The 72,089-nt window shown below is 40.7% G+C and overlaps 1 protein-coding gene across 1 annotated transcript; it reads left to right on the plus strand.

The window, feature by feature from the left end:
• The first annotated feature begins 16,136 nt into the window (after positions 1–16,136).
• Positions 16,137–42,790, plus strand: EMB (embigin). Its single transcript, XM_028160772.2, has 9 exons — positions 16,137–16,318; positions 26,296–26,385; positions 30,732–30,918; positions 31,131–31,219; positions 35,315–35,442; positions 37,960–38,239; positions 39,014–39,047; positions 42,013–42,067; positions 42,649–42,790. The coding sequence occupies exons 1-9, from the start codon at positions 16,210–16,212 to the stop codon at positions 42,664–42,666; spliced, it is 990 nt and encodes a 329-aa protein (XP_028016573.2). The 5' UTR covers positions 16,137–16,209; the 3' UTR covers positions 42,667–42,790.
• The last annotated feature ends 29,299 nt before the right edge of the window (positions 42,791–72,089 follow it).

Genomic DNA, 72,089 nt, shown 5'->3' on the forward strand with positions numbered 1-72,089 from the left:
GCCACTTCTATTTTGGCAGGACTGTGTTGCTCTTTTAGTACCACTGATCAGTTCACATTCAAACAAGTTCTGACAATTTATCAGTTATATATATAGATTCATATTATAAGAGTAATACACATTGTATTTTGCTTTTTCATGAAGAATTTGGACTTTAGTAAAATATTTCTGACTTTTCTAATCACATTTTTGGAGATACAGGTTTATTAAACTGAAAATTTTGTCACATACATGTAATTGAACTAACATATAACATCTATATAGAGAGATAGATGTATAGATGTGTGTGTGTGTGTGTGTGTGTGTGTGTGTGTGTGTGTGTGTTTTGAACAGAATCCATGCATTTTAAGGCCATTTCATGTGCTTCCACTCGGAGGCACTACTGGTTTGTTCTTGGAGAAAGTTTGTAAATATTCTTTTCTGCAGACAAAACAGAATAGAAGAAAATACTCTAGACAATAAATTGTTAAATTGTTTTAGATGATTAATTATAATTCAGATCAAAGGGCATTAACTAGATAACTAGAACTAATACTAAAAGCTGACATCCAATGGTGTGGAATTATTATAATATAGCATAATGTTGATGAAATTCCCCATTAGATGGCAGTATAGAGAAAAATACCATTTTATAGTCCAAGTCCATTTATGTACAGAATATAGCAGTATAGCTATCTGGTGAATATATGTAACATTGAAAGCTAAATATCATAATTTTGATAAAATAATTTTGCATTTACTCTCCTTAAAATTGGTAACAGATATATAAGACACAGAGCCTACTTTATAGAAAGTAATCAGTAACTGCATATATTACACACATGTATACACATTGTCAGTAAATATATATGCATACATTACACACACCCCCACCCTCCCCCACCCCACCCCCACACAAGTATACATATTTAGGACCAGACTCTATTTGAAACTTTGGGAGATAAAAATTTTGGAGAAAAAAATGTGTCTATTTCTGTGAAATAAACAGTAACTCCACCTGCTAACCCAGTCCAGTTCTAACTCTAATGGAATGTAAAGTGAGTGGAACAGCTGAAATTGTGGGAGAAAGCAAATTCAAATGAGGAGCTTCTTTAGAGGGACAGATCGGCAAGCCCGTCTTCTCTGCCTTCCTCTTTCCTGTGTGGAGAAGGTGTATCAATCTTCCCACCTCCAGACCTGAGGTGGGCGGAGAAGTGAAACTGGAAGGCAAGTGTCTAGAATTTCAGCTCCTGGAGGAGAGACGACACCTGATCTCCAAGGACTCCACCGCTGAGGGCTGTGTTGAACAGGACATGGGTAGTGTAAGGCCACCAGTGGGCACATCAGTTATTTGAAAAAACTCCAGAAATTGCAAAATACTGTAGCTTTTAAAATGAAATCGAGGTCATTAAAAAGTAATCTTTGCTCTATACTTTAAAGAGCGATTTTTGGATCAGATTTTAAAGTAAAAATGCCTACTTAACTTTAAAGCATTTTCTTTATAGTTTCTAAAGTTTGATTATACTATATAGTCTTTACTAAAAATAAAATATTCTGTAAAGATATGACACTATTTTATAGATAGTACATATAATAATCACCAACAGAAGATAAATTTTAGCCCTGACAATCTATGAGGAACTGAAATTAATCTTTCACAATGCATTCCGTTGAAGTTTTGGAAGTGTGTGTGTGTGTGTGTGTGTGTGTGTGTGTGTGTGTTCACATGTGTGTCCAGCATATTTAACTCTATCCGTGAATAACTTATTATGTTTTTCTTTACAACTTTGTGACTCATATTTATTCAGGAAAAGAATTAGATATTGAAATACAACGTTAATTTATTGTAGGTACATTATAATCTTGTAAAGATTAATCTACCAAGTAACCTTCATTTATAAACCCTGGATGAAAAAAAAAATGCATCACCTTCAAAATCAATGCAAACTGTGAATGGTCATGAGTCACTTACATGGAAAATGACAGAAGGAAAGGCAGGCCACCCTCCCTTCCTTCTCCTTTCAGTCCTTCCTCATCAGCAAGCTGAGGGCAGAGTGCTGGGAGAAGGTATGTGTGTCAAGAAGCGAAATATAAACAGTCGAGCTGCTTTTGCGCAGCAATTCCACTACTTTGTAAGAACAAAACACATGTGCGTGTATAAACCATGAACTAGAAATTGTGTAACGTAGGGGGTCATGCATATGAATTAAATGTTCTTATGTTTGTTTGTCTTTTATCTGGTATTGCACATTGTAAAGATGAATGGTAAAATTCTAATTGTGAAAATGTTTTCTTTACTTAGAACAACATCAAATAGCAAATATGTGACTAGTCAAGAGAGGGCCCACGAAGACAGGTCAAACTTCCTGGCTCAGTCCTTGCGGTGGGATTTCTTCCTCCTCTTTGAACAAGGGGCCCGCCTTTGAATTCTGCACCAGGTCCTACACGCGTGGGAGCTCTCTCTCTCTGCCACGTTTTCTGAGGTTCCAGCGAGGACACTGGGGTGGCAGACAGGCCAGCACAGTCTTTTCAGGCGCTGCAGCTCATTCTCTGACTACCCTTCCTGACCTGCCCACGCTGGCAACCCTCTCCAGGGTCCCTGTGCCAGCTTGCTGGGGCCGACTCGCTCAGACTCACACCCCTGCCCTGGCTGCCCTGTGTACTTGCTTCTCCAACAAAGGGGCCAGCATTTCTAAAGTGTTTTTTCCAAGTATTGCCAAGAAAATAGAGCTCCTTTTTCTTAGCTGTGGAGCCAGGCCAGCCACAAAAATATTAAATATTTTCCTTGGGAGAAAGTAATTCATCCCCTCAAAGGTCTGGAAGATGCTGAGATCCTGCAGCGATGCTCCTCTGTGGACCCCACGATCTGAAAGGACTAGCTGGTTACTTCTCAGGCTGTCTCTGTGCCATCACTTTGCTGATGGTTCTATATGTCCTTTTTATTTCTGGTGCAAGTGGGAGCTTATTATAGAAGCCACAAGCTGAGACCAATGGTGCTTAGAGCTTAGCAAAGAAAACTAAGAAATGGCAATAGACTCCATTACCCAGATTTTTAAGACTAAGCCTAATCCATTTATATATGCCCCAAATGCATTTCATCCCACATTTTTTTCAAGTGGAGTCTTTATCTTTTATACTGATTTATTGGTGCTCTTTTATTTAAAAAAAATATTTTTATTGACTTTAGAGAGATAGGAAGGGAGAGGAGGAGAGAGAAAAACATTGATCAGCTGCCTCCTGCATGCCTCCTACTGGGGATCAAGCCCACAACTTGGGCATGTGTCCTGACCAGGAATCAAACTGGTGAAGTCTTGGTGTATGGGATGACGTTCAACCACTGAGCCACACCAGCCAGGGCTATTGGTGCTCTTTTAATATTAAAGTTACTAAACTTTTGTAAATGATACACTGCACATGTTTTCTCACAATCTGTGTTTTGTTTTTATTTTGTGGTGTCTTTCATCATGTATATATATATTTTTAATTTTATGTAGCTTTTGAACAATTTTATAGTTGTATCTTTAGAACTCTAATCAATTTGGAATTTATTGTTTAATATGATGGGTGAGATAGGGATCTAACTGTATCTATAAAATGGATAACACATTGGCCTCTAATTTACTGGATTATCTTTCTCTCCTCCACTATTTTAAATATCATATTTACTGTAAACCCAGTTCTCATGAATATGCTCATCTTCTTCTGTCTATCTTCTTCACTAGACCACTTGCTTTTCCTGTGCTAATATATCACATTGTAACTCTTTGGCCTGCATTTCCTTCCGTTTTAGTTAATGTTTGGATTATCTCATTGTTCATGTCCTCCTTCTGTTACCTCTGGTCTATCTTTCTGTTATTTGGATGTTGGGTCTCCTGGACTAATCACTTAATGTTATCTTCTTTCTCTTCTCACAGCCATCTCTTTGTCCTCCTGCTCTCCTTTCTCTGAGATCTTTCTCTGCTTGATTTTCTGAAACTTCTTTCATGTCTTCTATTATGGTTTAAAATCTGACTCCCTTTTTCTTTCCTAAGTGTTTCTTTTTATAATAGCTTGTCCTTTTTGCAATATCATCTCTTAATCTGAGGATTTTTATGGCACATTTCTATTGAAATTTCTTCTCTGTAAATTTTTCATTACCTTATAAATTATGTTTCTCTTGTTTTGGTTTCTCTTTCCATATTAAATCTTTTCTTTGGGAGTTTGGCCATCTTTACCTGTTTCTTCTTGTTTAAAATGGTAGGGATTAAATGTTTATTTTAATCACTCTGAGCACATGTATGGAATTTTCTTGACTTTGGGCTGCACTTGAATATTATTTTAAATATGTTTCTAAGGACCCTTGGTCTGGTCATATACACCTGAAAATGTTTCTCCAATCTCCCATCTGGAGAGTAAGGGTAGGGATCCATTAGTAAAGGTTCTCAGCATTTAGCATTCAGAATGGGTCTGACCTTCCTATTTTCAGTACAGTAGCCATGCTGCCGGCTCTATGGGGCAGCACCACCCTGGAGAGTCACACTGAGCCTCGAGGAAGGCCCCACACATGGTTTAGTTCTCCCCTGCAGTCATCTTGAAATTAGTATTTTTTGAACAATAGGCATGCATTTTAATTCTAGTTTTGCTCTGGGCCCCTCAGGTATCTAGTCCAGGGTGCCCACACCCTATTGTCTGCAGATCCAAGGCCAAGCAAGCCCCCTGGTTTTGCCCCCTCCAGTTTTCTCTGAGTGGGAGAGGTTCATCTGTCACCAACATACAATTCAGATGGGGATCTCGGGATCTACCTGTTTCTAAACCAGACTTCGCAAAAGTCTCCACACCACCTTTCACTCTCCTTCTCGCTCCCTCCTAAACTAGCTGTGCCTAAGTCTAGCTTCCCATGGGTGCCATGGAAAATCTAGCTTTTCATAGCATGATGCTAGCTGATTTTTCTCTGCCACCCTTGCATGTGGCTGGCCACCCAAACCCAGACTTCCTGTTGATGAGCAATCTTTTACTTCTCCACCAAAGAGGTTGCTCTTCATCAACAATGTGGTAGGGCCCTCCCCCTGAATGTAGAACTGCACTGTGCACTGTGAATTAGCACCCTCAATGACCTCTTTAAAGATCCATTCAGTGGGGCACCCTGCCCTCCCTCTTCCCCCCGAGAATGAGCATACCTCTCTCTATGATGTGGGGATGTATCGGGGGACCTGTCTTTCTTTCTGGTGATCACATACACCCCTTACCAGTCTCACCAGTGAAATCTCTCCCTTAACCCATCAGAGTGGCCGGTAGCATTCTTTCTGAGCTCAGTGTACAACAAGGCACAGCTCCAAAGGGAGGCATTTGGCACAAAACTGTCTCAAAAATATATTATTTCTGTGGAAATCAATAATAAAGATAAAAGTAGTAGCAACAAAAATCACTACAACAAACACTCACACATAGTTTGCAATACTGCCAAAACTTCTAATTTTATTTTTCTTTACAACACTGGCAGATATGTATAACTTCCCTATTTTATAGGAAAGAAAATAGAAACTTGGAGTGATTAAGTGATTATTTTCAAGTTCACAAAAAGATTAAGTGGTAATGCTCAAAAACAAAAGCCATTTAAATTTTTTTTTTTTAAGAATGGTTAACCTGACTACATAACAACTAATTTTCAGTGATAATGTCACAAGACAAAAGGTATGCTGGGATAAGTCATTACCTAAAACTAAACGGACAGTCACAAATGACCGAAGCAGCTTTGATTCCCCCGAGGCCGCTCTCCTTGGCCTGTGGGTGGCCGCCTCCTCTGTGTCCTCACGTGGCCTTGTCTCTGCGCTCCCATCCTCAGTGTCTCTGTCTCTTCTTATAAGGACTCCATTTGGATGAGGTCCAAGATTAGTCATATTAGATTCTGGGTCCACCCATATGGCCTCACTTAATTGTAATTGTCTCTTTAAAGATCCTATCTTCAAATACAGTCCCATTCTAAGGGGGTTAGAGCTTCCCAGCATATGAATTTTGGGGCCACACAATTCACTCCACAACACCTTTGATCTGGTGAAGACATCATTTTCCCTCCCTATCAACTCACCTCAGTGCCAAGTGACAACAGGGCATCCAGATTTGGTCTGTTACTCTTTGCCTTTATGTCGAGATGCCCAGGAGTGGACTCAATGGCAGTGCTGGGGAACCCCACAGCACAAGGTCTGAATGCCTTTGAGCCATTTCTAAACTGCATGGCTAGCAACAATCTGTCTCTGTACTGAGAGGACTGCAGAACACTAGACTATGTTGTAATACATTTCCACTGAGTGTATCCTTAACTTCCTCATGGTGGGATGCCCCAAACACTCACAGCACACCATCTGACAGAGAAGCTGGTGTCATATGAAGAAATTATGGTCATATTAAGTAACTCCAGTTAAAATAGTATATTTCAGCAATGTTTATAAAAAAATGCCGAATATGAGCATATTACTAGCACCTGTCCCAGTGTCTAACAAGGCATCTGTTCAAGTTAGGGACCCAACTTCCCCTTCTAATGAGACAGTCTTCTTTCTGGGGTTGGATGGGGTGTCTGCATTCAAAATGAGTAGATGGTATATTAAGTGTGTGTGTGTGTGTGGGGGTGGGGAGGGACACATCTGCTTTTGTTTCAAAGAATGAGTATGAAGAAAGGTTGCCAGTCAATGATGGGGAGGACTGAAGTATATATGTGACACAGTCAGACTTCTTATCAGATTTTGAAAACCCTTCTATATTTGAGGAAAGTTCCACATTATGAATTCTCCCTAGCCCCTTAGGGTCGGAACTCAAATTCTCAGCCTCCTGTGCAGATGGCACTCAGGCAGGTGTCCCAGCCTTAGACACAGCCAGTGAGGGAGTGATTCAGAGCTGAGTAGAACTGTGCTCACTTTTGGCTGGTACTGGAGAAATAGTGATGCTGGAGAAATCTCCTGTAGGTAGACTACACCAAGCCTTAATTACTTTAAATTTTTTCACTTGTAATGCTGATGGCAAGACACCAATGGAATTACACTGGTGTCATAATAAACCAAAAGAAAAAAAGGCTTGGTTAGATAAAAGAATCCCAAGTCTGGTTTATAGAAAGGTCCCAACCCTTTATTAACCTTTGGTTGAGAATATGCTTGTGTATTTCCAGAAAACTCCTCCAAGCCTGTGTGGATTCCTGCAAGGAACATCAAACTCCAACATGAATTCGTGGAAGGAACTGACTAAACTAATGAGGACCTTGCACCTGAAGCCTCATCCTGTACCTGTAGTGGCAGAAAGATGACTACTCAGGCCCCAAATAGCAGAAGCCCCAAGCAAACTTACAGACTAATTCCTTAAATGCCTGGCAGCAATTTAAAAAGAACATAAAATAACTCAATCTTTTTTATTGGATTTCCCTACCTTTGCCTCTTAGCATAACCACTATTGTCTGTCTCATTCTTGATCTTATATATTTATTTCTAGTCTAGAGATGTGGATGGGGTGTCTAGTAATATGCTAGTAGTCTGCAGATGTGGAATACAAAGTCTTAAGAGAGACTCAAGACCTACAGAAAGCATACACTTTTCAAGATTTATTAAGAAAACAAAAAGGAGGAAATGCCAAAGGCTAAAGCAAACAGTAGGTAACATAAAAAAGAAACATTGGAATACCAATGGACTTTGATACCCCTGCTGGGCTGAATCCGGCTGTGATTGCAATGGCTCCAGGCGATTTCCCTATCTGATAATCTTTTCATTGTTTACCAAACTTTACCTTTGATCTGCCTTGCTAAAGGGAAAATGTGTATTCAAGTAAATAAAAAGCAGACTAGGCCAGAACTCAGTGTGTCTCTTCAAGAAAGAGGCCCCCAATGCCTTCTAAATTCATATTTCTTGTATAGCATTTTCATTTGTGCGCCGGGCCCTTCTTCAGATCCTGAACCCTGCTGCGAAGGTCGCGGCACAATTCTATGATACATCATCTGTATATTGTAGTATGTTTGCCACCCAAAGTCAAGTCTCCTTCCTTTACCATATATTTGACCCCCATTACTCTTTTTATATTTTTTTTTTATTGTTTAAATTATTACATATGCCTCCTTTCTCCCTGGTTGACCCCCTCCCTGTCATTCCCACCCCTGAGAGCAAGCCCCCACCACCCCAGGATCTGTGTCCATTGGTTATGCTAATATGCATGAATACAAGTCCTTTGGTTGATCTCTAATTTCCTCCCCCACCCTGCCATTTGTCTCTGGATCTATTTTTTGTTCATCAGTTTATGTTGATCATTATATCCCACATGAGTGGGGTCATGTGATATTTATCTTTCTCTGACTGGCTTATTTTGCCTAGTATAATGGTCTCTAATTTAATCCATGTTATTGCAAATGGTAAAAGTTCCTTCTCTTTCATAGCGGTATAGTATTCCATTGTGTAGATGTACCACAGTTTTTTAATCCACTCATCTGCTGATGGACACTTAGGCTGTTTCCAAATCTTAGCTATTATAAATTGTGCTGCTATGAACATAGGGGTGCATATATCCTTTCTGATTGGTGTTTCTTGGGATATAGTCCTAGAAGCATGATTACTGGGTCAAATGGCAGTTCCATTTTTAATTTTTTGAGGAAACTCATACTGTTTTCCATAGTGGCTTCACCAGTCTGCATTACCACCAGCAGTGCACAAGGGTTCCTTTTTCTCCACATCCTCACCAGCATTTGTCCTTTGTTGATTTGTTGATGATAGCCATTCTGACAGGTGTGAGATGGTATCTCATTGTTGTTTTGATTTGTAACTCTCGGACGATTAATGACTTTGAGCATGTTTTCATATTTTTCTTGGCCTTCTGTATGTCCTCTTTCAAAAAGTGTCTATTTAGGTCCTTTGCCCATTTTTTTGATTGGATTGTTTAGCTTCCTTTTGTTAAGTTGTATGAGTTCTCTGTAAATTTTGGAGATTAAACCCTTATCTCTTATCTGAAATAGCATTGGCAAATAGGTTCTCCCATGCAGTGGGCTTTCTTATTGTTTTGTTGATGGTTTCTTTTGCTGTGCAGAAGCTTTTTATTTTGATGTAATCCCATTTTTGTTTTTTCTCTTTAGTTTCCATTGCCGTAGGAGCTATATTGGTAAAGATATTGCTACAACATATGTCTGATATTTTGCTTCCTGCTAATGGAGTCTGCTAAGATTTTTTATGGTTTCCTGTCTTACATTTTAGTCTTTTAGCCATTTTGAGTTTGTTTTTGTGTATGGTGTAAGTTGGTGGTCTAGTTTCATTTTTTTGCATGTATCTGACCAAATTTCCCAGAACCATTTATTGAAGAGACTGTCTTGACTCCATTGTATGCTCTTGCCTCCTTTGTCAAATATTAATTGAGCATAATGGCTTGGTTTGATTTCTGGGTTCTCTGTTCTGTTCCATTGGTCTATATTAGTATGTCTGTTCTTGTGCCAGTACCAGGCAGTTTTGAGAACTGTGGCTTTGTAATATAGCTTGATATCTGATCCCCATTACTCTTTACTACCCTCCACCCATTTTCCCTCTGATAACCACCATACTGTTGTCTATGAGTTTTTGTTTGTCTTGTTATTTGTTGCTTTCAGTTTTATATATCATATAGGAATGAAATCATATGGTTCTTGACTTTTTCTGTCTGACTTACTTTGCTTAGCATGATATTCTCAAGATCTCTCCATGTTGTGGAAAATGGTAGTATTTCATCCTTTCTTATGGCTGAGCACGATTCCATAGTATGCACGTACCACATCTTCTTTATCCAATCACCTATCAAAGGATAATTTGGTTGTTTTCATGTCTTGGACATCCTGAATAATGCTAAGATGAACATAGGGGATATATATGTTTTTGCAAATAAATGATTTCAATTTTCTCAAGTAGATTCCCAGAAGAGGGGTTGCTGGGTTCTATGGTAATTCTATTCTTATTTTTTTAAAGCAACCTCCATACTATTTTCCTTAGTGGCTTTACCAGTTTACATTCCCACCAGCAGTGAATGAGGGTTCCTTTTTTCCCACAACCTCTCCAACATTTGTTATTACTTGTCTTATTGATGATAGCCATTCTAATGGGTGTGAGGTGGTATCTTATTATCTTTTGATGAAGAATTATTTCCACTGTTATATGCACCAGATATACTCTTGTATGAACCACTACAGATATGAACAGTAATATTAATATTTTAATGTTTTGTAATGGTAAGGGTTTAATCAACAGTCAATAGAGACCTGGTAAATGCCTGGTTGAACATCCACAAAACGGAATAATATTGAGCGATTTAAAAGCAAAAGCTCTACATGGAGGAAGTAGATACACTGTTGAAGTGGAAAAGCATGGCAACAGTGAGCACAGAACACCAGCCATCATCTATGTGAAAGGCAGAGCCATCCAGAAACATGTTGATAGATTGGGAATATCCCTGAAAAAGAGCAGCAGCCGATAACATCATGATTCTCTGGGAAAGGAGTCAGTGGGGACACTCCAGGGGATGGTTGCTTTTCAAAGAATATCCATTTGTAGCTTTTGAGTTCATTCACTTCTGCAACAAATGTGTGCTGGGTACTGTGGCACATCCTCTATAATAAAAGCATAGTATGCAAATTGTCCCCTTGATGGGGAGTTTGTCTAGGAGTTTGACCAGGGGGCGGGGCCGGCTGGGGGAAGGGAGGGAGTACCCGGTTGGCAGCCGACAGCCACTAGGGACCCTACCAGTGCACGAATTTCGTGCACTGGATCTCTAGTAGGACATAAATGTAGACCAGACATTGTTCAGCATCCAGGGAGCTGAGTGCTGGAAATAAAACAGATTATTACTGCATAATCCACTCAGAGCTGGGATAAGGGTGTGCCCAAGATGCTGTGGGAGCCAGAGAAGAAGCCCTTGATGAGGATAATCAAAGAGAATTTTCTGGAGAAAAGGGCACTCAGAAACTCAAGTAAGGGTTAGGCAGCAGAGCTATGGGCAATGTTACACTGTTACAATAAAAAAAGAAAAGAAGGGAATAGAAAAGAAAAAAAAAAGATAATCAGAGCGAAGTCAAAGAGGCCCCAAGACAGCTGATTTTGGGAGAACTCCAAGTACTCATGATGAGTAGAGTTTGGGCGGGGGAAGCTGCTAAAAGGTAAGTTACAGTTATTTAAGGCCCAGATCATGAAAGGCCTTAGATATTGCATATTATCCACACAGCAAAGATGAGTCATTGAATCAGGAAAAAGAAGGAGAATCCCATGTGGGGACAGAGCAGGAGTCCCCAGGTCCAGTATAAGGCTTTTATGTAAACTAAGGCAGGATTCAGAAAGTCCTGGGCCAACTGGGATGCATTCAACTGCCATCCAAAAAGTCCAAACAACGGTGCTGGTGCTGGACCTCTGGCTGTTATGCTTGCGTAGGTCTGGAGGTAGGCATCTCAGGGCTGGGCAGCAGCTTGGTGAGACCCTCAAGAACCCAGGTGGCTTTTTTCCTTTTCCTCTGCTACTTTTGGAAAAGTCTGTAGTCACCACATGATTGCACACTCACCACGGTCAGTCCTGGCCTCAAGGCTCTATTCATGATAGAAGGAGTCAAAGAGATGATGCAAAACCTTTCTCTAAGGCTCTCTATCTCTTTGATGAGAGAAGCTCTTCATAGCAGCTTTGCTCTTTTATCTCATTAGCTATGTGCCCCCTCGACACCCCATTGCTAAGGAGAACAATATTATACTCATTGACTTAGGCCAATTGTGATTTATCTCCTAGGGTGTGGTAGAGGACTTCCATCCTTGAGATCAAGGGGTCTGCATATGTTGCTGAAATAACTTATTTAATTAAAAATATCATTGTATATCTTTCATAGAAGGAGAGCAAATGAGTGTCAGTTGGTCACAGGTCCCAATTGAGAAATACAACAACCTTCTGCGTAGCTCTGGAGTTTGTCATCCATTCTTTTTATTATCCAGAGATGACTAAAGTAGTTTATTCTTTTTCCTTCCATGACCACTCCTGACCTCGTTCTAGTACAGAATTGTTTTCTTACAATGTGATTAGAATCACATCTGATGACCCCCTGTATTAGTTTTCTATTGCTGCACAACAAATCCCCACAAACTTAGCTGTTCAACACAAATCTGTGATCTCACAGATTCCCTGGGTTAGAACTCCTGGGTCCCACTAGGCTGCAATCAAGATATTGGCTGGGGCTGCATCTGAGGCTGTGGGGCTTCTCCCATGCTCACTGGTTGTTGGCAGAATTCAGTTCCTTGGGGTTGCGGGACTGATGTGCTCAGCTTCCAGAGGTTGTTCCTCTCCACAGACAGTTCACAACATGGCTGTTTGTGTCTTCCAAACAAGCACGAGAGCCTCTTTCTCACCAGGAATGTTTCCCTGCAGGCTGCTAAATGGAGTCTCGTCAAATGTAACCTAATGGAGGTAGTGACTACGCCAGCTTATTCACAAGCCTGCCCACATTCACAGAAACCAGGGTGTGCGACCAGAGGGGCGGGAAACTTGGGGTCAGTGCAGCGTTTTGCCTACTATATATCCCATGACTTACATTTGTACCTTTGGCATTTTCTTTGTTTATTTTCTACTAATCATCAGTAGAAAATTCTCACCTTTATTTTTAGCACTTTATATGTTACTGTCTGACATAATGCTTTTCTCCAATAATTTTTAAATGACATATTATTTTCAATAAGAGGTAACCTTCATCCCCATCTCAATCTCACTTTCATACCTTTCCAGGAACCTGTCACACACTTTTTATTTAATGATAGCATGCATCTTAAAAGAAAATAAATTAAAATTCTATGGCATTATTTTAGAAATATGAGTTTATTTTTTTTAAAAAAAGAAATGTTTTCCTTATACTAATTTTCTAATAAGTAAAAACAACCAGAAGGAAAGGAGGGTGGGGGCAAGTAAATCATAAAGGGGGAATAAATGGTGATGGAAGGAGATTTGACTTGGGTTGGTGAACACAATACAATATACAGATGACATATTATAGGATTGCACACTTGAAGCCTATATAATTTTATAACCAATGTAACTCCAATAAATTTAATAAAAGTATTTTAAAAAACACAGAGCCCACTAAAAGTACTATGTTGAAACACTGCGGGAAATGTAAAGAATTATAGAATATTTGCAGGTACTGAAAAGAGTTATAATGTAGTTCAGAAAGACAACAGAGTCACAGAAGCTGAACACCAATAAAATATTTACATGGAAATTTAAGCCAAGAATGAAGGCCAAGTCACAAGCCTGTAAATTAATTATTAATTGTCAAATTAATCCTAGGGACAGTCTGAGTTCAGAGGACGGTGGTTGGGTTATATTTTTATGGTGACTTAAACTACCCCCAAATTTAGTAACTTAACACAACAGCGGTGCTGTTACACCTCACAACTGAGTGGGCCAGGGGTTCAGGCAGGGGAGCAGCCAGGCAATGCTCCCACCCTTAGGAGCATCACCAGGTGCCCAGTGGGGCCCGGCCTTGTCTACAGGCTTCCGGAAGGGCGCCGCACTGACCTAGCACCTTGCTGTCCCTCGGTTAGCCTCTTTCCCCGCAGCTCGTGGTCCTGGCCCTGCATGTGGTTTGGGCTTCTCACGGCAGGGTACTCTCATTTCTTTCCCGACAGCTGCCTGGTAAGAGTGAGGGGAAAGGAAGTGGACACTCTTGTGGTCCAGATCTGGAAACTCACACAGGGTTACCTCAGCAATACTCAGTAGGTCACAGAACCCACGCCCCTGCAGAGAAGAAACAGGACTCTCCTTCCTCCTCCGCGGTCTTCAGGATGAGGAGAGGGCCAAGGCAGGCATGGCTATGTTTAATTCACCCTGGAGGGAAAGGTCAATTTGGACCAGAAAGGTCAGAAAAAGCCACACAGGGAAAGATGGTTTGAAGGGTATGGAGCGTTTGAAAAAAAGAGAGTGAGAATAAGGCCACACATGTCAATCAATATCTAAATTTAAACAGTAACAGGGGGAACAAGGCTTTCAAACTGCTTAGCAAGACAAGAATTCCATTTCCACTTGTTTTGCTCTAACAACGAACGTGACAGTGGGAATTAGCCTCAACTTGGGCAAGTCACTCCTTCCTTCCTGTTCATAAACAGGCTAATTCGACCGAAGACATGATTTTCTTTTGCATGATGTCGGCTTATTTGAAGAAAGGTGAGTCTAAGCTTACGGATATTATAGGACTAATTGGGGAAGGTCGGTCAGCGCTCACTGACTCTCTGAAGGTGATGGGAACGCTCGCAGTCAGTGCTGTGATGGATGCGGGGCAGTGGCGCGGGGCTGTGGCTCAGCAGCCCATGACAGGGCACTTTGGGTTCAGTAAGTGGGCCAAGGTCCTGAGAGGGCCGTCCTGTTAGACGTATAGTCCTTCCGGTCTCTCATAAGGCTTTGTCAGAAAGGCTCAGTCCTTATTCCCATAACTTCTGGCTGAGAAGAGGCTGTCTTAGATTTGTAGATTATAGGTCAACAGCTCTCTAGATTAATATTCACACTGTGTGTGTGTGTGTGTGTGTGTGTGTGTGTGAGAGAGAGAGAGAGAGAGAGAGAGAGAGAGAGAGAGAGAGAGAGAGCGCCACGTAATACACAGAGCCTACTTGCCTACTTTGAACACCACCTGGCACTTGGTAGACATTTAATATTGGTTAATGAACTGTATTACTCATATTCTCTCAACACCAATTTAAATAACATATATTCTTTCTCCCGGGTTTGCCTATATATAATATTAAACCAGAAACAGGAGACTCTCTTAGTAACACCTACCAATTAAAAATTAAGCACTCCTGCCTGAAGTGAGCACAGCTCTGGTTTAGCATGTCAAGTTTGAAAATATGTATATCACATTTTCTTTTAATCCTCTATTTTTTGGACACAGATATATTTTGAATTTTTTAATATGAAACCTGACATCCAAAAAACAAAGGAGAAAACAAAACTCGTTAAAAATACTTTTAGAAAAACAATAACACATCTTTTTTTTTTTTTTTAATTGATTTCAGGGAGGAAGGGAGAGGGGGAGAGAGGTGGAAACTTCAATCATGAGAATCATTGATTGGCTGCCTCCTGCACGCCCCCTACTGGGGATCAAGCTCGAAACACAGGCATGTGCCCTTGACTGGAATAGAACCAGGGACCCTTCTGGAGGCCAATGCTCTATCCACTGAGCCAAACCAGCTAGGGCAAAACCCACATATTTTAATGTTAGAGCATCCTGGGAAACCATCAGATCTTATTAATGTTTTATGTAACAATGGAGATTCTTCCTCTCTATAAAGCCCTAGGGTTTAGTTGTTTGCTTTTATTTGGTCCAGAGCACTGCAAAGTCCCAGCTCCAGCCTTGCTGAGTAAATAGCATCCTAAACTGCTCCAGTCCGAAGCAGGCCCACGGCTCTGCACGGGTTACAGGAGGGATTTTCAGAAGGTTTTGTTTCCAGAGCTCTGGGTGGCTCCTCAAATCTGTTAGGCTCAGCAAACAAAAGGGAAAGAAAAACAGACACACGCTAGGGCCTTGGGACTCAGTCTGGAGAGAACCGTTAAGCCTTCAGGGACTGGAGGGGAGGCTGTGTGCGACTCGTACTCAGAGCAAAGAAAGATGAGCCCAGGATGCAGGGCTGCTGGAGGCGCCCCTCCCAGCGCAGACCTAAGTCCCCTACTGCCCCAGAGGTGCGGGGAGCAGAGCAGTGTTCTCACACTCCCGTCTGTCCCATCGATGTAAACAGTGAACCTACTTCAAATGAAGAGCAAATAGTCTGCAGACATCATGTGTAAAAATATTACACTATATTATATATATTACACATATGTATACAGGCACATATACATGTGTATATGTACATACATGATTTCAACCTCTCCCCCAGGAGATGGGTCGGACATCCCCTGCCCCACATCTTGAGCAAGTTCGCTCCCCCTCCCAGACCTGCCAGATCCCGCAGGGCGGAGGCGTGCGAGGCTGCGCTGGGCAGTGGCCACCGCACATCCGGGCGCTGGCTGCGGGCTGTGAGTAGCAGAACGGATGGAGGCCCTGCACAGTCATGGGCGGCGGGGGCGGGCGTGGTGAGAGTCCCCCGGGGGAGGAGGGCAGGGCACTGGGCAGGGCACCGGCCCGGGCCCCTCCCACTCCGCCTTTTCTGGCGCTGCCTGTCCTCGGGACTGGCTTTGGGCGCTGGGCCACTGGCGAGTGTGTGCAGGTGCTCCAGGGACCTGCCTTGGCGAGGACCGAGGGAGACCCCAGGTCACCATGTGCGCTCTCCCCGGCCTGCGGGGGCCCAGGGCGCCGCCCCAGCCGCTGCTCCTCCTGTGCCTCCTGGCGGTGGTGCGCCCAAGCTCCGCGGATGACCATCCCCCAGGTGCGAGGGGTGCAGGACCCAGGAGGGGCGGAGGGCGCAGGAAGGGGTGTGGGAGGTCTGCAGGGCCCGTGCGCGCACCCCGCACAGTGCGGGAAGGGGCGCTAGGATGCTGGCGAGGCAGGTGAGCAGTGACGGTCGCGCCTTCCATTGGCCAAGCTCCGGTTATCTAAACTGGATGAGGGGATTGGGGCGGGTAGGGGACCTCCTCTCCAGGGCGTGCATCTGGAACCCACAGCGCCTGGGAGTGGGGGCAGGCGGTGGGAGGAGGGTACTGTCTTCACGTTTTGGAGAAGAGGGCCGTAGGGTGTGCGGGTGGCAGGCACAGGCAGGGACTGGCTTCTGGGAAAGTGCTGTATGTATTCTGAAAGCCATTCACTAAGGGCTTAAATAGCGCCTACTTTCTTCCAGCGGCAGGTTGGCTTTGAGGGTGTGAAACAGCAATGCAGCAACAGGCAAACAATCAAACAAAGCCTCACAACTCATTGGAGAGAGAGAGAGAGATAGAGATAGAGAGAGAGAGAGAGAGAGAGAGAGAGAGAGTCAGAGAGTCTGTTTTTTACACCATGGTCTCTGACAGTGAAGTTTTGTGTGGTGGTTGTTTTGTTGAAGACAAATTGAAAGAGGTATTTGTGGGCAAAATATTATCAAAAGCAATGCCAAATTTGCCACCGTTAGCTTCACCTGTTTAGAATTACTTTGTAGTTGAAAGCATTCCACCTAACCTGTTTTCTAATGCCCGCTCACTCCTGTGCTGTGTCAGTGTTAGCAGCCACTTAGGATGACAGACCACCTCTCAAGCTGGCAAATACTGTCCATCACTTAACTAAAATCGGAATGTTATGCTACACAGGGTTTTCAGCTTTTCGTAGGAATTCATCTTTTATGGGCTTATAGATTTTTCATCAGATACTATGAAGATGGAAAGGTAATCAAAGGACATTATTATTATTATTATTATTAATTGTTATTATTATTTTAAATAAATGTCCTTTCACGGGACTAGTTGTTCACAACTTGGACACAACATTTTGGCTGCTTCGGTTTCTAAATGTCCTTGCCTCACATCTCTTTTCCATTCACACCGAGTACAAAGGACTGTCCAGGCCATTTCATCTCCCCCCGTCTCCCCCTCCCAGGCTTTCCTTGGTTCTCCATCCCTGCATCACCCTTCATTCACCCCAGAACATTGGGTTACTCCTGGAACTTTGCTGTTGGATTTGGCTGTTTGTTGGAATTTCCAGGGAACTAAAAAGTGCTCCCTGGATCCTGCCCTCAAAAATTCTGATTCAGCCCTATCCTGTTTGGCTCAGTGGTAGAGTGTCAGCCTACAGACTGAAGGGCCCCTCCCGGGTGGATTCCGGTCAGGGGCACATACCTCAGTTGCAAGCTCGATCCGGAGGCAACCAATAGATGTGTCTCTCTCACATCAATGTTTCTCTCTCTCTGTCTCTCCCCCTCCTTTCCACTCTCTCTAAAAAGCAATGGAAAAATATCCTCATGTGAGGATTAACAAAATAATAATAATATTAATAAATAAACAAAAATTCTGATTCAGATGCCTGGGATTCAGCCTGGACATCTGGAGTTTTTAAATTCCTCCGTGTATTTAATCATGTGATCCCGAGCAGGTTGAAAACCCAGGCTTTAAAGGGATATGTCATCCTCAAGACTGCACTGCTGGGCAGTTAGTTATTCTGTTGGCACCAAGGAGCCCAGGGTTAACCTGACATGCAGAGGAGACTTCTAAAGAGAAACAAGCAGGCAAAAAGCCATGGAAGACATCAGCAAATAAAGTGTATGCATGTATGGCAAACGTCTGTGTATTACAGTGTCAGTGTTGTCCTTTCAGCTTCTCTTAAGGCAAAATTATGCCATAGAAACGGCATGCGGCTAGCATCTAATTTTAAGGAAGAATTAAAAGTTGTCAGGCAACTTCATCTTGTTTTATAGATTCTGCACTGATCTCCATGAGATTCCATTTCCTGTTTGCTAAACGACAGTGTGAAGTTTCCTGCCATTTTTTTAAATTGAGATGCTTTGAACTACTTACATATAGGTGTTCTATAAGCCAAAGACTTTTGGCCAAATTTTAATATTAAAAATGGTTGTACTTTTTCCTACTAATTGCTTGTGCCTTGCATAGGCATTGCATTATGCAGTTTATATACATAGCATTGTCTATAAAATATTATTGTCCAAAATATTCCATTTCAATCTAATTAAAGAAGTTCTAGATTTAAGGCTATAAAGCTATGACAAATGAAATGTGAAATCCCTGATTTAATCTGGGATCTTAAAAGTTAAACATTTTGGGGTCAAATATGAGAATTTTAGTACAGATATATTACATCAGTATTGTTTTTAATTTATAATATTAATTATTATAGGTAAGAGATAAAATGTCCTTTTACTTAAGAAATATATGGGAGGGGGGGATGGGAGACATCTGACTATGTGTTAGCTTTTATTGACTCTGACTTTGAGATGAGGAAATTGGAACTTGGTGAGGTTAAATCATTGCCAAAGCACACTTAGTTAATTAAGTAGTAGAGCAGGAAACTTAGCATTGTTCAGCCCAATTCCAAAGCTTGTTTTCCTAAACAGAGACTCAGGCGTGGCTCTGGGATAACTGGGTATGTCTAGGGAAGACTGGAACCATAGACAGAGAGCATAGTGTGTGAATCTAAATGCTCCTTTTGAGCTGAAGGGCTTGCTGACACAGTGCGAGTCCTAGAATAAAGTTAGGCACAAGGATTCACCCTAACTCATAGGCTGTTTCAGTTCAATAAGAAATGTAAAATGCCTTTGTAAAGGAGAACTATGATTTGAATAGGCATATTCAAAAATCATTGTTATTACTATTACATGGGACAAATCAAGAGAATGGGTCCTGTATATCCTTTGAAAAATGTTTGCAGAGGAGTAATTTGAAATGATCACTTTTAACTTCTAGAGTTACATGGCCTTTTTGCTTCCTCCATCAACCCCCTGCTTCCTTCCTATATGCTTCACCTCCCCCCGACCCCCTGCAGCAACTGCTTAGTAATAAATATTTGTTGGAACAAATATAATTCAAGTACCTAGATGTGCTGACATTGTGTTAGTCTATATCTATGTAGAAAACTTTACCAGTTTTTAATCTTTCAAGGTGTTTAAAATGTTTAAAGGAACAGATGAATTGGAATCATATCTTTAATAGGGTTGTATGTGATGTATCAAAATTTTGACCCTAAATTTATCATCACATTTAAAATTAGATTATACTAGAGGCCCATTGCACGATATTCATGCAAGAATAGGCCTTCCTTCCCCTGGCTTTGTTCCTGGCCACCCAGGAGCCTGCAAGTCCTCGCTCCCTGCCAGAGCACCACTCTTGTAGCTCCCTCCGCTGCTCCCCCTCCCCCTCATAGCAGGTGTCCTGCCCTCCCTCCCGGCCACTCTGCGCCTGCATATGCAAATTAACCCACTGTCTTTGTTGGGTTAATTTGCATACTCACTCCTGATTGGCTGTGGGTGTAGCAGCAGGATGGTCAATTTACATGTTTGTCTATTATTAGGTAAGATGAACATTTTTTAAAATTCTCACCCAAGGATATGTTTATTGATTTTTAGAGGGAGGAAGTGAAAGAGAGAGATGAGAGAGAAACTTAGATCTGTTGCCTCCCATACCTACCCTGACCATGGATCAAATTGGAAACCTGGGTATTCCATTCCTGATGGGGAATGAAATCTGCATCACAACTTATTTAAACAATTTATTTAACTGTCTCTTCCTCTTCCTGGTCTTCTGTCTCACCTCCTATCCTCTTCTTCCTTCCCTTCCCCAAATGCTTCCCTTCCTGCAGCCATGAAGAGGAGAAATGCAGAAAGCATTCTCCCTTGTTGGACTTAGGGGCCCAGATCAGGGAATTAGAGGCCTAGCCAGGTCAGGATGGTGTCCAGGTAGGAGAGCGGCCTCAGGTGGTGTGTTAGGGCCTGAGCACAGTAGGGTGGGTGCTCCCACAGAGGGAGGCCTGGAACTGAGCAGTGACCAGGGCTTTTTGCAAGCCCAGCCAACACGTGTTTCTGGCCCTGATCAGGGGATGAAGGTGAAGAGGCAGGAGAGCAGGCAGGACCTCTTTGGGGCCTGGCATGGCAGTGGGAGATTAGTTACATGAAGGGGGACAGACAGATGAAATGAGTAAAGCTAGTAAGGAGAATAGGACCAGGCTTTTCATTAGAAGAGAAGGAAATATACAGATCATGCATCATAGAAGTGTACAGTTGAAATGTACATAATTTTATTAACCAATGTCACCCCAATAAATTGAGTAAAACATTTTTTAAGAAAGAAAAAGGAAACTAGAATGAACCTTGGGTTGTGAATTCATGACTTTAAACATCTATTTCACTCTTATGTCTATATCTGTATAAGTAAATACATAGATATGAATGTGTGTATAACTCTAGGTATAATGCATATGTTGTGTATTTAATTGCAGATATATTTTATATCCACTTTATATCTATAGTATGTGTGCGTATGAATGACCATGCATATATTCTTAGCTCTGTCCCTGAGATTTCCCAATAGTGATAACCATACTTAGCACTGGAGTCAAAATACCATTCTTTACTAATAGTAGCTAGGATTTCTTGGGGAAATGACAGATTTCAGGGCTGGGGTGGGGAAAGTATAAGATGAGCCTGGAACATCTTGTGCCAGAAGCAATGAAGTGCTCAAGGCATGATGGGTCTTGTCAAAAGGATACAGGACCAGAGGGAAGGGGCTCCCACTGGACGAAGCTGGGCCAAACTGGGCATCAAAATAAATAATAATAATAATAATGGATTAGTACCATTAGTACCCACTGAATAATGCCCATTGACTAATATGGGTATTCATGAGTACATACCGATATAAATTAAATGAATTAAATAAAAGTTTGATGAATATTACATAGTTTCAAAGTCACATCACACAAAATTCTTACTAATGGAAAGAAGAAAAAAATTCATTTATAGTAGAGAAGCCTGCTTTAATCAAATGATCAAAGTGAAAATTATCAGTAAAGAGAGAAGTAAAAACGGCGTGCCATCTGACAGGATGCAATGAGAAGAACACGGTCACCTCTGGGGTATTCCTGCCAAAGAAACTGTCTCTGAATCTAATCACATTACAAAGCAGCTCTCCTGTTACTCTCACAAGCATCAAGGTCCTAAAACGTCCAAAGTGAAGGAAAACAGAAGGACATGACAGCTGATGGCAACACATCAGCTGAGCTGGAACCTTTTGTTAGAAAGCACATTTCAACCAAAGGACTTCTGTAGAAACTCAGATGAGGTGTGGCATGAGAGGGCATGCCTGCACGCTTGTTTTTCCATTTTCATAGCAGTACTGGGAGGGTGTGCCGTAGTTCCTGTGGAAAATATGCAGCAGTGTTTTAGAGAGGAATGGGCCATCAGGGCACCAACTCATTTTCAAATGTTCAGGGGAAACGTTTATTCTACACTTGAAACTTTTCTGTTAGTTCCGGATTATTTGAAAAGAAGCCAAAAGAATTTCAGCTCTTTCTGAGAAAGTCTGACATTAAACCATAGGGAATAATTGAGAGATGGTCATAAGTGTATGTAATTAGGTACATTTTCCAAAGGAGTGTTTGTTCTCAAACAGCAGATTATGTGTTAAGGTAGTTTGTCTTAAACTGTAATCTATTGAAGTTACTTCTGTATAGCTGGCCTCACATATTTCATAACATTATGTGAACTGTAGAATGAAACAATTCAGGACACACACAATGATATAGAAGAAAAACCTCACAATGCTTTATTAAAAATAAACTCTCCATTCCTAATAGTAGTCACTGTTCACACATAACAAAATGACTCAAATAATGCATTGTTCCTATAGAAAGAATAGATGCTATCTTTAAAAATGGTGTTATTCTTTTAATTGAAAATAATTTTTTTGGCATTTTAAAGTTATTGTGGTCATGTCATTACTAATGTCTCCCTACTCCCAAGATCAAATCTTTTTTTTTTATAGCCTTATAATTACACTAGAGGCCCAGTGCATGAAATTCATGCACTGGTAGGGTCCCTAGCAGCTGCTGGCTGCCAGCTGGGGCCTCCCTCCTTCCCCCTCCCCCCCCCCCCCGCCCCTCTGGCTGGCTCCACCCCCTGATCGAACTCCCGGACAAACTCCCTGTCAAGGGGGCAATTTGCATACTACACTTTTATTATATAGGATAGTCCTGAGATCCAGAAAGAGAATTTAGATGTAATATTGGATTGATCTCGAAGCCTGAGGTGCTTCTGTGATGGAGTCAAGAGCCTGAGCTAGCTAGTAGCCAGGGCTGGCTTCCTGTTTTGCATTTCAAAACTCCATCCAGCAATCTGGGCTTCTTCCTAAAAGGTCACCAAAATAGGCCCCTCCTGGAGGGAGGGCTGGGGAGCTGCCCTGCACTCTGCTTGGCTCTGCCCCTCAGCTGTGGCCTGGCTGCTGGGGGCGGGGCTCACATGGAGGTGGGCTGGAGAGGAGGAGGGCATGGCCAGGCCTCACAAGGTTCTGCTAGGGGTGTACTACTTTAAAGACCAAGAAGCACCAGCCCTTTTCTCTTCCAGTTCTAAATGAATGTTTAGTTTCGAGGAGAGGCAAGAAGGCAAAGAAGGGTTGCAATAAATGTCCACACCTTAAAAATCTCTGCATCTAAACGATGCAGAACAGGAACTCAGGGCCACGGGGCTGTGGAAGATGACAGAAAACCATCCTGTTGAAGAATCAGGGTGGAGGATGTACCTGTTTGGAAGTGAGGGTTCCTCAGCCTTGGCATTTTGGACTGGATAATTCTCTGTTGTGAGGGGCTGTCACTGTAACAGCATCCCTATGTAGTGGGCAAGTCACGTACCACAAAAAGAAATGGTCAAGCCCTGACCTTGGTACCTGTGAAGGTGACCGTATTTGAGAGTCTGGCCTTTGCAGAGGTAATCAAGGTAAACTGAGGTCAGCCTGGATTAGGATGAGCCCTCACCTTATGACTGTGGTCTTTGTGAAGGAGGGAGATGGGAGATTTGGATACAGAGACACAGCCACAGAGGGAAGATGGCCATGTAAAGATGGAGCCCATCATGGTAATGATACAGCTCCAGCCGCCTCCCCTGCAGAGGGAGGAAAACAAACCTTTCATTTCTGCAACAACTATTAGATGTTGGCATTTTTGCCACCACCTGGGAAATAATGCCCCGTGGAAAATTTCCAGCAATGACTGGGAAATGGGAGAGTACCATAACTTGAAGAATGCTTGCAAGTTCTTGGCACCATCGCTGAATATTATACAGCTTTGCTCACCCTCCCTTCTTTCTCCATGAAATGAAACCCCCAGTAAGTAACAAGTCAGTGGCGGAACTTGGGTTAGGATACAGAATTCCTGCCTCTCCATTTTGTATTTCTTTTTGTGACTCAGCCTAATCCTTTTGGGGAACTTTTTAAGCCACGTCTGCCTGCATTTCCTGCCAATTTCCTTCAAATACCAGCGTCTGCTGATCAGCCTCCTGCCAACTGAGAGCAATAGGTTTACTGTTCTCCCTGTTTTGCTTAAAAAATACCTCTGCCGAACAAAGAGCTCCTTGCTTTTACTAGTCTATCACCTTCTACAGACGGCCCTGCTCGGGATGTTTGTATGTGTTGCCCCTTAAAGGGATTTTCCCAAGACAAAAATCACAACAGTCATGCATATTCCTTTGCACTTGGGGCTTGTTCGAGCCTGGTCAACATGAATGCTTTAAAGGGAACAGGACATTAGGAGGCAGGTGAAAGCTGGTTTATAGACATGGGATTGTACTTTTGTCACATGATCTGGCAATTGGAAGTGGTCAGGATGGGTAGCATATTCTGGAACTACCCAACTCTCAAAGCTTGGTTTTTCCTTTTCCTTCTCTTCCTTCAACTTCTCTACACTTAGATTTTGCCCAACCCAAGCCTAGACTCCTTTCTCTCCTTGTTCTAACTCAGGACCTAGGTGAGCCCTTCCGTCCAGGTCCTGGTAAGAATAACCACAGCCTTGGAGCTCATCTCCCTATCTCCTCAGCATTAATCCCGCCTTGCTTCCCCCTCACCCCCAGCTACTGCACTTCCACAGTCCCTTGAAGATGTAGCTCAGGCTTCCCACTCTGTAGCTCCCATTTGTATGCAGTACTACCAATGAGGGCTAGTCTTACGCGCTAATGACAATCAAACACACATGGCTGTGATGCATGCAGCCTCTTGAAACCGAGCTCACTGAGCTTCAGGCTCCTCATCAGCATCAAGCATGTGTCAGCTGCTCTCTATAGTCATTTACGTGAAACAAGAAGAATGACAACAATTTTTTTTCAGCTTCTGTCACTTTCTTATTGTTGCTGACAGGGTAAATAATAATAATAACAGTAAAGGATGTCAGGCCTTCTGGAAAGGATGCTGCTTCAAGGGGTAAGGAGTGTGTGAACCCTTGTATACTGTTCTGCCTGGGCTGGGTGGAGAAAGCAAGAGGCAGAGCTAGAGCTGGTGCTGTGCAATCTTCCTGGGGCCGAAGCTGGAGTAGATCAGCTCCTTCCTTCCCGCCCCATCTGCCTGGACCTTCCTGAGATACTTTCTCTTTCCTGTAATCTCTTAGTGCACTAGGCCCAAGAAGGAAAAGACGCATTTTCATTAGGAAAAGATAGCCTCTTGGCAATGAGGATGTGTGCATGTGTGTCTGAGAGGCAGAGAGAATGATGAATATTAAATGTGGGTGGAGGAAAGGTCCTGTATGTCTGGGAGCCCAGTGAGACCCTCGGCACAGTTTCCTATAAATCACCATCAGAAGGGAGTATCATTTCGGGCTTTCATTCGTTAAGGATGATTTGATGGGAAAGTACATTCCACATTCCAAAGCTGCAGGAGAAGGGAACACGCCTTCGGAACACCACGTACCCGAGAATTAGGTTCTGCTGGGTAGATCTTTTCCCTCAAGCAGTATTGTAAACGCTATGTGCAAGCTGAAGCGACAAAAGCAACCGCTCACTGTGGTACCATTTCCCATACAGAGAAGAAAGGGAAATAACTGGAAATTAATTTTGAGCAAAGTACAAAAAAGTGAAGCAAAAACAGCCAGGGTTAATGGAAACTGAATGAAGTTTAAGGAATGCAGCCAAACTGACAGTAACAAGCCTTTACTTTTCTTCTCTCGGTTGTTTGATGGAGTTGGAGTAGTTTTCAGAGTAGGTCAGGTCGGGGGTCCTGATGTCAGAGAAATAGAAGCCAGTGTAAGAAAGGAAGTTCCAGGCCAGTGAGGGAGGCTGAAATACAAAACTCATTTCTGTGATAAAAGTTTTCAAAAGAAGATGCAAGAGACAGAGGAAAAGCCAAGTTGATTTCAAGGAGGCCCCTGCACTGGAGCCGCAGCTGGAAAGGAAGAGAGCTGGACCCACTGGGCATGGCTGCGTCCTCTGTCCCCGGCCCAGTGTCCCCGGGCTCAGTGCTCTCTGTGTTCCTTCGAATGCCCCTGATTAGGGCCATCCTGTGCCTCCTGTCCTCTCCCTGTCCTCTCATCTTCTCTGCCTCCGCATGCCTTGCTTTTTCCTGCCACTCTTATCTAATCCCTCAATGTCTTCATTTATGTGTTATAAAGAAGCTATAAATTGTAGGATAACAAAATAAAAGTTATTTTTAAAGCCACTTGGTGTAAATCAACAGGAATTTTTCAGTTTAAAAAAAAAAAGACCTAGAAACAATTGAGAATTTGGTCACACTTAATAGCCTGATATATTTCTGAATATCTGTGGAGCATATAAGACTAATCATGTACACAAATAATACCTTAATAAAAAAAATTGGAGAGAAAAAAAATTACTAATCAGATCTTCCTGAAAACATTATTTTTCATGACTAGTATATAACACGGTAGCCATTGGAAACTGGCTTTTAGATAGTCACTTAATCTTGATAAGAATATATGATCACCTGTTCCTTTTTCTCACAGCTTTACCTTTTACAAGTCTACCTGCTCGAGGAGAAATGCTGGCCAGATACTCCAACCTTTCCTTGGAGAGTCACAACCTATCCCTGACTGGTAAATGTATCATATTTCATATTTCTTTTCTTTAAATATGCATGTTTTTTTTTTTTTAAATTGACTTTAGAGAGAGAGGAAAGGAGAGGGAGAGACAGAAACATTGATGAGAGAGAAACATCAATCACCTACCTCCTGCATGCCCCCTATTGGGGATTGAGCAGAAGCTCAGGCATGTGCCCTGACTAGGAATCAAACAGGCCAGGCTCATATTTATAATAATACGATGTGGAAATAAGCTTTTATTTTTCATTAAGCCACTGCATTTTATCTTGTGAAGTAGTAATCCATACTCGTGGTCTGCTGGGAGAAACACACCAGCCCCTTATACAATCACAGTATCTGTGTATAGTATATATAGTACTGTATAGCAGACAATGGGGACTCTGCCATGAGGATGCTGGGCTCTAGACATGGGAGGAAGAGGCAGCTCGTCTAGACATGGGAACTGAGAAAGGCTCTCTGGAAAAGGGACACTGCAGGGAGAGGAGGGTTCATTCTGACTTGCAGACACTGATACAGTTTTTGCTGGTGTGTCCATTCAGATCACTTTGCATTGAGAGGAGGATTCATTGAGAGGTGAAAAACCTGTAGGTAGCTCATTTGAAGATGCCCCAGGGAGCCCATGACAGAGCAGGAGAAGAGTAAAGACTTCTGGGCTAAAACTCAGCTCTGCTTCACCTTTTCATGGTTTTTGGACTTGGCAACCAGTATTTCAAAAGCAACCTCAGAGTTCTTTAAATGAGTAAGAGTCATTATCCGTTTGAGTAACAATATTAAAAGTTCAAGTATCATTTAAAATACTTTAAACCTGTCCGTTGAGTCAATAACGAGTTTTATCCAATTATATGTCCTCTCATCTGAAAAACTGTTCCTGTACTTCTGTTTATCAGGAATCAAAGGAGTGCTTTCCCCCCTGTCCCCCCCCCCCCATCTGATTCCAAAGGGATGTTTGCACTGCACTTTATCATAGGACATTTTTATGACATTGTGCAACTTCTCTTTGTTCCCAAATATGCCCATTCCAATATTTAGAATGTATTCTTACTTGCTTTTTTACTGTTTGCGAGTCCTAGTGGCCAGTTTCCCTGTTGGGATGAAATGTTTAAGGGAATTCATGTGAATAATACGTTTGCCAATCCTCTGACCAGCCCGAGGGTGCTGGCAGCACCACACCCTTCAGCTTCCAGTCCAGCAGGCGCCTGGGGAAGGAAGGTGCCTGGGGCGAGAGCAAGAATTGACTTTTTTTAGTTGATGCTGGGCTGGTTATTTACTTACTTAACCTGTTCGCAGGGCTTAACTCCTAACTACTCTTTCATTCTGCGACTGCTGTTCAAACTAGTATCCCTACTGTTACGAAGGCATCAAGTGTTCACAGTTCATTGCTTGCTTACCTTCACGTTGGCCTGATGAACTTGAGTCAGGCAGTTTTCTCTTCCTCCCAGGCCCCTGAACTTGGGCTTGCCCAGGTCTGAGCAATCACTAAGTGCATGACAGCCCAGTCACACTGTGTGCCACCACCACTAGTTTGTCCAATGTCCTCTCAAAAGCTCTTGCTAGCGGGCTTTCCCTCCCTGTGAAAAAAAGGCCTATTTCTGTTTTGATTCTGAGATACTTGCAGATCCATGTTCATAGTGCAATAGACTTTTTGAATTCAGTTTTCCCTTATTTAAGTCCGGATTTGTTTTTATTTGACAAAAGAAAAGATTTGACCTTCATTTTGAAACACTGGTTGTCAAGACGACTACATTTACATGTGGGTTGTTGTTCTGTTGCCTTCTCATCACAGAGTTGGGTTGTAGGAACTGTCTTTTGTGAAATACAGAATTCCAACCTGAAGATGTATTTATGGTGACTAGGAACCTTAGGCTTTATTCTCACCTTTGTCACTAGGATTTTAACCCACTTTATAAACGGAATGTTTGTACCAATATTGATTATTCAAGTTTGACTATAAATGGTGGTTACAATTTATTTTCTTTTTTCTTCTGGCCATTTTATAAGCTGATCTCTCTTTTAGGATAAAATTTTTCTTGTAGAGAAATTCAGATGTAATACATTAGTTACAAACTTCGGACCAACATGACAATCATCCTCTTTCACTGACTCTGTAGATTAATTTGGGGATAATTAATGTTTTTATGATATTGTGTTGTACTGCCACCTGTGATTTAGATGCATATTTGAGATTAGTTATTTTTTCTTTTAAAATATATATTTTTAAAAATTTTATTTACTTAAAGTGTAAATATTTAATATGATGATTTTATATATATAGTGAAATGATACTAGTCAAGCTAATTAACATACTATCTTCTCAGTTATTTTTGTGTGTGATGAATGAACCTGAAATCTACTCTTAACATATTTCCAGTGTTCAGTAGAATATTATCAAGCATATTAATGAATGTAGTCTTCATGCCTGTACAATAGCTCTCGAATGTTATTTCACCCTACCCAACTGCAACTTTGTATATTTGACCAACATTTCATTTCCCCTGCTCCCATAGTCCCTGATAACCACCCTTCTACTCTTTTGCTTCTAGAGGTTAATTTTTTTTAAATATTTCACAAGTAAGTAAAATCATACAGTGTTTATCTTTCTCTGTCTGGCTTATTTCACTTAGCATAATGTCTTCCAGTTTCAACCATGTTATTGTAAAAGGCAGGATTTCCTTCTTTGTCATGGCTGAAGCATATTCCACTTTGTATATGCCACAACTTCTTTGTTCATTCTTCTATTGATGAACACGTGGGTTGTTGTGATATGTCAGCTGTTGTGACTACACGGCAGCAAGCATGGTATCTTTTTGAGATCCCGATTTCATCCCCTTTAGCTATGTGCCCATAAATAGGATTGCTGAATAATATGGAAGTTCTATTTTTTATTTTTTGAGGAATCTCCATACTGTTTTCCAAATGGCTGCACCAAATGACATTCTCACCAACAGTGTTCAAGAGTTCCCTTTCCTCCACATCCTCACCAATGCTTGTTATCTTGTGTCTTTTTTATAATAGCCATCCAATCAGGTGTGATGTTTCCACTGTGGTTTTGACTTGCATTTCCCTGATGATTAGCGATGTTGAGGACCTCGTCATGTATTTTTTGGCCATTTGTAATTCTTCTTTTGAGGAATGCCTATTCAGGTTCTTTGCTCATTTTAAAATTGAGATGTTTTATTGCTATTATTCAGAGTTATTTATTTATTTATTCTATTTTATTTATTTTTTTAATCCTCACTCGAGGATATTTTCCCATTGATTTTTAGAGAGAGAGTGGAAGAGAGAGAAACACAGAGAACATTGATTGGTTGCCTCCTGCACAAGCCCTGACCAGGGCCCAAGCCAGGGAGAAGCCTGCAACTGCGGTACATGCCCTTGACTGGAATCAAACCCAGGACCCTTCGGTCTGTAGGCCGATGCTCTATTCACTGAGCCAAACTGGCTAGGGCTGCTATTGAGTTTTATATGTTGTAGTGCACTTAACTATTTTTAATAAGAGTTCCTGATTTAAAGCCTGTCCTATGTAATACATTTTAAGAGGCTTTTTAAATTTTTTTCCTTTTTTGTAATAGGTGAAAGTAGACTTTTATTTCAAGTGAAATTAGACCCAATTAGACCCATTAAGGTCTAACTTGTCATTTTATCAAAGATCACAATTTGCTTAAAGGTCCATACATTTAAAAAATTTTAATGATAAAAATAAGAGTATTTAGGCAGATGTAAATTACTATATGATTTTAAGAACAGTCTTTTAAAAAATATAGTTCAGAAATGAGCAAATGGGTAAAGTCCTGGAAATGTACATGTCATGACTGCTTTTGTTAACACTCTAAAAACGCAGAACTACCTTACTGCAGTTGGGGAATTTTATACATTGTGCACCAAGTTCAATGGACATATTAATGTGTTGGCTAACCACAAAGTATTTCAGACTTAGAGGTAAAACTCTTTCTACATATTTTGATGCTTGTGCTTTGCTAACAGGAAAGCAAGCAAGCTGTAGAAGCACTTGAAAGTATATGAAACCGGACACCACTCCACAGGTTGCTTCCTCCTCTACCCTTGACAGCTACAGATTTTAAGGAGATTAAGATCACAGCCTAAGGCTTTTGCAATTACGTTAAGGTTTTAACAGAGCTTTTCCTCAACAGTTGCCTAGGAAAGAGAATAATAAAGGGCACCACATCTGTGTTAACAAGAGAAATAATTCCTGAAATGAATGTCAGATGAGGAAACTGTCTCAGTAGAGCACTACTGTTGATTTAAACTGTTTTCTATATTGGATTTCCCTCTATGTAGCTTTTACAATATCGTTTGGTTTTGTTTTCTTTTGTGGCTAATAGAATATTCCAATATTGCAGTAGAAAAAAATATCACTTTGCAAAGACCTTCTAATGTAGAACTCACGTGCCAATTCACAACATCTGGGAATCTGAGTTCAGTAAATGTGACTTGGAGAAAAGATGATGAACTTATTGAGAATAATTATCTCATCAATGCAACAGGAAAGATTCTGTATACCCAATACATGTGAGTACACCAAGTTTTAAGCTGGTTAGTTACATGAAATTACTAAATTCTAAATATTTTTGTTGAGTGACATTTTTTCCATTGTTTTCACCTGAATGTTATTACAAATATTTTTTTCTTTTTTAAAATTTTGATTAATGGCTAAGTCTTTTCATTTTCACTGAGAGTATTTAGAGAACTAAGCCCATATTAATACCTTAAATTATCTTTAGGTTCACCATCATTGATAGCAAACAAATGGGAAGCTATACTTGTTTCTTCCAAGAGGAAAAGGAACAAAGGGGCACATTTAATTTCAAAGGTCAGTACTAATCATTTATAGAGTTATAACTTCAGTGCTCTATTCTGAGAATACTACATCCCCCAATTTTATATTATTACTGCAATACTAAATATAATGAAGCTAAAATAAAATAATATGTTTTCCATTGAGTCATCAGTGGCAACCTTTAAAATAGTGCTTCCCGGTGTCTTCCCAGTGTAGGATTTATATTTCCCAACCCACTTCTACTTGGCTTCCAAGCCCTAGTTTAAAGCACAGGGTTTAGTTAGAAAGACCAGGCTGCCAAGTTATTTGTAAATCACAGCAGTCTCTTGAACCTATCTATTCATCTATCTTAAATCAATCAATCTATCATCCATCCATCCTTCATCCATCCATCCATTGCTCTAAACTCAGAGCTTTCATAGTAGCCCTCCAGGTAACTGAGTCACTGTACGCTTCCAGTGATGGCGAACCTATGACACGCATGTCAGCACTGAAAGGTCCCAGGTTCAATTCTGAGGCAGCCGCATGCCGAGGATGAAACATTTGCTGCTCCTGAGGATGAAACATTTGCGAAATAATGTTTTTTCCTCAAAGTGACACACTACCCGAGTTATGCTCAGTTTTTTGGCGAAGTTTGACACACCAAGCTCAAAAGGTTGCCCATCACTGGCTTAGACTGTGAAACTATGCGTCCATCAGTGGCTCTAGGACTTGGAAATTTAAGGATACATAAAATTTAAAAATACTATGAAGATGCACAAAGGGTTGCCTGCTTTTGATCTCATTAAGTAAGGACAACCCCAGAATATAAACCACAGCTTTCCCTGTGGGAATGGACAAATCAAAGTATTTTACTCTTTCCATCATTAAACCAAAACTTTAAAAGCCTCAAACTCATAATAAAGACTAGCCATTCAAATTGGATAATTATCTTTATGAAAAACCCACATTCTGTGATAGATTAGTGAACATAAGGTCCATGCTGCTATTTGGGAAACTCAGTCTGTCGCTACATTAACTATTTTGGGCTTTGCTTCACTTTAATTTTCCTGGACACATAAAAAATCATTCTCAAGTCTGGCTAGCTGCCCTGACAAAATGTAGATACTGTTCCCAAGGCCCCATCAGTAGTGGAACAGCCTGCTTCATCATTACCGAGATTTAAGATGGTTCACTCCTATATTCCTCCTTGTATTCCCTCAACACTTACTGACTCATTTCCTTCATGTGGTTCTATATATGTTCTTTCTTGGTAAACATAATAAATTCTTATGTTTATGCAAATCAGCCTCTGCAAAGGCAGAAACTGTTATCATCCTTTGATTATTTTGATCATATCATTCTCTTTTAACTTTCCTTAATTTGCCTAATTTAACTTAGTGAAGGATAAACTATATACAGTTCCTCACATTATTCCTTTCCTTTCCTTTTTCATTTTCCTTTCCTTTTGTCTTCCCCTTTTTTCCCTCCCTCATTCTCCAATGTGTTAAGAGGATATTGAATACCTGTACATACACATGCTCATGCACACACACAGTCCTTGTAAACATTGTATTGAGCCTCTTTAAAATAAGTAAAGAAGACCTATGGGTCTTAAGAAAATACTCAACAAATCTTGAGCCTTGATGTGATTCCAAGAAATACAACTTTAAGAATTGCTTCTCCCCTTTTAAATGGCTGTTTTCTGGGTACTAGTTATGCCTATTGAAAGCTTAAATATTAAATATATTACATTTATCTCATTAGCTCTCTTATAATAAAGTACCTAAGCTATTACTTGGAAGTGATTATTCTTACCTCTGATATGAAGATTAGCAAAGGCATTTTACCTTTCCATGTATCAACAGGTTTAATGTCAAGTGATCTTGGAGAAGGCTTCTAGATTTCCTATCTATTTTGAGAGAGCGAGGCTGATGCTGGCTAGAGTATCAACACTAAGACTAGATCTGAAATCAAGTGCATGAGGAATGAAATTGGCACTGAATATTTAAAATCTTTGAAAAATAGTTTTCTTGAAGCAGTTTAGCTCAGTTTATTAGAGATTTTTTTGTTTTTAATTTTACAAATATACTTTCATTGATTTCAGAGAGAGAAAGGGAGAGGGAGATAGAAATAGAAACCATCAACGATGAGAAAGAATCACTGATCAGCTGCCTCCTGCAAGCCTCACACTGGGGATGAACCCACAATCTGACTGGGAATTGAACTGTGACCTCCTGGTCAAAACTCAACCACTGAGTCACACTGGCTGTGCAGTTTATTAGTGTTTTTTTTTTGTTTTGTTTTGTTTTTATTAAGGTATTACATGTGTCCATATCTCTCAATGCCCACTTAACATCAGTGTGACTTTTAAAAGCATCTACTATAACATGAAGATATTTATAAAATAAGTTGAGCCCTTCTAGATCTTTTTTAGTGAAATAATAATTATTTGTAATTTTTCTAAATTAATGTTGTTTGGAGAAATAATTTCATTTGATTATACTTTAAAGATGTGTGGTATCTGCAGAACAACTCATATTATAGTTATTTAACTAGATCTATAAGGCTTATAGAATGGTATATATTTCTATCAATGCCCTATGCTTTCTGCAGATGGATTGCTTATGATTTTTCCTAAGAATAAGGATTATCTTTCCTTAACAGCACTACCATTGAGTGTGGATGAAAAGCCTGCTTTATTCTCTATTTTAAGTTGAGACCAAAAAAATTCTTCTGTTGACTACATGAGTCAGCTATAGTACATGAGCCTGAGTTCTCAGAACAATTCATCAGCACAGTTCCAGCTTCTGCCTTTATGAGAGCTGGTTGATTAATTACTACAAGATTGTAAAAGGGCCCACATCGCTGGTTAGTACAATGCAAAAACTCTGCTGACTTCGTGGTCTGGCTAGTGATGCCAGTTACAGGGCAACAGCAAATGTGGCAATTACTTTTCACCCTGGAAAGATGAGTGATGGTATAAAAAAATACCAGAGATTGGTCTGAATCAGCAACTTCACCATCTTTAAACATGGCTTCTTCCAATCCCAAGACTCTCATGTGTCCTAGTTTATCCAAAGCTCCAAAAGGTCAATCAGACACATTTTAATACCGTATCCCTGTCCTTGTAGTCATAAATATTTCCAAATGCAAGCAGCAACCCAGAACCATGTGTGACCTGCAGAGCAGTTCTAACAAGTTATGTTCCCTAAGCATAGTACATTTTATAATTTAGGACCACATGGCTAGTATCAGCCATGTAAAGCATGGCAAAGCCATGGTAACTGTCTTCTTGGCCATTAATCTAGAGGAAAGTAAAAAACAAAACCAACAGAAGAGATGAAAAGAAAGCAGAATTGTGGTTTTGTTCCCTTCTGGTGTCACTGTCACTTACCTACAGTCTACCAGGTATACCCTGACCTTAACACTTACTTGAGATGGTCTAATAGCCCATCAGTGTGTCCCTCTCCCAAACTTCATAAAATGCCCAAGATTTTCTTGAAAAGCCCCTTTCAGCTAGCAGCTGTGCTTCCCAGGCACTTACTGGAAAGGGTATCTTCTATCTTGTTTCCCCAAAACATTGCTTTTCTTCCACTTTGATTCCTAGCCTGAGTAAACGTCAATGTTTTGATCATATTTCAATACATAGTTTCCTGCTGAATCATGACCTAACCTATTTCCAGAAAGAGCGTGCTGAGATTGCGACTTAGACGAGATATCTGGGAGATCTGCTGGCTGGGGAGGCAGAAAGGCCCTGGACTGGTGCCCAGCACAACCAGCTTCAAAGTAGCCTTCAGAACAGTATGTGTTTAAGGCAAGCCCAGCCTGGCTCTGGAAGTAACTGCATCACAGCTGCATTGTTAAAATGCAGTACCAACCATGTGCACACTGTGCCTCGCCAGGTGATACCCAAGCGTAGCTCCCTGCCCTCTGTGGGTTGGAAGGAAACTGGCTTCAGAAAAGAATCCCTGTTTCAGCCATGCTCAGATCTCTACTTCATCTGCAAGGCTTTCATGGAGGCCCCTCCTAAAATGGGTTGCTCTTTCTCATGTTGATGAGAAAAACTAAATAAAGTGACTTCAACTTAAATACATACTTCCTACTCAAACTCTTTCCATAATCTACATTTCTCTACATTTTTCTTAGTCCCGGAACTTCATGGAAAAAACAAACCAGTGATCACTTATGTGGGGGATTCAGCTGTATTGATATGTAAATGCCCAAAGTGTGTTCCTTTAAATTGGACCTGGTACAGTATGAATGGGAGTGTGCAGGTAAGATCATATTTCTTTATTTGAAGAAAAAAATAAAAATTTTATTTCATAATATGATTATAACAGACTTAGAATTCCAAGGACTATTTACATGTCTGCTATCTTTTTCTTTAGTATGTGTTCATAAAGAAAGAACAGTGATAAAGGGAGTTGCCATTTGATGTTTTTAGCTTATTATATTACACATCAGAAGATACTCTTAAATGTTTCATTATCTGTTGTTGTTTTTTTACATTTAGCAATCTATTTAAATTCTTTGAAATAAAGTTATAATTCATTTTTACTTGACAACTTTATAAATAACCCCAACAACAACAAAGAGATTCTTTTTTTCTTATCGTTGCAAGAAAGTAACTGGGAAAAAGGTCCTCTTCCTTTCCTGCTCTGTCTCCCTCCAGACACACTTGTGATAGGAGGCAGTACAAGGGCACCATCTCAGAAAAGAATGACAACTTGGTCCTTTGAACTTCGATCTTAGGTTCTTCCAGTAACTGGCCTTGGCTTCTTTTGGCCTTCCAGAGACTTAAGGGAAGCCAAATGCTTAAAATTCCTATTAAGGAATTAATGGGTATTCAAAGATCTGATTCAGAAAAAAACAAAAAACAAACACACACTTGAGTCTTCAAGAATCATTCTGGCTCTCTTTCTTCCTCCCAAATAGCATCTAATAGCATGGAAATGTAGGAAATTATCCCATTGCCCTGTTGCTAATGGTCACAGAAATTCAATTCCGTAAAGGCAAGCTGTAATTCTAGAAGGAACAGTATGAGACAGTGTACACCTTAAATGAAACATTAAGTTCCTTCTTTGACAAAGTTGATGCTATCATAGACTGCTGAAAGAGAACGGGGAGAGTGACTGATTCTGTGATAACATTGGTTTGATTTTTCAAAGAAACAGCTCACAACCACCTAGGAGTAGACAAACCATTAACATTCCTGCTTCTCTTCTTATTGCTAATTAGGAAAGGCAATCATTTTGTATATGTAAATATTTTTAAAAAACATGTAAATATGTAAAAATTATCAATTGTGATATTGGAATGTACAGTCTAATTTATTTATGCATATGTGACACTGATGAAAATACCCTAAACCTACTTATATTAAACTTCTAGAATGTAGTCTGTGCAGCTCTCCATTTGCTATACTCATTTTCTGTTATAATTTGGCCCTAAGCATGGGTCAGATTAAGATGTGAGAAAAGTGCAGGGAAGAAGGTGCAGTCAAAACTTTAGGTCAAGTGTTTTGTCAAAGTGTGAACCAACCATCTGCATCAGAATCCCCTGGGATGCCTGTTACTCACACAGCCCTCAGATTCATCAGCTCCGAGTTAGAGAAGACACATGGGTAACAGCATCACCGGCAGTGCTGTGCCCAGGGAGAAGATACTATAATTTTGGGGGCACATAATATACTCACCGAGAGTTCTTCAGGTAACTTCCAGGAATATTTGTATGTAGGTGAGCATCTATTGAGCAGTGCAATTGAATGACAGAGCAGTGAATGCATTAAATACTAGTAGCCTGAGAATAAAATTGAATTTAAATGGATTAAATAAATAAGCCCCCAAATAGCCTAGTGTGACAGTGTGACTCTTGAGTAGCTGGAAAAACCCAGTGAATATCAGAAGCCAGCTTGAGAGAGAGAGAGAGAGAGAGAGAGAGAGAGAGAGAGAGAGAGAGAGAGAGAGAGAGAGAGAGAGAGAAATTCAGATATGAAAGGACAGAGAGTGCCCAGACCACCACATACACCAGACTCATGGGGGATGTCCACCCATCCTTCCACATCATCTTTCAGGACAGAAGATTTCATCTTCAGTCCCTGTAAGAGGAACTCCCAATCTCCAGAGCCAGTGATCTTCCTTTATAGGAACGATGAGATTTAATAGCTTCATTCATTTTTTTAAAATATATTTTATTGATTTTTTACAGAGAGGAAGAGAGAGAGGGATAGAGAGTTAGAAACATCGATGAGAGAGAAACATCGATCAGCTGCCTCCTGCACACCTCCTACTGGGGATGTGCCCGCAACCAAGGTACATGCCCTTGACCGGAATCGAACCTGGGACCCTTGAGTCCGCAGGCCGACACTCTATTCACTGAGCCAAACCGACTTCGGCAAATAGCTTCATTCATTTAATAGTTGGTTGAATGTATTCCTGTGCTCGTGAAGGGGAAAGTTCTTGAACAGCTGGCCAGGAGTTAGAATGTGAAATCCAGCTGGCTGTTAATTCTCATATAATATTTATCCATGATGACCTGCATGTTGTGGTTTCAGACATTCAGTGGTAAGTACTGCAAGCAAAGTATACTTCTCCTTTGCTTGTTACCTCTTGGAGATCAAACTCTGATAAGATGAGCTCTGTTATGTATAACTTCTCACAAGTGTTAACATGACTTTCTGGTAAGTGGTTCTCTTGGCCCTATCTTATAGCTTTTGCTCCAAACTAGATCATTTAGGACATGTCTCTGTATGCAATATGATAGGAATGGATTTTAATGTCTCCTTATATTAGGTTCCTCTTGATGTTCAAATGAGCGATAAGTATGTGATCAGTGGACCAAATGCTAATGAAACAAGGCTCAAGATAATGCATCTTTCAGAGGAAGATCAGGGAGCTTACTGGTGCCATGCAATATTCCAATTAGGCGAGAGTGAAGACCACATTGACCTTGTCGTGCTGAGTTATTTGGTGCCCCTCAAACCATTTCTTGCAATAGCTGCTGAGGTTGTTCTTTTAGTGACTATTATTCTGCTTTGTGAAATGTACACCCAAAAGAAAAAGAACCGCCCAGGTAGGATTTATTTTTTAGATAACATTCTCAAGTTATGACTTAATATATTACAGGGGCTTCAAAGATTTTGGGAAAAAAATCTAGTTTTTATTACTTGGAATGATATTTATGTTAAAATCAATGGTGATAGTGATCTTGAATTGATGATCTTCCTGTTTCAATTTACTAAACTATTATAGAACTAAATATATCTTTTCCACCATTTTCTTTGGTGTTACTGGTACCTACAAATCAATTAGGTAATATGTGCTTTGGTCCTGGAATACTGGGAAATTCTGTGATAGCCCAATAGAAAAGATCTCAAAGACAAATAATTGCTTTTTCACTTAGATAACTCACTTAAAATAGTTGATCAAACATTTTAGAGTTCTCATAAAGAGACTCGGTCCTGTCAAGTTTCCTAGTTTTATAGCCTATACCTGATGGATTATGGGTTGAGAAACCAATGGTCTTCCCATAAGATAATTTATCTTAAATTATGTATTCTTTCCTGATTTTGTACTAAAATTCTATAACTTAAATAAATTTGTAATTTATCAGTCAGTCCTGTTTTGAGAATTCGAAGCTCTAGACTATGCTTGATAGAAGTTTTAGGCACAAGAGGAGGACAGAATGGAGGTACAGCTGCCTAAGGTTGCTCATCTTTCATTTCAAAGAGGGGACACAGCACAGGGCATTCTTAACTGGGGTTGGGGGATGATTTGAATTAAACATACATGCTCCATTAGAATAATAAATCAATCGTAATATGCATATTCTTCTTTTGTTACACAGATGATGGCAAAGAATTTGAACAAATTGAACAGCTGTAAGTAGTATTTTTTATAAATTTTCACTTGAGTGAAATACAGATAAATATGAGATAGAATAAAATGCTTAGAGTTAGGGGAAAATCAGGAGTATATTATGTATGTTACTTGCTGTACGTGTCCGTGTTGTAGTGAACATCTGGAGTTTGTCTGTTGACATTGGAATCCCATTTTCTCCTGGAAAAGAGGGTTTACTGGTAGTATCTACAACATAGGGCTGTTGGGTTAAATGATATTCTATGTGTAAAAGGGCCTAGTGTGGGCTATGATGCACAAAAGGTGTCCAGTGACCATAAGGAAGTATTATTTGTGTGAAGCACTGATTCTCAACTCCGGCTATATTTTTGATCACTTAGGATGGATGCTCCTTAAAAATGCAGTTACTCAGACCTTACTGGATCTCCGGATCAGAACCTCTGGGATTGGTGCATGGGCATCTGTCTTTCTTTAACATGTCAATCACTGATGCTGATTCCCTGTTGGGTGGAAAATGACTGGCCTGGGATTCTGTTAGTCACTATTTTGAAAGCACACAAATTGTGCGTTAGCTCTCTTACAGCACACTTTGTGGAGAGGTGACCATATGGAGGGCTGGGGAGGAGGTTACCAGGGGTACAGTTTGCTGTGCTAAAGCTGGGAGCGTCTAGTTCCTCCAACCCAGAGAACTGAGTGTAGAATACAGTGACGAAGGAGGCCAAGACTGGGATTAAAATCTGAGCAACATTCATTTTATAACTGGAAGCTAGTACCTCTTACTGCCCTTCATCATTTTCATCCATTCCCCCTCCCCACTGGCAACCATCAGTTTGTGCTGTCTTTGTAAGCCTGTTTCTGTTTGTTCATTTTTATTTTTTTTTAAGATTCCACATATAAGTGAAATCATATGGTATTTGTCTCTGTCTGGTTTATTTCACTTAACATAATACCCTCTAGGTCCATACATAAGCCACAGGATGTAATGTACAGCATAGGGAAAATAGTCAACAATATTGTAATAATTTTGTATGGTGATATATGGCTACTAGACTTATTGTGGTGGTCACATTGCAAGGTATATAAATGTTGAATCATTATGTTTAAACTAATATAATATTGTATGCCAATGATACTTCAAAAAAAAAAAAACTCAGTAAAAGAGCCAAGGACTGGGGGTCAGAAAATAAGACCAGAGGAAAGCAGCCAAGATAAACCTAAAAAATTGGAGGCCTGAGCAAATGTTACCAATGAAAAATTGCCTTTAAAGTTTATCTTTATCAGCCAACAGAGCTGTGAGGTGTGAGTACAGTAGTCACTCTTAAAGAATGGGACAGGGTGTACGGCTGTCATTCGGATATTTGTAGATGCTATGCAAAGTAGTTATTGTAATCAATTCACATAAGGCAGGTAAAATAAACCAATACTATGTGACAATACCATGTGAGCTTATAAATTAAGGGCATAAAGTCATTATATCAGGAGTCCCATAACCACAGATGGGAATACAACAGTGTTGCTTAGAATCACAGACTCTCATGGCTGGAAGAGAATTAATTGTTCCTCTTTCTGGAGAACTTGAACATCTTACTTATTACTAATTTGAACTTTGCATCTTTCTGGTTCCCATGTATGGAATCTCTTTCTTATACTAAAAGTCATATACAATTCCTGACAGACCTTTCGATATTTGAAACGTTACAACCTTGCCCGGTTCTTTGGTTCCCCCAGCTCAGCCTCCCCAGTGTTTCCAACCATTCCCTTGCAGTGAAAGTAGGAGGCTGCTCTGGTCTAGCACATTCTGGTTGGCATAGGACATTCTGAAAGGATGGTGTCAGAACACCATGGAACAGACGACCGATTCTTCATAATTTACTTTTCGCTTATGTAGTCTACCCTATTGAAAAATGCTTTAAAAGTATTTTTTCTAGAATGTCTTGGCAATGTCAAATTGATTCAGTCTCTAGTGTAATGCATTAACTTTCTGCTCTTTGAAAACTGGGATATTGTACATCATTTTCTCCATCCCATACTGCTCCACGGAGATCACTGACATCGTTTCATTTTCCTCATCTTTAGGTTATAGTGGTAGCTTTAGATTTCATACAAGTGTCAAGGGCACTTGAAGTCATTCAGACCAACCTTTTCCCAATGCTCTTTTAGAATTTCTTAGCTAGGAGATAAATTTTTCTTGACAGAGAATATTATGTATCAATATATTTTATATATAATGTTTATACATATGTGTTCAGTTAGATGCCAGTTATTCACAGTGTATGGTGGAAATGATTTTTTAAAATAGTATAAACATGCAACAGCAAAACAGGCTAGTTTTAGTGCTCATTCACATAGTCCAATGAGGAGCTCACTCAGATATTTAATCCACACAATCTCACCTAACTGTCCTCTCCCCCAGATTTCAACATAATTGACTTGATGGTTGAATTTATTCTCTGGTGTTAATGGCGTAATGAGCTCAAAGCTTCCTGAAAGACCTAGGAGGGCATTCATTACACACCCTTGTTATATAGTTGAGCCACTCTTGTCTACAGAATCTGAAGCCCAGACTTGTATTCTTGCTCTGATGCACATTGGGCAGATAAAGAACCATGTTCATCCTCTAATTCAGTGTAATAAACTCATCAAAGTACAGCACCTGTAACTCATATATTGGCTGAGCTCCTGATTGGCTATTACCTTGCATTTGTCAAAACAACATACATTACAGCCATCTACCCAAGCCCCCACATGTGCTTAGGGAGAAACAATTCTCCCTCTGAATAAAATAGACAGGCCTTTGCCACTGTCATCTGCAGCAAACAGAATCAATGACATAAAAAAAGAAATCAACATTATGAGTACAACTTTTTTAAGAGTAAATTCCATCTGTATTCACTTTTCATATTAACCTGATAGTCATGATATAGTTACTGACTTAATTTTATGCAGTGTAAACATCAAGTGATTTTCTTTTTTTTATTTTCAATACAGGAAATCAGATGATAGCAATGGTATAGAAAATAATGTCCCCAGGTACAGAAAAAATGTAAGTTACTTCTAAATGCTATTCCAAATAAAAGGTAAAATCCAATATACATAGGCTGTCTATTAACCCAGCTACTTTTTTAAAAAAAAGTTTAATTAAAGATCTAGTCAATCACTATGTGCTTGGTCCTGCTTGTTTACAACATTATGGGAGAAAATAGACAGTTATACAAAAATAAATGACATCTTTTTTTCCCACCAAAGAACTAATATAAAAGTAAACCTATTGTACTGCCTACATATATGCTTTCTCTTTTGTCACCATGAACTAGTTTCTTTTACAACTTTTCATGTAGTCTTATTTTTTCCCCTGTCTCAATTTTTCTGGATTGTCCTATTTTATTCTGACATATTCCATCTTTTTTGGTTACTACTAGCTTATTTTCTTTACTGATTAGAATAAAAATTTTCATAGTTTGTCAGCATTTTTCTCTTGAGTAGGCAGAATAGGAACTGTTGGTTTTAGCAATAGTTTGGATCACCCCTGCCCAGCAAGTTTTGCTTTGCTGAAGTGATGATAAGCCATTATAGAGTAACCAGAACATGCTAATTTAAGTTTCATTATGTTTTTATTTAACTCAGGAATCTGTGAGCCAATGAATGAGAAGCCTCATGCCAAGACTCATGGGAAGATGTACAAAGAGTTTGTATTTCTGCTTTGTTTATGCTTCCTGTTAAGAAAATCAGAGTTATTTTTAAAAGAATAAAAAGTTTAAGCAACATGCTCAGTAGTAGCTTTGTAAATAACAGGTACTATCTCTGACCTAAAGATATTTTCAATCTGCAACTTTTTTTACATACAAGCAAAGTAAATTATATTAAATATGTCCTATGAGCTATAACCCAGAATAATTAATCTTATCATGGTCCTTCAGGCACACACAGAACAAACTCCAGCTAATGTCACTCAAGACCTGTTAATAACCAAAGAATTGATTTAAAAGGAAGTCTTTGCCATTTGTCTTGAAAAGTATTTTCCCCCAATTGTGCTTACTATGTATAAAACTATTTGTAACTAGTAGCCCTGCACATGAATCCATGTGCCAGTAGCTCTGCAGGGCCTGGCCGCTCTGTGCCCGCTGCCCAGAGGCTCTCTGCGGCGGGGCACAGAATGCTTGCCTCATCACTGTGGCGACAAAGCAAGCATTCCACCAGGCCGCTCACACTGCCTGCTCTCAGTGGCAGCCCCCCCATCCCCGGGACTGGGGGACTCTAGCGGGGTTGAGAGGACTGGGTACCGCCATCTTTGTGATGGAGTGACAGTTAATTTGCATATTACCCTTTTATTAGTTAGGATATTTGTCTGAAGTTCATCATTCTTTCATATTGAAAAAGAAGTATGTCTTTACTAGAAAATGAATAATTTTTGCTATTGATGGTTACTTGCTATAGTCACCACAGGAAAAACATAGTTTTCCTCCAAAATTATCAGTTGAAGGCGAGGAAATAAAACTGCACTTGCCCCAAAGCTCTGTTACCACAAAAGCACATTTCCCAATCTTTATTCCACCCACCTCTGGCGCTTTCCTACACCAGGCTCAAGTGGCTCTTAGTCCTTATGTAGAGCATTTATTATCAAGCCACAGATTTTGGGTTTCATAAGTCCCATCAAGTACTGATGCTGTAGCATGCAGGTCCATAGAGCCATACTGTAGTACTGATACCAGGATGCTTCTATGGTGCACAGTTCCCTGGGATCTTTGACTTGATACCTGGTTTTCTGGTGTCCATGGCTGGCTAAACATCTAAAAATACAAACCTAATCTTTTGTCTGAGATTGGGAAGTGCTACAGCACTTTTGATATGTTGCAAATGCCTCAGACCTTTCTTCAAAAATAGACTTAGTTTCTGTTGCATATGTAACCGAAATATTACGAAATCACTTTAACTAAATCAAGTGAAATCTCCAGGCATGACAATTTGTCAGTGGCTTTAAATAGAATGTTAAAACTCTACTACAGAATACTGGATTGGGTTGAAGACAGTAATATGAAACTTCCTTGCTGATGGTGGGTCCAATGTCCCACTGCTCACAGTAATCAGAACAGGCAGAGGCAAAGAGGGAAGTCTGGGATGGTGGCAAGGAAGCCACAATTCTTGGTGGCAAGGGGATTCGAATTTGAAGAGGAGGAGTTAAAAAAACACCACTTTATGGAAACTTATACAATGTGCTGGCTGAGAGAACTATAATAAAATTCTGAGGGTGAAATCTATATTTTATATGGCATCCTAACTAATGTTTAAAATATTACTACTATGAGTAATACACATAAAGTGTTAACTTGGACTTTCTCATTCTGTTGTAGTAGTATTTGTGTAGAGCACGTTAATGCTGCATACAAGTTTTGTTGAACAAGAGAATATATCCCTTAAATAATGGCAGCTGTTATTTTATTCTTGAGCCATAAGCCATGCTTTTGTTTCATTTATTATTAATTTGGTGATACCTATATGATGACAGAGAGCCAATCAGTTCACTTAATTAATCTAAACAATTTGAATTCAGGGTGATATCTATAATCTTGGGTGGTACCTATATGATGACATAATCTTGGGTGATACCTATATGATGACAGAGAGCCAATCAGTTCACTTAACATAATCTTGGGTGATACCTATATGATGACAGAGAGCCAATCAGTTCACTTAATTAATCTAAACAATTTGAATTCAGTGAGAAATTAGACCTGTTATTTGACTGAGTCCAATTCAAAACAGTATTTATGTGCCTGGGTATGTAAAACCAAAAACAATTTGTAGCTCATCCTTACATTTTGCTACTACTACTTAGGCTAAAATACAATTTCAAGCAAGAAAAATTGCTGCCCCAAGGTAAAATTATCTGAAATAGTTATATAATGAATTGCATTTTTAAGTGGTGGTGCTTGCTATTTTTCTAAGCAATGATAATTTATTTCAGTAACTTTAAGCAGAAAAAGTACTCAGAAAATTAAAGTTGAAGTCTGGCTTTTCAGAGTCTCTCTGAAGGACTTCCTAAAAATTACTTCACCAATGTTAGATTAAAATTGAAATGCTTCCATTAACTAACCTCCTGGAGATAATAAATGGATTAACTCATAATGACCAATTGTAAACTGAAAATACTAAGTGAGCAGAAAAGCTGAACTAGAAAAACCTCTGCACATTTATATATTAGATGGGAAATTATATTAATCGCTTCAGCCAGCAGGGATTTGCAGTATATTAAGTAGCTTTAATGTCTTAAAATGCTCAGATACTTTCATAGGAGCTTGTACTCTAATGTAAATCTTCTCCCTTCATAGTCTTCCTCTTTTTCTCAGTACACAGTTACTTAGGGCAAAACCTATAACTAATTGTATATTCCCCCCCCCCCTCCCCTGTTAACTAAAATATGTGAGTCATGAATCTTTCTTCCCTTTTCCTTCTAACAGCACATCAAGCCCAGACTGCCTCCCTACCTCACTCTATCCAGCTGCAACAGCTAAAGTCTTGATTTTCCTACCTCAGTCTCAGCTTCTGTCCATCCTTTGTTTTTTCATAGCTGCCAAAATCATCTTCCTAAAACACAAATCTCACTATGTGGCAGCTTCTATGTCAAACCGATACAGGCTCACCTTTGCCATTTATTAATATTGCTGTTTTCCAACTTCCTAATCTCTCTCCAATGTCTTGACTTAGCTTTTACATAAAAAGATTTGGTTCAGAGTTCTTGAAAATGGCAGTGTAGGTAAATGTGGTACTTGAATCCTCCCACAACCATATCAAAATTACAACTAAACCACTGAACACCCATTATTCAGAACCACCTGAAATCTAGCTGAAAGGATGCCATACAACTAAAGCTATCAAGAAGCCACATTGAGCCTGACAGGAGGGGCGGAGACATGGAACCAGCTGGTCCACACCCATGTGTGGTGGAGAAAAATCAAGAGGTCCCCCTGAGGAGTGAGTGACCTCAGACTCATACCAGACATCCCAGCCCAGGGTTCCAGAGCCAAGAAGAGAGGTTCCAGAGTCAAGGTCCCATAACTTCTGGCTATAAATAGCAGCAGAAATCGAGACTGAGTGAGACAGAAGGCTGCTGGAGCCCAGGCAATGCATCTTAAAGTGCCTGAGCACAGACTTATTCTGACTCCCTCCCTCTGACCTCCAGCACTAGGATAGCAGCTTGAAAGTCACCAGGGACACCCGGGGAAGAGCTGAGTTGTCTGGCATCATGGCAAGAGCTGGGGAAGTGGGGGCAGCTTTCTGCTGGCAGAGGCCACTGTTCCTTTCCTGAGACCCCACCCCCACCCCACCCCCACAGAGCTGGCAGACAAAATTAATACTAAATATTGTAACAGAGATAAGCAAGTTTTGTAACTTTAAGTTTTGCTTCTATTATTTCAAAAAACACATAGTAATAAAATAAAAAGTCTTTTCAGACTTTAATAATGTATTAATATCTAGCGAGCAAAGAGAGTTCTAATTCCTGATTTATTACACAAGGTATGTTGCTTTCAACTTATTTAAATTTCTGTTGTCCTCTATTTTCCATGGACAGTACAAATCTTAATTTTATCCTGTTCTTTTGTAAGCTAATGTAAAGACTGCCATTAAACATAAAGAGTTGGAGCACTGTACTCCTTTGCCTGGTACTGTTGGCCAGTGTTGATATTTGTGCCCACTCCACTGGATTTCTCATTCCTCCTCACCATCAATACCTTAGAGTATCTTAGAATATCATAGAATCCAATTCAAAATTTAATCTTAAATGAAGCAATTTTTTTTTAGAAAGTGTTAATTTTTTGGTTTGATCACTGAAAGGTTGTCTTTAAATCAAATTCATCAAAAGAAAGAAATGTCAGTTCTGCCCCCTATTCCCTGGGTCCTCATCTTTGAGGCATTTAAATAGATTCAAACAGAATGACTTACTGAATGTCTACTATACTTCTTTGTAGAAAGTGAACAATTCTAATTGAACAAACTATGCAATGAATTAGGGACTTACTGGTATCAGCATTGTTTATCGTTAGGTGGGAATAAACTCAATATGTGTTCCAGTATTAATTAAAAGTCACAGTGACCTACTAAAGCATGCTCTGAACTACTATTCATTGAATAAATGAAAAATAAAGAAATGACTTAATTATTTTGGAATCTTAAATTATACATAGTTATGCAATATCTATTTTGATTTTAATTAACTGTGAATTTATTCTACTCTAGTATAGATAAGAACACTGAATTCTCTGTGCATGTCCCTCATATGATATTTAGGAATGAAGTTCAGTACCATGCCCTGTTTTTTAACTGAGTCCTTTATTGAGGATATATAAAATTATTATGTAATAATAACTGACAGGTCTTGAGTGCTTAGCATGAGACCAGCGCTGTGCTAAATGTTTTGAAATGTGTTATCTCATTTAACCTCCACATCATCTTCTGTATAGGAACTATTATCACCTACTTTTACATAGATAAGGAAACTGAAGCTTCGAGAGATTTAGTATTTGGATCTGGGACTGAAATCCAAGGAGGCCTCCTCAAGAGTCTAGGTTTAACAACCACGCTAAAGAGCTTTGGCTTGCTACTTACGTTTCTTAGAAAATGAAGCCCCTACCTATCAACTATTTTTTTAAGTATTTTTTTATAGAATTTTTAAGAAGAGAGAGGGAGAGAGAAACATGATTGAGAGAGAACCACTGATCAGCTGCCTCGTGAACACCCCCTACTGGGTTTGAAGCCCACAACCCAGGCATGTGCCCTGACCAGTAATCAAACTAGCAACGTCTTGGTGCACAGGACGATGCTCATCTAACTGAGCCACACTGGCTAGGGCTCCACTATCTTTTTTATAAAATGTAAAAGCTCATAATCTTATCCTTAAGACTCCTAGGACCTACGCTGTGACATATTCATGCCCCTGCAGTGGTGCTGGGAATCATAACACTGTTCTTTGTTTTGGGAGTCTTTCCCACCACCCCAGTTTTACTTCTCAATAGTTAATGTTACCATAAAATGTATCACCCAAATCCTGAGAATGAAAGAGGGTGCTATCTATAATTTTACCAGGACCAGAGGCAGGAAACAGACTGGGTGGTCTCATTTTCAAGCCTGCAGGGAAGAGCTAAGTATTTTACTGATGTTCTAGAGACCAAGCACAGCAGTAACAGCCACAGCAAGTGTGAATGATAAACATAAGTTCACTTATTTCAGGGAAAGAACTATCATTATCGAATGCCATGTCATTCTCACTACTGAGAAGTGTCTATAATGATGTAATTTTTATTTAGGTAATTAAAGATGTATTACTTTCCAAAAATAATTTAACATTTATTAGCATTCAAAAGTATGATTTAAACGTGGTAAGAGAAACTAGGAAAGAAAGTCATATTTTTTTATTGCCTATGAAGTGAATTGGACAATTCTTTGGACTTGTTTATTTTCATGATCAATGTGCCTTGATAATAATATCTGTGTGATTCTCAATGAATCAAATTCCTGATTATGCCTTTGCAATAAAATTTACTTATGAAATCAGTGACTGCACATGAATAATGTTGTCAAAATTACTTTTAGTCACATGATTAACTTGTAACATCTATATTTCTTACTTTCTCATTTCCCAACTGGGAAAATGCTAGGGAGATTTGTTTAGGGTATTGGCTAAAATTTCCATATTAGTTTGATGTGTTATTTATTATCTTTAAGAATTTTGTTCATAAAAAGTGATTCTGCTATTTAATTTGTGATTTATTTCAGGAAATAATTTAGCTCAAATTCTTATTTTTCTAAAATTCATTTGATAATTAAGTGAATATGAAAGTTATTACATATATAATGAACTATAATGAGATTAAATGTACAAAAATATCACAAAATATGTTTATATTAACTACTTATCTCTTAAGATGTAAATTTGACCATAAACTTTACTGTTTTTTTAAATAATCATGGATTTATTATGATATAGTTCCTAATTATAATGTTTCCGTTTTTTAGCATTATGTGTCTAAGTTATCATTAATGCCTTCTGTATTATGTAAATAACAGAGAAAATGTCTGTATTGGAACATTTTAAAAAACTTTTTGTTGCATATAACTCAAAGAATATATCTAATATGCAATTAAATTCAATAAATTGCCCAGCCAGGATGGCTCAGTGGTTGAATGTCAACATATGAAACAAGAGGTCATGGTTGGATTCCCGGTCAGGGTACATGCCGGGGTTGTGGGCTTGATCCCTAGTGTGGGGTGTGCAGGAGGCAGCCAATCAATGATTCTCTCTCATCAGTGATGTTTCTATCTCTCTCTCCCTCTCCCTTCCTCTCTGAAATCAATAAAAATATATTTTAAAAAATCAATAAATTTACTCTTAATTAAAAATTTAAATGAGTATTAGAAAATATATTTTCAATTTAAAAATATTTAGATAATGGTTAAAGTGAATTTAAAGGCACTAGATAACATAAAATACTAATTTTCTTTGATTATACTCAAAGGAAATTCAAGCTTTTTAAAACAATTCACCCTTCTCAAGCCACACAAAACAGTGTGTCTAGAACTAGGACTGTATTTTGACACATCAAACAGGAAGTTAGAAAGGAATTTTCAAAACATACCAAACAACACATTGTAGGACATTCTAGGAAGCTTAAAAATTTAAGAAAAGGAAATAAAAGACTCACAGATTGGAAAGGAAGATAGAAATCTGTACCTATTTGCAGATGACATGACGGTCAATAAAACATCCTAAGCCTAAGGAATATACCAAAAACTCCTAGAACTGATAAATGAATTCATTCATGTCTTAAGATCCAAGTAGAACATATACAAATTAATTTCATTTTTATATAAAGCAATGACCACATGAAAACTGAATTTAAGAATACGATACCATGTATAATCTCTCAAAAAAAAAAAAAACCTCTTAGGTATAAATCTAACAAGATATGCACAAGCTACTATTATGCTGAAAACAACAAAACACTAAAGAAAGAAATCAGAGCTCTAAATAAATACACATCCCATGTTCATGATTGGAAGACAACAAAGTATAGAGATGTCAATACTCCCCAAATTGATATACAGATTTAATGCAATTATTATAAAAATCCCAGCAAGATTTTTTCTAAAGATAAAAGTTATGTGATTCTAAAATTTATTTGGAAAGAATAAAGAAATATAGTAACTAAAACCATTTTGAAAACACAGACAACAGTAGGGTGACTACCAGAGGGAAAGGGGGAATCAATGGTGATGGAAGGAGGCTTGACTTGGGGTGGTGAGCACACAATACAATATACAGGTAATGTGTAATGGAATTGTATCCCTGAAACCTATATAATTTTATTAACCAATGCCACCCCAATAAATTCAATAAAAAGAAAAAAAAAGGATGTACCACATTAAAAGAGATTGAGAATGTCTACTGCCTTTAATTTTTGTTTATGAAAAGATGTTCAAAATATATAAAAGTAGACGAATATTTAAAGAAAAAAGATTTATTATACAGCTACCTTAACCCAGGCTGTGTGGTACTAGCAGATGGACAGATACCCAGAACAATAAAACAGTAAAGAACTCAGAAATAGCTCCATACAATTACTGCCGAAGAGTCTTTTCAACAAATATGCTGGATGAACTGGATATCCCAAAAGATGAACCTGATCTTAAATCTCACAAGTTTTACAAAAAACTACATCAAAATGGATCAGAGATTTACTTATAAAGCTTAAACGTATAAATCTTTCACACCCATGTTCATAGCAGCACTATTTACAATAGCCAAGAGATGAAAACAACCCAAAGGCCCATCTAACAGATGAGTGGATAACAAAATGTAGCACATATATTCATACAATGGCATATGATTCAGCTTTAAAAAGAGACATTCCGTCACATGCCTACAACATGGATGCACCTAGGGGGACAGTATACCATGTGAAGTACCCCGGTCACCGAAAGAACGCACCCCGGATTCCTTCTGTGAGGTGTCTAAAGCAGTCAAGGCTGGGCGGAGGTGGAGGAAGGAGGCTGTTGTTTGGTAGGCATCAAGTTTGCAAGATGAAATCCTCTGGGGATCTGTTTTACAACAGTGTGAATATATTTAACACGACTGAACCCTATACTTAAAAATGGTTAAGATAGTCAATTTTATTTTTTTTACCATGATAACAAGTGATAGGATAGCCCTGGCCAGTTGCTCAGTGGTTAAAGCAGCAGCCTGAGGACAGAAGGGTCGTGGGTTCGATTCCAGGTCAAGGACGTGTACGTTGATGAGGGCACAGACCTGGGTTATCTTTGGGACCTAAGCTTGGTGTCTAGGCATGACACCAAAAGAACAATTCTTAAAAGAAAAAAAAAAAAAGATAAATTATACTTTATTAAAATTAAAAACTTTTAATCTGCAAAAGACCTTAAGAGGATAAAAAGATTAACTACACATTGGAAACAAATATTTTCAAATCACATACCTGACAAAGGACTCTTTTATTACATAAAAACCCTCAAAATTCAACAGTAATAACAAAATAAATAATCCAACTAGAAAATGAGCAAAAGGCACAAAGAGACACTTCATCAGAGAGGATATATATAGATGGCAAAGCACATACCAAGATGCTCAGCATCACTAGCCATTTAGGAAATTCAAATTAAGATCACTAAGAGCTATCACTACATATTTATGAGAATAGCTAAAATAAACAATCTTGACATTACCAAATGCACAGAAACAAGATTTCCCATATGTTTCTTGTGGAAACGTACAGACACTCTGAAAGGGAATAGAGCAGTTTTTTTTTAAATAATAAACATACTTTTCACATGACCCAGCAATCACATGCCTAGGCATTTGTATCAGATAAATGAAATTTTATGTCTACACAAAAATCATGATTACATATAGCTTCACTTACAATAGTTAATAGTTGGAAGCAACCAAAATGTCTACATTAGTGACTATTTAAACAAATTATGCTGCATCCTTACCATGGAATATTATTCAGCAATAAAAAGAAACAAATTATTGATACATGCAACAATTTAGATGGATTTCAAGGACATTGTGCAGAGTGAAAAAGCTCATTTCAAAAGGCATGATTCCAGTTATAGGTCAGTCTCAAAATGACAAGACTATAGAGATGAAGAACAAATCAGTGTTTGTAAGGCGTTAGGGATACTGGGAGGAGGAGGGGATGAATGTGACTATAAAGAGAGAGTATTAGGGAGATCTTTGTGATAATGGGTTAGTTTTATATCTTAGTGGTTACATCAATCTATATTCAGGGGCGAGGAAAAGTAGGTTTATAGCTATAACACAAATAAATAATATAATTAATAAATAATAATAATAATAATATAATAAACTTTTGTTTGGTCACAACTGTAAACCTACTTTTGCCCACCTGTATAAGGTAAAGGACATGGAACTATAAATATACATTATACCAATGTCAATTTCCTTCTTTTGATATCATATATAATAAAGAACTAATATGCAAATGGTCATCACACCCTCCCGCCCTCACACTGGGGCCGGGGGACCTGAGGCTGCGCCCCCCATCCTGTGGGGCTTAATAGGGGTGGGGCCGGCCAGGTCTGGGTCTCTTGTGATTTCAAGGTGCATGCGGGTGGGAAGGGACTTGACTCTGGGTCCCACAGCCTGCCCCAGAATCTGACAGGAGGAAGATTTTCATATACATTTTACTAATCTTCTTTCATCTTTAACACATCTATTATAAAGGGCAAATAACAATATTAAAATATTTCCTCTAATTAATTCCCTTTTAATGTGTACGAATTTCGTGCACCAGGCCGCTAGTTGTACTATAATTACTTCAGCTGTAACCACCGAGAGAAATGGGGTTAGGGTAAATGGGACCTCTCTGTTGTACCTTTGCAATTTCCTAGGAAACAATTTCCAAGGAATCTAAGCATTAAATGATTAGAATTAGAAAAGTATAAGGTAGAGATTTTTTTTTTACCTTTTAATTATAAGTTCAGGTAGAAAATCAAACAAAAAGTTCAGCTAAAACCATTAATAATAAAGGAAAGAATAGTCCACGAGCGCAGATTCTAACGTTTTATCAGACAATCCTTGCCAGAAAAAAATTATGAGTGACAGCCCAGGCTTTCTTATTGTTCCCATTTGCCTGGTATACCTTTGTCCATTCCTTTGTTTTTAACCTTTCTGAGTCCCTTTGATTGGGTGTGCTCACAAATACATCATACAGTTGAAATACTCTACAAAAAAAGCCCACATGTCGTATATTTTCATAGGAAAATTACAAAAGCCTTCAAAAACAAGATGATCCCAACGATACACAAATTGTTCCAGAACATATAACACAGAAAAATATCTTAATTCTGTTTTAGATGTAACAATGGTACCTAAACCTGAGATCATCACAATAAAAGAAAATTATAGAACAATGCCACATATGACTATAATTGCAAAGATATTAAAATATTAGTAACCAGAAAATAATACCACATTAATAAAATAAGCACTGCACCCAAATAAAATTTATTCCAGGATTTCAAAGTGGGTTCAATATTTTAAAAATGTATTAACATGAAAGATCCAGCAATTCTACTGCTAGGAATGAACTCTGAAGACACAGTTCCAAGAATATAAACAACTTATATGCTTAAATTTACAAACTGCAACATGGTTCATAATTGCAAAGTATTAGAAACAATCCAAAATACCCTAACACAGGTGATTAGTTAATAAACTACTTTGGTGTATGCTCAGAGAGTAAACTAGTAAAGATATTGATAGTAATCAGATTCCGTTCTCTGTGTCGCAGAGAGGGATTAGAGTGAATACTGTGTTATGTCCCCAAATCCCCTTTTAGGCCTGAGGGAATTTTTCTCCTGGCTCTGGGGGATGCTGCTGGCTCACAACCCTCAGCTGGGAATTACCCTGGGCTAAATAGAGCTGCCTAGCATATTACAGAATGTATGATCCTGACATACAGTATACCACACGCTTCAGAGAACTATTTGATTCTCAGTTTAAATAATGTGCCTGAAAAGTGTTAAACCAGGAAATGTGCAATCTAGGACCCATGGGCCACATCTAGACGGCCATCTGTTTTTGCAGGAAAAACATTATGGGGCCATAGGTGATACCGTGGGCAGTTAGACAGGCAGGAGCAGAGTAGAAAGGATAGCCAGGCACAGAAGGTCATCCAGGGCAGAAAGCGCCTGGTGCCTAGCAACGGGCAATTGTAAGGTGGGACCTCACCCCCAGGGTAACCTTCCTTTCCCTACGTATCACTGGTCTTGCATTTTAGAGCCCCTGACCTTTCATATTGCTGGTCCTAAGGTATAATGATCTTAACTAGTCATTACCCGGGAGGAATAAAACAGCAGGAGAAATTCCTCTGCTGGGCAAGTGTCCTGTAGGAGTCAAGACGGCCCAGGGGGAAGTGCTTCTACCAGGAGGCATGGGAATATCCTGGGAAGAGCATCAGATTGGGTAGGATACAGAACCCGGGAAGATCTAGGAAATGGACTGGTTAGGGCGAGGTTCCAGTGCCAGGCCCAGCAGGTTTGGGGAGTTGGTTGCTTACTTTGAACAAGTGCCCAGTCCTTCCCAAGCCCGAGATAATTTGATCCCAGCGTAACGAAGAAGTGGCCAGAAACACACCCTGGCCTGACTGGCTCGAGCATCTTCTCTCCATAGAAGTCGTGTGGCCCTAGGCGCTCCCTGGCGCCTGGGGCGGATAGCTCGGGTCAGGGCCCAAGGCCAGAGTGCAGCCAACCACACAGACTACGCTCGCCAGAGGAGGACAGAGACAGGGACTGAACCTATGGCACACACTGTATGGACACCGGGCCTTCTTCTGGACCCAATGAAGACAAGGCTGAACTATTTTCAGAGGGAGGGACAGAGATGAGACATTGGGAGCCCGGGGGCAGGCAGCCTTCTATTTTCACCCCAATAAATCTTACAACTAGACCACATCCCTCCATAGGTGCGTCTCCCAGAATACTTCCCTTACGACTCCGTGAAAGAAACCTCATTTCCACAGGTAACACTTTGAAGAGTTTTTGCTATCAGCACTCATTTTTACTTTCTATGGGAGGTATTTTTTTTCGGGGGGTGGGGGGGGGTGGGTAGGTATCCCGAAGCTAATTTAACCAGTCTCCTGTAGCTGAAACAGTTGTGGGTTTTTTGTTTTTGTTACTTTGTATTTGGTGTTTTCTCATTGTGATTTTTTTGTTTATACAATTATAAAAATGCTAAAATGAAATCTTTTTACACATACTTTTGATATAATTTGTGCTATGTATAGAGTAAAATCCTGATAGTGGGATTTCTAGGTAAAACTTTAAAATATAATGAAATAATCTATAAAAGTGGAACTATTATATCTCAACAACGAATGGGGTGTTCTTTCTCCATACTCCTACTAGCAATAAAATCCTTAATGTCTCACATTTAAAGGTAAATATTGAGGAACTACAGTGCTGTTATAATGGCTCCTCCCATGTGAAATAAACATACATAATGAAATAAATATACGGAGTGAACAATATGAATAAATAGAATTAAGAAATAAGCACATACTTACTTATCATTACTTATTACTATATTTTATGTATAAGAATGCTATTTATTCCTTATTTGATAGTTATAAGGTTGAGATTTACAAAACTGTATCGAGTTCAAGAAACTTGTGAATTGAGTAGAATTAAAAAAGATAGATTGCAGTTGATTATTGTGCAAAGTTATCATTATCCGATTATTAAGCTCATTGGTAACAACTCCTAAGAATTTTTTTCCTAAAATTAGGTGACTCAAGTATCAGAGAAAATGTATGTTGGTGTCTATAGGTGTTATTCTTATAATTGCTTACATTTGTTTGCTAGAGTCAAATGGCCAGGGATTTGAAACATAGCTCAATGACCTCCACCCTTTTTCCTGTTTGTTCTTATTGTTAGGTAATGATCCTGTTGGGTATTTTGGATTTCTCTCAGGAATATCATGTTCACATTCACCACAGGCTAACAATGCAAGGCTATAGCAGCATAAAGAATATGGTGTAGAGTTAGTTAGCACTACAGCTGTTTTCACAAAGATCCTCTCTTTGGCAGTCCCATAGCCTTGGGTCTGAGAGAGATTTATTCTCCTCCAAAATGAAGGCTTTTGTGGATTTGGGGCCAACTAAATGCATTTGTATAATGATCTTCCAATTAATGTATATACATTCAAACTTAGGGTTGTGAACTTTTCATTATGCTGAACACAGTGACCCAATAAGAATTTACATCTAAAGGGGTTTGTAAAAGCTTATCATTGGCATGGAGAAGCTGGCTTCTTGTCTGATTTAGAAAGTTAAGGCATTGTCTTTGCTTAAGGAACCAGATACTTTCTTACTGTTCCTTCCCCTTCCAGGATCCTGTGACTTTGTGATACAACTGGTTTGACTGACAATGGCTGCTGTTGTTTTTCTCAACTACCTCCTGATTTTTTTGTAGAGTCAGAGATAGGAATTCACTGACTTGACGATTGTTCTCCCTCAATCTGTAGAAAAATCAAGTGTCACCCACACAGGGTGAGCTTGGAATGATGCGCACATGCCTGGGCTGTTTGGGTGGGAGGCCCAGGGACTGCCACAGAACACAGACTCCCAGACAAATGTGCGCATACTGTGGCTAAGTGGTCACTTAGTCATTCTTGAAAAAAAGTTAGGTCAATAGAGTGACCTGTTTGGAAAACTACATTTAGTAAGTATAAAGGACTGTTCTTTATTTTGATATTATGCCTTTCCTGTTACAATGATCTTTTATATTATGAAATGATGGTTAGAAAAAGTAGTTGCTTTAAAGAAATTGTTGTGGGAAAAATGAAAAGTTCACAACCCTAAGTATCTATCTAATAATAGGATAATATGCAAATTCGTTGGGACGCTGTCACATAACGACCTATCAGCAGGCTTCATCCCCTCCCCCTGCTCAGGCAGCTGTGAGGCCCAGGGTAGGTAGGATAGGATACGATATGAGGGGATAAGAAAGGAGAGGAAGAGGAAGGCAGGCCTGCATGCAGACAGGCCAAGAGGAGAAATAGAAATACAGAAAGGGAATAGAAAAAGATGCAGGAATGGAAACGGGAAGAAAATGCGGGGCTGCATGTGGGAGGGGGTGGCGATGGTGGGTGAGGGTGGAGCAGCTGCACCCAGCAAGGGGTGGGGTACAGGTGGCGTGGATCAGGGAGCCCCGCCCAGACATGGGAGGAAGGCGGTGGCCCCCACGTGCGGGCCGTTGGGGCGGAGGGGTGGAAGGTCTGAAGCCTTCCGGGCGGAGGCGCTCCTGCTTCGCGGCAGCAGTGCCCAGGCCGTACAGGCCTCGGCCACCCTCGCTGGGCTGGGTGCCCTGCGCTGGGAGGGGAGGCACAGCTTAGCTGGGGCAGAGTCGGACACTAAGGAGGGTACCGCTTTCGTCCCCAAGGGCTGGACCCCAAAGATACTGGCCAGGGTTAGGTTGGTGGCACGTTAAGTGTACTTTGTGGACTAGAAGTTGGGGTGTCCCGGGCAGGGAATGGGAGGAGGATGGCGGTGGGAAGGCCGGGGAAGGGGGGGTGGCAAAGGCCTGGCTGGGGCTGGGCCCTGGGCTGGGGGTTAACACCCCCGAATGGAAGCTTTAATATCAAAGTGCGCCCAGGGGGGCTGGAAGCAGGTCCAGAGAGGAAAGGGGAAGGTTTAAAAGAGAAACCGGTGAACATGGTGGGGGGCAGGGGGGATAATAATAGAGAAGGAGGGAGGGAGGCAGGTTTCTGGCTCACAAGGAAATGGTGAATGCGGGGGAAGAGGAGGAGGAGTAAGAAGGAGACAGACACGGGGAATGAAGGGAGGAGGGAGGGAGAGAGAGGGGCCGTGGGAGGTTCAAAGGGAGTGAGGAAAAGAAAGCAGGAAAGAGAAGGATGCTGAAATGGGGTGAGGCCAGGAAAATAGTTAAATAAAAAGAAGAAACAGAATGTGAGAGTGAGGGGAGTTTAAAAGGAGGAGTTAGTAAGAAAATTAAGTACAGGGTGATTTTTTAAAAATGTATTGGACATCCCCTGAGGGCTCCCTGACTCTGAGAGGGTGCAGGTTTGGCTGAGGCCCCCCTTCCCGTGCACGAATTTCAGGCACTGGGCCTCTAGTTCTCTCTCTCTCTCTCTCTCTCTCTCTCTCTCTCTCTCTCTCTATATATCTATATATATATATATATATATATATACACACACACATATATATGTGTATGTGTGTATATATAAATATATATCCTATCTAATAATAGACAAATATGCAAATTGACCATACCTCCGACACACCCACAAGCCACGCCCACCATCCAATCAGAGCGAGCATGCAAATTAACCCAAACCAAGATGGCAACAGCCACAGAGAGCAAGGTTTCCTATGTAACAGAGGAAGCCAAGATTTACGCCTGCCCTTGCCAGGCCTAAGCCTCCACTCAAGCTACAAAGTTTCAATTACAGAAGGTAAACAAATTCAAACAAATGGCAGCAGAATGGAGCTTGAGAGAGCAGGCCAGGGTTGCCGCCAGCAACAGGGGAAGCAAAGCTTTCCGCACACCCTGGCCGGGCCCGCCCGCTTAAGGCAACAAAGTTTCAATTATAACCCCAACAGAAATGGCTGCCGGCTGCGGAGGGAGCCCCAGGCTTGGCTCTGCTCCAGGCTACAAAGTTTCAATTTTAGAAGGAAAATAAATTCCAGATACCGGAGCCTCCGATTGGGTTGCCAGGGGGCATGGCCGGCCTGCAAACCACCACAGGCCCCTCGCTCAGGCCGCCCCACGCCCCAAGGGAACCCCCACCTGATCCGGGACACCCTTCAGGGCAAACCAGCTGGCCCCCACCCCTGTACCAGGCCTCTATCCTATCTAATAAAAGAGTAATATGCAGATTGATCATCACTGCAACACACAATATAGCTGCCCCCATGTGGTCAAAGATCCTGCCCCCATGTGGACACAAGATGGCCACCATAAGATGGCCAGCAGGAGGTCAGTTGGGAGGCACCCAGCCTGCAAGGGAGGGCAGTTGAGAAGGACCAGGCCTGCAAGGGAGGGAAGTTGGAGGTGATCAACCCTGCAGGAGAGGGCAGTTAGGGGTGACCAGGCTGGCAGAGGAGGGAAGTTGGGGGCAAACAGGCTGGCAGCAGAGTGGTTAGGGGGTGATCAGGCTGGCAGGCAGAAGCGGTTAGGGGCAATCAGGAAGGCAGGCAGGCAAGCAGTTGGGAGCCAGCAGTCCTGGATTGTGAGAGGGATGTCCGACTGCCCGTTTAGGCCCGATCCCAGCAGTCGGACATCCCTTGAGGGGTCCCAGATTGGAGAGGGTACAGGCTGGGCTGAGGGACAACCCCGCTCCGTGCACGAATTTTGTGCACCGGGCCTCTAGTATATAGTGTGTATATATATATATATATATATATATATATATATATATATATATATATCCCTGATATGCAAATAGACAGAAAGGCAGAACTGAACAACTGAACAACCGGTTGCTATGATGTGCGCTGACCACCAGGGGGTGTGCGCAGAACATGGCGGGCATCAGCCGTGAAGGGATGGTGAAGCAGGTGAGCAGGGATGCCAGACCAAGGTGGGGCGCCAGTTGCTGTCATCAGGGCGAGCCTCTGGTGGTTACTGAAAATTCTTTGCTCCCACGTGCCATGGTCTTGCCGGGCACTCACACCTGTAGCCAGAGCTGCCGCTTGCACCCACTTCCCATGCCTGGTGCCAGTCCCAATAGCTTGGGTGTGAGCAGTGGCTGCCAGCCCCAATTGCCCCTCAAGGCTTCTCCATCTACCCCTGCTCCTGAGGGGCGATTGGGGCAGCAACTGCCGCTTGCACCTGCTGATGGCGCGGGCCCCGCTCATACCTGCTGCTGGCACCGGCCCCAATTGCTCTGCGCCATCAGCAGGTGCAAGCGGGGCGGCACCATCAGCACGTGGGAGTGGTGGTGGTGGGAACAGGACTGCTGGCAGACAGGGGCCACGGCAGGAGGGGCCGAGACCCAGCCCTGTGCCCACCACAGACTCGCGGCCCACAGTTCCTTTCAAGGTGCATGAATTCGTTCACTGGGCCCCTAGTGCATATATAGAAATTAACTGGAAGTTTCGTTATGGGGTCTGCAGGATCTGAGCACTAAATATAAGATGTAAGGATAACTAGAGTCACAGAGGTGCTATTGTTTTGAAAATATGTTATGTAGCTGCAAACAAAGCCAAGTATGGATCTATTGGATCTACTCTTCAAACGGCCAATGTGGTCTAGTAACAAAATCAGCAAATGCACAGCTATGGGTCAAGGAAGAAAAAGGCTTCTACAGACTCTGTCCCAGGTTCCTGTGTGTGCCTGTGAATTCTTTAGTAAGGGTTGATTGCAAGTTGACACCAGAACTTTTGGGACAACCCAGGAGCCAATCTGAGACTCAGAATCTGTGGCCATAATTAAGGACAATGATCATCATGGTGCTGATCTGGCCCAGCTGCAAAGTACCATCCCCTACAACTATGAGAGAGGACAGGTGATGTATTGCAATAGGTTCCCAGAACTTTAGACTTGGAAAGGATATGGAGAACTTATAATTCATTGTCCCACATTTTAAGAATAATAAAATTGTATCTATATTTTGTCATAAGCATTATGTATACTCTAAAATATAGATACTGTAGATACATTTAAGAAATTGTCCTATGGTTACAAGTCTATGGCAACAGTCGGACCTGAGTTTAGGTCTTCTGACTCTAATATTGATTTTGTTTATTGTACTCTACCAGTTATAATATTTTCCAGAATCAACATGTAAGACAAAAAAATAAACATTTCTGTTAAACTTACTAGTGATAAATACAAAATTGTTAATGGTTAATGCTTTAGAAATTAAATTGGCAGTGCATTTGGATTCCTTTAAGTACATAATGCAAAACTCACCATTTATTTATTCAATAAATATTTATTAAAACCTTATCAACTGCCAGGGAAACAAAGATAAAATAAAGAATCTTGCAGTATAAAATGTATTCCAACTAAAAAAATATAATTTGAAATAATTATTTAATTAATTATTATTATTTTTAATCCTCACCCAAGGATATGTTTATTTATTTCAGAGAGAGAGGAATGGAGAGAGGGATATAGGGAGAGAGAGGGAGAGAGAGAGAGTCATGGATGTAAGAGAGAAAACACTGATGGGCTACTTCCTGTATGTGCCCTACCAAGGATCATACTAGCAAGCTAGGTATGTGCCCTGACCAGGAATTGAAACAATAACTTTTTAGTGCTTGGGACGATGCTAGAATCAACTGAACCACATCATTCAGGGATAATTACTTAATTTAATAAAATTTAAGTAACACTGAGTTTTAAATTTCTTAAAACTTTTTGAGATTTTGACTCATCATTTGATTTTAAGAATAAAAGAATAAGAAAAAAACAAATTTACTAAGGAAAGTGAAAGGCTTACCAAATCACTCATTATTTTTACCTCATAAGGAAGCACTGTGACCCAATTATTTTGAAAACTGAAATTAAAATTTAAATTTTGTAACAATTGTTCAATTTTTCAGATAGCCAGCAGATGGCTGTCTCATACTATCTATGCAACATTGCAAAGTAGTATTGGGCAAGCAGCTGGAGTTCAGTGATAATAAATTGAATATAAGGAGAAAAATGCATAATACTATTCTAGAAGTTAGGAGAAGAACATATAAAATATATTTATAGATAAGAACTATTAATTCCCTGATTATAAGATGTGAAAGTCTGGAAAGTTCCTGGCATTCATAGTTAAGACTTAAAAAAATCATACTGTTTGAATTAAACATTATGGGGCAAACATTTATGCATACATATGAAAATTATTTCATAATATTGTTAACTGGAAAATAGTAGTAAACAGCTATCATTACATATATATCTGTGTATATTTTCATGAAATGGCTATGATGATACATATATATATATATATATATATATATATATATATATATATATATATATATATATATATATCTTTGTGTGTGTGTATGTATACACACACACACACACACATCCTACCTTATAATAGACAAATATGCAAATTGGCCGCACCTTTGCTACGCCCAAGCCACGCCTACCAACCAAGCCACGCCCACCAACCAATCAGGACGAGTATGCAAATTACCCCCAACAAAGATGGCAGCTAATTTGCATATCAAGACAGCGTAGAAAGAAGCCAAGAGATGCTGAAGGGAGGAGCGGAGGCGGGGCGGGCTGGCGGAGAAGGTGGGCCGGGGGACAAGGGAGGAGCGGAGGCGGGACGGGGTAGAGTGCAGCAGGAAACCCTATTGCAGGATTTTTCCTGCAACGGGAACACTAGTATATATATATACAGAGAGAGAGAGCCAGGGTCCATAACCACCAAGGCTCCACCAAACGCCAATGCAGCACCCAGCACTGACTGCCAAGGGGACTGTGGATCAGGCCCAGAGAGAGGCCTGCAGAAAGAGAGGCAGGGTCTGATCCCCAGCCTCCATGGCAGCTGTTGATCAGCCGTTGCCTCTTTCTTTCTCTCCTGGCTTCGTCAGCAGCCATGCCTCTATTTCTCTCTGGGCATCCTCAGGGGCTGCTGATAAGCCCCGCCTCTTTGATCAGGCCCAGAGATAGGCCTGGAGACGCTGACTGGAATAAAAACCAACCAATCAGAACCAGATCTGGGTGAAGTGCCAGGAGCCAATAGCTGCCTAGGAGGCAGAGCTTTTGACGCTGACTGGCATAGAAACCGACCAATCAGAACCAAATCTGAGTGAAGTGCCAGGAGCCAATGGCTGCCTAGGAGGTGGAGCTTTTGATGCTGACTGGCATAGAAACCGACCAATCAGAACCAAATCTGGGTGAACAGCAAAGGCAGAACCTAAGGTGGGGGCTGAGGAGGGGTTTCAAGGGCAACAGCAGTTTAGTGTAAGGTGTAAGAAAGTGGTTCAACTTTTTCATGACCGGTTTGGTAGTACAGTGCATATGGCTGGCTATCAGTCTAGATATAGGGATTATGTGTTTTTGTCTGCCAAGAGTATCACCTCCTGCTGAAAAAGGCTTTTCCCCCCATTTAAGCAAACCTATCCTATATAATCCATATATACTACTAAAAGGGTAATATGCTAATTAGACCGGGTCGACTGGCCATCTTCCAGACATCCGACTTCCTTCCAGACAAAGCCATGGTGGTGGGGCTGAGGCAGAGGCAGTAAGGGGCAACCAGGCAGGCAGGGGAGCGGTTAGAAGCCAGCAGTCCCAGATTGCAAGAGGGATGTCCGACCATTGGTTTAGGCCTGATCCCTGTGGGATCTCCAATCTCTGATTGGAGAGGTTGCTGGCTGGGCTGAGGGAACTCCCCGCCCCCGGGCAAGAATTTCGTGCACCGGGCCCCTAGTATGTCTGTGTGTGTGTGTGTGTGTGTGTGTGTGTGTGTGTGTATGCAAGAATTGCAGTTTATTTTATTTTATTTTATTTTATTTTATTTTTTATTTTATTTTATTGTTTAAGGTATTACAAATAGTAGTACATATGTCTCCTTTTTTTTCCCATTGACCTCCCCTCAGCCTCCCCTACCCCCCAGCACTTGTCCTCACCCCTCCCCCCCCCCCACCCCAATGTCTTGTGTCTGTTGGTTGTGCTTATATGCATGCACACAAGTCCTTCGGTTGATCTCTTACCCACCCTCCCAACCCTCTTCTACTTTTCCGCTGTAGTTTGACAGTCTGTTCTATTGGTTTTAGGGCATGGCATTGTTAAAAGTGATTATTTATGGATGGTGCATTGTGTTTAAATGTTTTACTTTTCTGCGGAGAGGCTGATTCATGATTGTTTTACTTTAGGACAAATTCATCTTTTCCTACTGCTGCTATTCCCCAGCTCTCCACTGTTGGGAGCCATTGCATTATACTTTCAAGGGTCTCTTTAGTTTGTGTAATTTTTGTATGCTTTTTACATTATTTACATCTTCTTAGCAGTAACTCAGGGAAGTAGTTTCCAGCTCCCAATTTCTCGTGTTTTTCCAGTGGAATGTCCATTTAGTGTATGGCCCCTTTCCTAATTGAAAGAATGTACTGTAGGACTGTCTGACACTAAATTAGCTGGGCACTACTAAAACTACTTAGGAGGTGCTGTCTGTGAAATGTGAGGCACGCTGAAGCCTGGGCCATAGTTTTAACTATTTCAATCGCATTACTGCACTTTACCTGGAAATTAACGTAAGTATGGTACCCTCAAGGTTCTGCTGTTGCTTTTTGTTCATCTGCTTGCTTGCTTTCTGATGGGAGCTGATTGGCTATGTCTGTGCTCTGGAGTGACAGGTAATGTGCTGTATATCACTATAGATGGGCCGGGCTATTGTGCCTCCCTATTCCTTGGTAGAGAGCACTTTCATATCTGCAAATGAGGATATATGGTTGTGCTCAGTACAGCACTCAAGAATACATTTCCCTAACTTCTTATTTGAAGAGTGCTGATTTTGGAAATAACAGGACAGGTTATTTTTTTTTTTTTATAGGAGAAACCTTGGGTAAAAGTACTTTCTGTTCTTTTTACCTTCCAGAAATGTTTTTCTAACAGACAGTCCTTTGTGTATTCCCTAACATAAAAAAAATGACAGAAAATGTTATAATTGTTGCCATCAATGACTCAAAGTCTTTATTTTACAAGGTGCTAAGTAAAGCTGGCCATTCATCAAAAATGTAATTTTTAAAGTCTCTTAATTGTATTATCATATGGAAAGGCTTCTATTTTAATATCTTCAGTTCCGAACACTAAAAATTACTACATTATTCAAGCAGCCATCAGCTGTCTAGACGTGGTTTTAGTCTCCTATGGACATGTGGATTCAGTGCAGCCTTTATACACACAATTCATTGAGTGCATTTTCCATTTTCTTCCAAGGTCATTTTTTGTTGTCAGTGTTTTTGCTTTTTGTGAAGATTAAATGTCCCTTTCTTTTATTTTAATCACGGATTTGAACTAATGTGAAAGTAACACAAAAATATTCTGAAAGACTTAATAATTATTTCAAGTATTTAAAACTTACCTAAAATTAAAATACCAACACTTTAAGACATTTTTGTACAATATATTTAATCCAAATACTTTTGATGACAAATGGTTCTATAGGAAAAGAATTTCTTAAGAATGGTCAGTGAAAAGGGCAAGATAAACAAAAGAAAATAAAAACGAGAAGTGAAATACTTATTTCGTGAAGGTTGACCAACTTGACAAGCCCATGTTTCAAGATTCTTGTGAAAGTGGACAGAGCAAACAGATCCTTGGGTGTTTACAGCCAGACGTAAAGCAGCTCAAGCATAGAACCATCGAAAAGGTAAGTGTGTGTGACAATAGGCCAGGACTATCTGTTGTCCGCCAAGAACCATAGATTCAATGAATATTTTATATAGTCCCTTATTCATTTCTTCTGAATACCCATGGCTAGACTCTAAAGACTTTCTATGACTTGACTGTATTTATTAGGTTTTTTTTCTACTCACAGGGTTAGTTTTTACACAGCTTTCCTTCCTTCCTTCCTTCCTTCCTTCCTTCCTTCCTTCCTTCCTTCCTTCCTTCCTTCCCCTCTCTCTCCCTCGCTCCCTCCCTCCCTTCCTTTTTTTTTGGAGGGGTAGGATTTGTGCAATGGCAATGGCATTTATTTTTTATTTTTTATTTTTTTTATTTATTTATTTATTTTTATTATTATTTTTTTTATTATTGATTCTTTACAGAGAGGAAGAGAGAGGGATAGAGAGTTAGAAACATCGATGAGAGAGAATCATCGATCAGCTGCCTCTTGCACAGCCCTTACTAGGGATGTGCCCGCAACCAAGGTACATGCCCTTGACTGGAATCGAACCTGGGACCTTTCAGTCCGCAGAATGGCATTTATTTTTTAAAAAGAACTTATCAAGCAACCAATAATCCTGAAACATGCAGAATGCCTACTCTTTCCCCAGGAAGGCTACTGTATTGATTCTACTGGATTCGTACTTTCCTAAGTTGTTCTTCAATTGATGCATAAACATAAAATATTCAGAGGAAGTGCCTAACTAGACAGATAATACCTCAGTTTTGAGACTCTACACTAAATGTTCAGACACTTTTTTTTGTGAAATAAAGAATATGGTCTTCATTAGCATGTACCTGTAATCATCTGACCTGGCCCTCTGTCTTTAACTCTATTCAAGAACCATTTCTGAAATGTTATGGAGACTTCTCTGTCACGCGTTGTCTTAACTACCTAAGTCCCCTTCCCCAAGTGTAGAGGGCCGCCTGGGAGGCACCTGGGCATTTCCTTAATTATCATCAGCTGAACTCAGGGCTTAGGCCGAGTCACGCCCTGGGAACATGCTTCCCCAATGAGGCTGGACATGTTAATCGGTTCTGACTTCACAGCAGCCCAGGTGTCAGCAGGGGCGGGTCTAGATATGTAAATCCAGTAACGCTGGGGCCTAGTTAAGAATGCAAATAAGCTCCTTTGATCCTAAGTTTTGGTGTTACTTCCTGGATTTTTGGGATATAAAATAAACCTGCTGTGTGGCTCAGGGTCCTTGTCTTCCTGCCTCTCCATCAGAGAAAATGGCGACCCACCCAGCCCCCAGCTTTATGAATCTATTTCTGCATCTTGTTTTCTTTATTTTTATTATTTCTCAATCCCTGGCCGCCTCCATTTAGAACCGGTTCGTTCATCTCTCTTTCCGCGCGGGACGCGGAAAAGGGAGATCCCCGCCCTGTTTGGCCCCCGCCGCATCAGGCCCCCGCACCCAAGGACTGTGAATCTTTGGCCTGATTTTATCTTCTCCGCTCTGTATTCCCTAACCACCATGCTTCATTTCGTTATTATTCTCTATTGTGGCAGTTTGGATGCTGACTTAGGAAAGCAGTCATCTGTTGAGAGGAGTAAGCTTGCATTTACATACAAAACTGATTCCTCCACACCATAGGTTTGTTTCCAGAAAGGGTAGTACATGTTCATTCCCCACTCTTTCTCCCATTCCTTTCATTTTTCTCACACTTACAGTTTGGTCATATGGAATCAGGGTCACAGTGAGAAGAACATGAGCTTTGATTGCAAAGAGGAGCCCTAACTAATTTAAGCAGTCCTGACGTCTCCTTCGATTGTGGCCCAGGCCTGTACTAAGCACTTAGTACATGTTTGAATGAACAACTACATACAACTTCTGGATGAGCAACAAAAGCAGCTAATTGGTCCATGAGGGAATTGAAATTGTAACCCTACCTCATCAGTATATGCCTCTATGTCCAACCATTGTCTGTGGATCTTATGTATTTCATAAACAAGCTTTCAGCACCAATCGTTTCGATGGGATATTTCCCAAATAGCACGTTTATTTTTTTCTTTTTACCACATGTAAATCAAAACGTAGAAATACCTTAAAGTCAAGATTGAGCTCAGACAAGATAAGTAACCATGCTTCAGGGGAAAGCCATGCACAGACAGTGTCACTATGCAGGGACAGTCCCTGTCCTTGAGGGAGGCATCGGAGTGAGCTCAACTACTGCAAGCCTCTGTTTGTTTGCTCCTAATTATAAGCTAAAAAGTTGTCAAGTCTACTTGTCTGTGCTGCCTTGTGGTTACCTGCTTCAATGTCTCTTCTTCTGCCACAGCAATGACAGTGGGAAAATCCCCGGACTGACATACAGAAGGCGTCCAGCACCTGGCTTTACCACATTACTTATCTGAAAACACCTTCTAGACGAAATATAAAAATGTATACACATTTGTCTAAATTTGTACATTTTAGGGGGACACCCCATAGTACGGACGTTTTCTTACTATCCATAAATCACAAGTTTCTCAATAACCCGTCCCTCCCAGGAAAGCAATCACCCTGACAATTGGACAAAAGCACCTTATCCATCATTTATTGCACCTCCGCAGAATAACCGACCACAGCACTTAAAACTCTTGAGTAAGAGTGAAGGTTCCCTTCAGTTCTAATGTTTTATGATTCTAAGACAGAACAATACTAGTAGTCTTGAGTGGTTGAAGTAGTTAGAGCCATGAATGCTTAGTGAGCATTTTCTGTATGTCAGATGCTGCTGAGTAACACGTCTTACTTCATTCTGAGGAAATGTCTCTGCAGGAGGCAGTGCTCTCAGGCTCCCCTGGCCGGTGGCAAAGGGAGGCTTACTGAGGCTGAGCCTCGCCCAAGTTCTTGGAAACAGTAGAACTGGGCTTCAAACCCAGGCAGTTTGACCAAGACCCAAGTTTCAGGTACTTTATACTATAACCAAAACATTAAAAGCTCTTGTTTGCTACTATAAAATTTTACCTGAAAAAAAAAAAGTTATTTATATCAAGTGTGTAGATTCAATAGAAATTCTAAAGATACTATTTCTGGGCGAATAGAGAAGATTATAACTTCTTCACAGACTCCACGTTCCCTGTCAAACCCTGGAAACATGAGCCAAAAAATGGAAAGGCAAGAAAAGGAACTACTGATACATTTACCAACACTACCCACACAAGGTAAATAGCAAAATTTAATGGAAAAAACAACAACACACCTACAACAAACAAACAAGCAAATACCAAAACTCTCAGTAAACACATTTTATAGAAACCCAGCCTTGCATTATAGATTATTTCATGGAACAATCCTCATTTACAACTGCATATAAGAATTGGAATTACCCCAAGTGAGGACTATTGAACTTCCACCTGATCATCCCATACTCATGGAATCTGCTGATTTCAGAGAAGCGGGGACAGCTGCCCCGACCCTCCCATCGCAGGTTCTTACTTTCCTAACCACCTGGCAATGGTTCTCACAGAGTGAGAGGACAGACTCAGGCCTGTGATGGATGGCCTGTTAGGCCCAGACACCCTTTCTCCACTGTTATTTCTCTTAACTACCTCTCCCAGATCTGGAACTAAACTTGAATATTTCATTTTGAAGTACTGGCTATGTTATTCATAACTGTTCCTCCCTGCGCTGAGGTGACTAGTAGACCAAGGACGCAGACTGGGGCTGCCAGGTGTGTGCCCGGTCGGGTGCTATAATTACTCCAAAATGAGTAACTAGATTATTAAATTAAATGTAAATAGATAAACCAGGGAATTTTTGGGGGGAGTGGCAGATAGAGAAACTTACAGGGGTGTTTGTTGGTGCTGCTGCAGCTGCTTCTGCTGCTGCTATGACTACAAAACTCCCTAAAATAATCGTATTGATTCTATTAATTACGATGATGATGAATAATGAAATAATTGTGTGCTATTTATTTTTATATAAATGTATAATTTATGATAGCTATTAGATATTTACATTATAATTTATATATAAATTCATATTTATAATAATAACAATTGTAGTTATTTTGGCTAGACACCTCAGGATCCCCCCCATCCCTCTAGAATAATTATCAGCATGTTAGACGCCCGTGGGCCATGGCCCCGTGTCACCTGGAAGAAGGTCCCCCCCTCTCTGCCTCCATGTCCTGCCTCCCGCCCTTGCCCATCGCATCTGCTCAGTCTTGGAGACCATGTAAAGCAGTTTCTTGCAACCACATTACCCAATGAGCTGACCTCGTGACCTGGCACCTCCTCGCCAGAGGCAAAGTGCAAAACAGGGCCAACAGACAGCTGGTGACCAGGCCTTTCGGCGACTCTACCCACACTGTCATTCCTGGGACTGGCTCATGCCACCTACCAAGCAAACCCGACTCCTCCTCCAAACTTCCCCACCCAACCAGCAGGGTCACATTGTCATGGTGACTGGACCAGACCTGGGCCCAGGGCGGGAGGGCGGGAGGGACTCAGTCCCAGCACAGGTGCTGCGGGAACTACGTGGTGGGCAGTGCACAGTGCACGTGGCCACCGTAGGAGGCCCGAGGCCGGGCCCAGCGCCCCGGGACGCAGACTCGGTGTGTGCCAGGTGTGCGTGTGGTGCAAAGGCGCAGCAGCTCAGACTCACGGTTACATCCTCGAGGGCTGCGATCCTCTGGGCGGTGCGGACGGAAGGCTCTCCAGCGGGGCCTGAAGAGCAGCCTCAGGCCCTGCTCTCTCCTCGGAGTGTTTCCCCGACCACCATGGGTGCCTCGGAGACACTGCGGGCGGCGCTGGGCCTGGCGTGGGGGCGGGGCTTCGGGGCTGCGCAGTGCAAGGCCTGCAGGTGTGCGGGAAGGCAGCCCCCCGTGGGCAGGGAGAGAGGATGGACTGGGATGTTAGAGCTTCAGGGAGGCTCAGAGCCTGGCAGAGGCGGGAGCTCAGGGCTCCCGGGGAATCTTGGGAGATCTGTGGCGTCCTTGGAGAAGTCCCGGCTGGCTGGCACCCGGGTGCCTGGCGCCGGAGCCCCTCGTCCTGGGCTCACACCGCGTTTCTGTTGTGATGCCTTGTCCCTGCCTGTCCCAGTCACGGGCTTTGTTGGGGGGACTCTGGTCCGAAGGCTGTGCGGGCCCCACGCCCCACCCAAAGCTGGAGGTGACCATGCACCCAGGCCCAGGACCACCAGCCCGCAGCCCCGTCTCCCAGGGCCTCCTGCTCCTGCTCCTCCCAGCGCTGAGGTGACTAGAAGACCAGCGACAGGTGAATTAAAGAGTCCTTCCATAAACAGTTTCTTTCTGATGGTTGTTTAGGGATTCTTAGGCTATGTTCCTCAGAGTGGGGTCGCTGGAGCAAACCATGGTTCCATTTTTACTGTTTTGAGTAAATCCCATCCTCTTTCCCACAGTGGCTGCACCAGTCTGCATTCCCACCAGCAGTGCATAGGGTTCCTTCCCTTTCCTCCACATCCTCGCCAGCAGCTGTGGTTTGTTGATTTATTGACGGTGGCCATTCTCACAGGTGCGAGGTGATCCCTCATTGTCATTTTAATTTGCATCTCTCAGGTGATTAGTGACATTGAGCATTTTTTCACGTGTCTATTGACCATCTGTATGACCCCTTTGGAAAAGTGCCTATTCAGGCCCCGTGCCCATTTTTTAAACTGGGTTATTTGTCTCCCTTTGGTTGAGTTGTATGAGTTCTTTATATATTTTAAAAATTAACTCCTTATCATTGGCAAATATGTGTTCCCATATAGTGGGCTCCTCTTTTCATCTTGGTGATGGTTTATTTTGCTGTGCAGAAGTTTTCTAGTTCAACAATAATAAATTTTATATATGTTATATATAATATAGTATCTTATATATGATATAATATATACTACATAATATTTTTATATATTATATAATATATTATATATTATTTATAAATATTGTTTTTAAACAGCCATTTGTAGGTGGTCAGGGAATGGTTTGTTATTCTTTATTTCAGTACTTTTATTTAGACATTTGTTATACAAATGAATTGAAAAATATTCTTTCTAATAATGTCAGTAAAGGGCAACTACTGTACATTGTGATTTATATTTCATTTGGTTGGGTATAGAATATTCTAGCACAAAGAAAAGCAAAGATATTGTCAACATAAAGCCGTATTCTGGGAAGCAGTTGGGATTTCACTCTTGGTTTGCCACTGACTAGCTCTAGGACTGAATAATTTCCATCACGGTTTAATAGTTATATTTTTCACCAAGGTCCAATTTTGCGTAGAGAGAAACCCAAATTGTATTGGCCAATCTGAGGCCATCTATGCACCCATTGGTCAGTGGACATTGTGTTACTGAACTAAAGGGGCCTGTTTGCCCGTGGGCATCAAAGCCCAATAAGACACAAACAGGATTTTGCAGCAAAGAAAGTAAGAGTTTATTTTCAGGAAGTGGCCCACACTAGAGACACAGGTGAGCTAATGCTCAGACCTGGCTCCTGATGGCTTTTCAGGGACGGGTTATAGAGGGGGAAATCATCAATCATGGTGCAGGTTGTTAGGGTGGTGGTCTCTACTGATTGGTGGGTGCTAGGGGAGGGGATCATTAGTCACTACTTCTGGTCCTGACATCAGCCATGGCATCGCTTGTCTGGTTTTGCTGCTTTTCTGGGCCCGGAGCTGAAACACACCTGAGGCCTAGATGTTATCTCTACTTTAACCAACACTCTGCCTGAGGAGTCAG

The sequence above is a fragment of the Eptesicus fuscus genome, chromosome 4, assembly GCF_027574615.1.
Source record: "Eptesicus fuscus isolate TK198812 chromosome 4, DD_ASM_mEF_20220401, whole genome shotgun sequence".
NCBI lineage: Eukaryota > Metazoa > Chordata > Mammalia > Chiroptera > Vespertilionidae > Eptesicus > Eptesicus fuscus.

Bases quoted from the DNA above. Each gene is read 5' to 3' on its own strand.
- EMB (XM_028160772.2), top strand. From the start codon at position 16,210: ATGTGCGCTCTCCCCGGCCTGCGGGGGCCCAGGGCGCCGCCCCAGCCG. The intron at 31,220-35,314 runs GTCAGTACTAAT...CATTTTTCTTAG, and splicing joins GGGCACATTTAATTTCAAAG to TCCCGGAACTTCATGGAAAA. The intron at 39,048-42,012 runs GTAAGTAGTATT...TTTTCAATACAG, and splicing joins TTTGAACAAATTGAACAGCT to GAAATCAGATGATAGCAATG.